Source organism: Carassius auratus, chromosome 40, assembly GCF_003368295.1.
Source record: "Carassius auratus strain Wakin chromosome 40, ASM336829v1, whole genome shotgun sequence".
Lineage (NCBI taxonomy): Eukaryota > Metazoa > Chordata > Actinopteri > Cypriniformes > Cyprinidae > Carassius > Carassius auratus.
Genome location: NC_039282.1, coordinates 16,465,583 through 16,537,671, shown reverse-complemented (window position 1 = coordinate 16,537,671; position 72,089 = coordinate 16,465,583). Strand labels below are relative to the sequence as shown.

At 35.6% G+C, this 72,089-nt stretch overlaps 2 protein-coding genes across 5 annotated transcripts in view; one reads left to right on the top strand and one right to left on the bottom strand.

The window, feature by feature from the left end:
- Window positions 1-46,599: 46,599 nt before the first annotated feature.
- LOC113058722 (galactose-3-O-sulfotransferase 2-like) lies at window positions 46,600-56,155 on the bottom strand. Of its 3 annotated transcripts, XM_026226887.1 has the most exons (5): window positions 55,791-56,155; window positions 55,445-55,674; window positions 51,017-51,127; window positions 49,194-49,842; window positions 46,600-48,550 (listed from the first exon to the last, which is right to left on the bottom strand). In XM_026226887.1, exons 2-5 carry the CDS (start codon window positions 55,516-55,518, stop codon window positions 47,588-47,590), a joined length of 1,797 nt encoding a protein of 598 aa, XP_026082672.1. In that variant the 5' UTR covers window positions 55,519-55,674; window positions 55,791-56,155; the 3' UTR covers window positions 46,600-47,587. The 3 variants fall into 3 exon arrangements, with proteins under 3 accessions (XP_026082672.1, XP_026082671.1, XP_026082673.1); XM_026226886.1 differs by having other exon boundaries at window positions 55,445-56,155; XM_026226888.1 differs by lacking the exons at window positions 55,445-55,674; window positions 55,791-56,155 and adding an exon at window positions 51,261-51,414.
- An 8,646-nt stretch (window positions 56,156-64,801) lies between these two features.
- The window catches only part of LOC113058721 (inward rectifier potassium channel 13-like), a 10,512-nt gene continuing 3,224 nt past the window's right edge, over window positions 64,802-72,089 (top strand). Inside the window, exons 1-4 of one of the 2 annotated variants that reach the window (XM_026226884.1) lie at window positions 64,802-64,888; window positions 64,987-65,042; window positions 66,839-66,977; window positions 71,372-71,885. In XM_026226884.1, coding sequence (XP_026082669.1) covers window positions 71,402-71,885 — 484 coding nt within the window. In that variant the 5' untranslated portion in view covers window positions 64,802-64,888; window positions 64,987-65,042; window positions 66,839-66,977; window positions 71,372-71,401. The remainder of the gene's footprint in view (window positions 64,889-64,986; window positions 65,043-66,838; window positions 66,978-71,371; window positions 71,886-72,089) is intronic. The other variant, XM_026226885.1, reaches the window with a different exon arrangement.

Genomic DNA, 72,089 nt, shown 5'->3' with positions numbered 1-72,089 from the left:
CGATGAATGAAATGGTGAATGTTCTGTGTTATTGTCCTCTAATATTATTAATAATAAAAATAAAGAATACACCTGTTTTAGAGTGTTATTTGAGTTTCTAATAGGGGTTTAAATGCACAGAGAAATGATGAAAAAACATCTCAAAAGGTGTTGCATATAATTTTTGGTCAGTAAATTTGCAAATAGTTAGGAAATTTGCTAAGTTCACATAATTGTTTCTCGGAAAAAACAACGCTACAGACAGTAATTTGAAAATTGTCTTCCGTGTATGGATGTCTGCTTTTGTTTTGGTCTGTGCGAAACAAGCAAACAAAATTGGGTCAGATATCATAGATTCTACATGACCCAAAAAGCCTTGGCATTCATCTAAAAAGTTCTATGACCAGAGGCATATTAAAATACAGAAAAATCTACTTATCAAAATACAGCATAAGGCTTGTTGCCCTCCCATAGTCAATTGCACTTGTTCCTGTTGAATGTTCTCAATCTGGCAACACAGTCTTCAACATTATAGATCATGAAATACTCATGGATCGATAACAAAACTATACAGATATTCAAGTGCAGGCTCCAAGATAGTTTAGATTGGGGTGCACCAATCACGATCGGCCGATTGTTAATGCGCATCTTGTTAGTAAAGCCGGTTCTCTAATCAGTGGTAAATTCCATCAGGTGCGTCATTTCACATAGAGCCGCTGTTATTACACAGAGCTGTTGTTAACTAAGAAGATGCGCAAATAAACGCTGAAAATGAACGTGGATTTGCACAGCTTCTCAGTTAACAATGGCTTTGTGTAGTAACAGTTGCTCTATGTGAAATCACGCACCTGATGGAATTTACCGCTGGTTAGAGAACCGGCTTTACTGATGAGATGCACATTAACGATCGGCCGATCTTGATCGGAGCACCCCTAGTTTATATCCTACCTCTCCAATCGCCATAACTTCGACTATTTAAATGGGGAATCATCTCAATTAAATCCAGTAAAGTATGGAGTGCCACAAAGATCTGTCCTAGGCCCTCTGCTATTTTCAATATACATGTTGCCCCTTGGTAATATTATTAGAAAATACAGCATTAGTTTCAATTGTTATGCTGATGATACTCAACTATATTCAGTGCCATTCATAAGTATTGGAAAAGTAAAGACAAAATTGCTTTCTCTGCTGTGGAGTCAAGACATTTGCAAATATGATTAAAACATGAATATGCGACAAAAATACAGAATGTCACATTTTATTATTATGTCTTTCGTGACATACATGTTTTGCCAAATAAAAAGGACTGCACTTTTAGAGTTCATCCCACTATTTGATGTGAGTATAAGTATTGGAACAGTTGGATTTAAGGCAGATGTAAAAGATTAAAAGCTAATATTTAGATCCCTTGCATGAAATAAGAGCAGTGAGTCTGCAACCCATAGACATCACCAGACTCTTGGTCTTATGCTTTGAAATGATTTTTCCCAGCCTTTAATGTAGCCAAATCCAACTGTTTCTTGTTTGGGGAGTTTCTCTCTTTAGTCTCCTCTTCAACTGGTGAAATTAATATTCAATCAGAGTTAAATCTGGAGATTGATTTGGGCAAGCTAAGACTTTAAATTTCTTTGTCCTGATAATGTCCTTGACTGAACTGGCAGGGTTTTGTGTCATTGTCCTGATCTAATATGAATTGCTTTCTAATGGGTTTGGTGGCATTTTCTTGAATATTAGTAGCCAAGATGATTTTGTACCTTTCCAAATTCATTCTGCTGTTGCCATCATACATTTAGCCATCAATAAAACTAAGAGGTCCTGTTCTAGAGACAGCCATGCACGCCCATGCCATGACACCAAGCTTTACAGATGAGGTTGTATGCTTAGGATCATTTGCAGTTGCCTATTTTCTCCACACTTTTGCTTTACAATCACTTAGATAAAGGGTAATCTTTGTCTCATCGGTCCATTAACTCAGTTCCAAAACCCTACTGGCTGACATTTGTGAAGAATCTTGCCTTTCTATTTTTGGTGCTGATCGGAGGTTTGCATCTTGCTGTGTAGCTTCTGTAATTCTGTGTCAAATTCTCCTGCGGACTTTAGATTGACAGAACAGCACCCCAGCTTTCTAGAGGTTGTTGGTGATTTTACAGACATGTACTTTAGGGTTAATTTTGACAGCTTTTAGGATTTGTCTGTCATCAACTATTGTTTTGTTTTTCTCAGATGATCAGGTCGTTGTTGGTTGTTGATGTCTCCGGTAGTTTCCAAACTTTTGATTTTTTCCATTGTTTTTCCTATAGTTCTAATTGACTTCCTCTTTTCTTTTAGCATCCAAATTGCTTGCTTTTCTTTCAGAGTCATCTTCCTCATCTTCATTCTGGTTTGTGTGTGTCATCATCAAATACAAGACTTAGAATGCAGAAGCAATGGATATAACTGATAAGACACATTCCCTGCTTTTAATATCTGAAGCATTAATTCAACAGGACACAGCTAAGCACTTAGAAAGACCTGCGAGACAGCTGTTCCAATACTTCTGCTTACATCAGATAGGGAGAATAAATTCTAAAAGTACTGATCTTCTTAGCTGGTAAAACATCTTTGTGTTGAATCACCCATTAATAAATTGTGTCATTCTGTAGTTTTGTCTCATATTCACCTTTTAATCATATTTACAGATTTCTTGACTCCACAGTAAACATAACCATTTTCTCTTTACTGTTCCAATACATATGGAGGCCAGAGTATTTCAACAAGACCAGATTCAACTTCTAAATTATCTAAGCTAACAGAGTGTATTAAAAATGCAGTGGTGGACAGTAACGGAGTAGCTTTACTTCGTTACTGCACTTAAGTACATTTTTCAAGTATCTGTACTTTACTGGAGTAGTTTTATTTTGAGTAACTTTTACTTTTACTTCACTACATTCCAAAGCTTAAGATCGTACTTTTAACTTCACTACATTTCATAAAACATATCGTTACTCCCTATCACGTGCTCCGACACGCAGTCAATGTACTGTTTGAGTACATGAATTACTCAAGGATATTGGTTTGTTTGAACTCAGAGGGAGTGTCAGCCACATTCAAAAAGTTAACAGCTTAAGTCATTTGTGGATTAATGCGTATTAGATATGCGAACCGTTTAAAACGATTCAGTTCGATTTGGTGAACTGAATGATTCGTTCGCGAACCGGATATCCAGACTGCTTTGATTTGAACTCTCTCTCACACAGACACGGAAGAGAAGACAATGCTGAATAAAGTCGTCGTTTTTGCTATTTTTGGACCAAAATGTATTTTCGATGCTTCAAAAAATTCTAACTGACCCTCTGATGTCACATGGACTACTTTGATGATGTTTTGACACGGACAGTATACCGTACACACAGCTTCAATGGAGGGACTGAGAGCTCTCGGACTAAATCTAAAATATCTTAAACTGTGTTCCGAAGATAAAAGGAGGTCTTACATGTTTGGAACAGCATAAGGGTGAGTTATTAATGACATATCATGTTTGGGTGAACTAACCCTTTAAGTACATAACAAATTGAGTACTTTTGTACTTTCACTTGAGTAAAATTGAAAAAGGAGTACTTTTACTGGAGTAATATTTTATTATACGTATCTGTACTTTTACTCAAGTTTATTTATTTAATTTTAACTTTTTATTCATCAAAGAATCCTGAAAAAAGTATCACAGATTCCAAAATAATATTTGGTAGCACAACTATTAATAGTTCTAATAATAAGTCATCATATTTTCATGATTTCTAAAGATCATGTGACACTGAAGACTGGAGGAATGATGCTGAAAATACAGCTGCACATCACAGAAATAGATTATATTTTAAAGGATATTAAAATAGAAACCATTATTTTATATATTTTATTTTGATAATTTATAATTATTACTGAAATACAACCTTTTTTTGTTTCAAACAGTTCATTGAACAATAATAAATGAAGTACCTGAAGCTGACAATGAAGTAAATGTATAATAATTAGCAAAGATGATTAATTTAGCGCTGTGAGGGGCGGAGATGTGCTGCGGAGCGTCAGACGCGTGAGGACCAAACACAGCAGAACGGTATGAAACTTCTCTCCTCTTATTATTTCTCTTTTACTATAGCGATTTATTTTTAGATACGTGATCTGAGTCTTTCATAGATTTGTAGAGTTATTAGAGTATAGAGTTATTAGAGAAACCGAGTTATTTTTTACATTCTTTGGTCGAAGTTTTCAGATCGGCAATTCAGAGCCTGTTCGCGACTCTGTTGATTCAGATCGGGACTTCGGAGCCTGTTCGCTACTCGGTTGATTCAGATCGGGACTTCGGAGCCTGTTCGCTACTCGGTTGATTCAGATCGGGACATCGGAGCATGTTTGAGATTTTTTTTAATTCAGATCTGGACATCGAAGCAGGAAGTGTTTGTCAAACAGTTAATTGGTGATAAATGAATATTTGGACTTGAGGCTTTTTTTTACCTGTCGATTCAGCATGTACATGGACCCACACACAAAGGTGGACACACTCTAGACTTAATCATCAGTAGAGCTCTAAACTTTTCATCCATTGTTATAAAGGACGTTATTCATAACCGTACTGAAAATAAGTAAATATTGTTAGCTGATGCTAACTGTCTAGCTAACAAGCTTGCTGGTGCTAACTTGAGGTAATTTTTATAAATAATGTACAAATATTTTTATTCAACCACCTATATATATATAGATTACATCTGGGGAGAAAAGAAAAGATGTGATGTTCAGAACATGGTTACAACAGTAATTATCAAGGAGGGGAAGAGATGCACCCCGTTTGGCCAGGGGTGTTTTTACACCCCAGACAAGGTTTGAGAAGGAAAAAATCATTATGAAAATATAATTATATTTTCCTTAAAATCTTCAGGCCTTATTATCATGTCATATATAACTGTGATGTTCTGTAAAACAACAAACTTTAAAATACTTTGTTCTTACTGGTGAAAATCAGATGGTCATCTCTGTTTTCTCTCAGGTACATCACAGTGTAAGCTTCACAGTTAACATCACTCTCATCAGCGTAGTCTATATCAACAACAAAAATATATCTTGACTCCATATAATGGTTGTTTTGGAAAAAATCCCAGGTATTTTGAGCAGTAGGATTATAAAAAAAAGTGCTAATATAAAATTAAATTAGCCTATATAAAACTGCAAACATCTATCTTTCTGTACTTTTTTACTTAAAGGGGGGGTGAAATGCTACTGAGTTTTTTACACTGTTAAAGAGTTGGATTCCCATGCTAAACATGGACAAAGTTTCAAAAATTAAGTTGTACGTTTGAAGGAGTATTTCTGTTCCAAAAATAATCCTTCTGGTTAGTCACAAGTTTCGGAAAGTTTCGATCGTGTGTTGGAACCGCAGGCAGTGAGTAAAACTGCTTCAAATATCTCAGTGTTGTTAACTTAGCTATCGACGCATAAGCACATCAAGTAAACAACATGCGATGTTGTCATCAAACTGCACTTTCCACATGTACAGCTTAAAAAATAAATAAAAAAGACGACAAAGTGGAACTTAGTCATTTTCCAAAACCGCTAAGCAAATATATACAGTTTCAGTACATACCACATAGAGACGTCATTGCTGCTGCTGCTCTTGTTAAATTTCAGCCTCTGGATCTGATTCTGGATCATAAATATACGCTGAATCTGACTGTTAGCCATGGTTTGTTTTGGTTGGTTTTGTCCTCACTGTAATGTCACAGCTTCCAAACGCTCTCAACACAAAATCCTACTGGTGCTCGTGATTCTTTAGCTCCGCCCACACGTCACGCCTCCAGACGCTCGTGTTTTTCCAGGAAAAATCGGTACAGACTATCTTTCTCTTATGAATATAATAAAACTAAAGACTTTTTGGAGTTATGGAGGATGCAGTACTTAAAAGTACATAAAAAATTGAGTACTTTTGTACTTTCACTTGAGTAAAATTGAAAAAGGAGTACTTTTACTTTTACTGGAGTAATATTTTAGTATACGTATCTGTACTTTTACTCAAGTACTTGATTTGTGTACTTCGTCCACCACTGTAAAAATGTAAAACACTGGATGACCAAATTTTCCTCCTATTAAATTCGGATAAGACAGAGATATTATTTATTGGACCAAAAAAAAAAAAAAAAAAAAACTAGATAGATGTACTGTTACTTCCTCTACAGTCAAAAATGTGGGTGTTATATTAGACAGCAACATTTATTTTGAAAATCCTGTTTCACATGTTACAAAAACACCATTCTGCCATCTGAAAAACACTGCCAAGTTAAGTAACATGCCACCTGTATCTGATGCAGAAACACTAGTTCATGCATTCATGACCTCTAGACTGGACTATTGTAATGCACTTCTAGGTGGTTGTCCTGCATCTTCAATAAACAAGCTACAGTTAGTGCAAAATACAGCAGCTACAGTCCTTACCAGGTCAAGAAAATAAAATCATATTACCCCAATTTTACATTTTCTGCACTGGCTTACTATTAGGTTCCGTATCAGTTACAAATTATTACTGCTTACTTTTAAGGCCCTATAAGGTTTAGCTCCTGCGTACCTAACTAGTCTCACAATCCATCACGCTCCCTAAGGTCATAAAACTCTGGACTTTTGGTAGTTCCTAGGATAGCAAAGTCCAATAAAGGAGGAAGAGCTTTTTCACATTTGGCCCCCAAACTCTGGAATAGCCTTCCTGATAATGTTTGGGGTTCAGACAATATCTCTCTGTTTAAATCTATATTAAAGACACATGTCTTTAGCCAAGCATTCATATAATGTATCTCATAACCCTGTACTTCAGCTACATCTAATCAAATGCACATTATCATTCTTTTGCTTGGGTTGAACACATCATTTTTTGATTAGCTGGAACAGCAGCTACATTCATTTTTCTCTATTTCCTTCTCGGTTTCTTCCATGGGATTGGCACCCCATGGTAACTATGAATTACACAAGCTTCAGTCTGATTCCAGAGAAGACCTGAGATGATCACACATGAAAAGAGATGATGCCTACCCCTCAAAAGACCTCAGATGACGCCAACAATCAGACAACAAACAAACTACAGAATTTTGCTATAAGTTTGATCGCAACATGTAATCACTGCTATAATGTAGAAACCTACATTTTCTGTAAAGCTGCTTTGAAACAATTTACATCGTGAAAGTGCTATACAAATACTGTATGCTGTATTGTCTCAGTAAAGACCCATACCGAAATACCTGTACCGTTACTCACTCTTGATTGCTGTTGGCCATTATACAAAATCACAGCACTTGGTGTGGTCTTTGGGGGTGTTACTATCATTAGGTTTAGATATTAAATAATGTCTCGGTGCACACTAGCAATCTAACAGGCAAAAGTCTGCAAGGCATTTAATGGACCATTACGATAATACACACCTGATATGATGCTTTGAGACATGCTTTAATATTCCATGTGGATGTGTGTGAGAGAGTGGTTGCTCAGTGCCTATCAATTATAAATGTGGACATGATTAATTAAACAACTTTAAGAGGAGAATAAGTAGAGAGAAGACAGGTATTTTTCTTTAAAGGGATGAGGCTTATGTATTGTCATGCTTTTTTGACACCAGCGGGTCTCTCAGGCATTGAGGAAGAATAATTTGATAAGGGAAGTTGTGACAAACACACACACACACACACTAAAGATACAGAAGTCTACACACCTGTTTATCAGATATCACTGGGAACCCATTTATTTCAAAGGAGACGGTGCGAAACAGAGACGTAGAGGAAAAACACAAGAATTTGGGAAAGAAATAATATGTCAAGCAACTGAAAAGTTGCAACGTCTGACCAATGACAATGTCACTGCTCCAGAACTAAACCTGTTGAAGCTTTAGCAGATTTACAGCAAGTTAATCTTAAAGCCATTTAAGAGGCTTTATGTCTTTAATTGTAGGTTTGGCCTGGCTGGTTAGAATACGATTTTGCATCTGCAACATTATGATTGACTGCCATTTAAAAGTAGCAGTGTACTGGTGAAATAAAACATATAAACTGAATGAATGGAAAAGGTGTTCATTAAGCAAACTTTGTAGCATGCAAGCTGTGTAACTGCCACAGAGATGAATGGGAATGCTAATGGATAGCTGTTTATGAGTATGTTAAACCACATTTCAGACCCAAAGTCCATTGCTTTTACTGCATTTCTGCTTGATTTCAAGTTTGCTGCTTTCCTCTACAGTTACAACCTTCAAAAAAATTTTTTTATCATTCTCTGGAATTTTTGTTTCCGACTGATTAATTCAGTAAAAAAGTAATCAGTATTACTATTTATATTTTCATACTTTATATATTTTATAATTCTAAATCAGTAATGGTTTAACTGATTTTAAAAGTAACCAGTATTGATACTTGTATTTCTTTTTATGCCTGTTCTTTAATCTATAATCAGTCTTATAATAACTGCTTTTAAGTTAATTGATCAATGTTATAAAAATGTAATGAATGGTTTGAATGTAATGAATCGATCTATCTTTCTATTCAAACTTACAACTGCTTCAACCATAAAACCTTATAGACATGCTTTTTTGTTGTCGTTATTTTGACCAGTTTTATATTGTTTTAAATACATTCCTCACTTCTCAAACTAATAATTTCAATGCATTTATATTTCTTGCCATTTTATTTATTTATTATTATTATTATTATTTGTCAAGTATCCATCTAAAAAAGCAAGATAACGTATTGCCAGTCAGTCATTCTTACAAAAGAATCCCATTTTGGGCCATCCTGATCATCCTCACTGTTTATTTTGTGATAACAACCAGCTCACATTATCAGAAAAATACAGATGGTTTCTCCCCACATCATGTGTCTTGTCTTCATACTCTGTGCTTCCTTTTGCTCTGCGTGTCCACTTCCTGGTTCTCCCATTATCGATTCCTCCACCTCATTTCTTCCCTTCTCAATTCTTCCCTGCTATCTCATTCCCTCCTGTGCTCTCTTTGTATAATCTCTGTGATAGTGGCTTGTGTGCTGGGTTGTACATCTGTTCAAATTTTTCCAGTGTTCAGTCAGCGACTGTGTGATCAGAGAGTTAAACAGCAGAAAACAGAGTGAGGGTGGCATGAATAAGTGATTGATTTGTTAGAGCGGAGGTCCTTCAATTGGCCCGTAATGCAAAAGGGGCATTAATCACACTCTTACCTGTATGCGGGTGGCTTTGTGTTTAAGAGAGAGCGGCAGAGGTCCTCTCGAGACATGATGTACTAAAGCACTGATACAGAACAGAACACTTGTGCAAAACTTCAGCATGAGTCTTTTCATTACTACACTCATCATATAATAGAGGCCATTCATCAAGCAATAGAGCAGACAGCAGACTGCTTTAACTGTCTGTGTACTAAATAAGGATTGATCTCCTTGTATTCATCACAAGGCTCCTTTGAGCCAAAAGTGTGTTCATATCATCATTAAAAGATAAATTATATTCTGTCAAATAGACACACCCATGGAGTCGATAATACTTGAAAAGAGACATCCATTTTCATTCCCATTCATCTCAGCAGCAGGTGTCTGGCTGCCAATAAAAGCATGTTATTTGGAATCTACCACAGTACTTTTGAGCCAATCATAAGAGCCGTTAATGTCATGTGACTAATTATTCGAGAGCTGCAGTGTTATGGATGTCTGAAGTTTATTTAAAGGGCTACTCCAAACCTAAAATGAAAATTGTCATTAATCACTTACCCCCATGTCGTTCCAAACCCGTAAAAGATCCATTTGTCTTTGGAACACAATTTTTACTGTATTTTGGAGGAAAACCTGGAGGCTTGAGACTGTCCCATAGACTGCCAAGTAAATAACAGTGTCAAGGTCCAGAAAAGGTATGAAAAGTCGTCGTCAGAATACTCCATATGCCATCACACGCGTAATCTAGGTTATATGAAGTGAACACTTTTTGTAAGCAAAGAAAACAAAAGTTATAACTTTATTCAATAATTCCTTTGTCAACGGTCTCCTCTGTGTCTCTCTATGTCACTGTGCATCCGTGTGGTGCGGATGACATAGAAGAGCACACGCATTTACTTGCCAGTCTATGGGACAGTCTCAAGCCTCCAGGTTTTCATGTATAATATATAAATATAATAAATTGTGTTCCGAAAATGAACAGAGTTTTTACAGATTTGGGACGACATTGGGATAGTGATTAATTACACAATTTTCCTTTTGGGGTGGAGTAACCTTTTAATGCTTTTTAAGTGCAGATTCATTACACCCCTTTGTTTCAACACTTTAAAAATGACTTAATGACAAATTAAGAACACCTTTACTCAACAGAGAATGCTGGAACATTAATACATACTAAAAATTTTGAAATTAAAGAAACAAATTAAATACTTTGTCGCTTTTAATAAATGTTACATTATTTTTAATAAATGACAAATATTTTTAACCTGTTTTGTGATTATATATTTTTTAAACTGTCCAACTGATTGTTACTTATGGTTAAAAAAAGTTATTCTGACAGTGTAAACTTTATTCAAACAATGTTTCCAGGAGAAAAATGTACTGCAAAAATGTTTTTCCTTCACATTTTTGTGGGCAGAAGACAGTGTTGTCAAAACCATCCCCGTTCACAAAGATCCACAAAAACAACTGAAAACACTGTAGTATTCATGCCAGGCCAGTAGTTGGCAATGTCAATGCGCAATGTGCATGATGTTACCATTTTCACAAATACATGTTTTTATAGTTTACATGGAGACAATAATGGTATATATATTTTTTTTTTTACTTTCACTTTGAAACCCGTTTTCAAAAGTTTGCATTTTCAGGCCTTGTGTAAATTAACATATGCATTTGAAACAAAAAATATATACGATTTTCAATACTGGGTGAACAATTCCTTAATAAAAAGTAAAGTTTGGTACACCGTAAATTTCACCATTAAAAATATGGTAGCAACATTTTAGGTTTTCCAGAGTAAAATTCGCAATTAACAAACTTATTTCATTAACTGATGTAATGTTAATTAACCAGCATATTGAAGTACTAATATCTGTTTTGAACCATTGTAATGCTGATAAAAGTAGGTGGTGGCAATTAGCATTAATTTAACAACATTAGATGTTAAAAAACTTAATTTAAAGTGTCAAGCAGGGAATTCTGGCAGTGTCAATTTATGGTTTTTCACTTGAAATTGTACAATTACTTTTTCACTTCCAAAAAAAAAAAAAAAAATCTAATTTTAACAGTATTTTACTGTAAAATTACATTAAATGTAATTACAGTTATTCACCGTACATAGTATGGAAACTTACTCATAACCAATTAACAGGTTTTTACTGTAGCAATTTTACAGTCCTTTACTGTTAAAATCACAATAATTTCTACAGTGCACATAAAAAACAAAAATTAGTTTCCTCTTCTCAGAAAACTTATTGAGACTATCAGGAGTGATAGATTAATATTAAGCAGTCACCTTTGGAAAGCTCAGGCTCATTGTGTGCAGTCGTCAGACTCTGCTGCGCTGCTGTCCATGGTGCTGAAACAACCTAAAATGTAAAAGCTGTTTCAACATGTCCAATCGCATTTCTTCACTCGTGTGACGTACATTCAGCCTCAGATTAAATGAAGAGGTCAGTGTTCAAGCCTCTGTAGCTCAAGACTTACTTGGCACTTAATTTACACAATCTAACATGACACCCTTAAAAGGATAATTAGGCAGTTCTACTTAGTTTGCAGTGATAAAATTGTGTCCAAAAAGGGTTATGTAAAACAAGAGGATTTCTTTAAAAAAGTAGATACTATTTATTTAAATAGACTGTGTTTTTCATACTGTTGCGATCTTTGGATATATTGGTTAAAATCATAATTTTATATTATTATTATTATTATTATTAAGAAACTAAATTTAAATGTGTCATAAAATGTCAAAATATTAAAATATGTAATACTGTATATAGTTTTATTTAATTTGTATAACATAAATACAATACAATCTTTAATAAAACAATAAGAAAATAAAATGGAACGTACACACACACACACATATAATATTATTTACATGGTTTCAGTCATTTGTTTTGCTATATGTAGGTCTTTTGCTGAGTCAGTGTTGTGGCAGACTGCTGTGAAGGAAAAAGAAAACTCCTGGCACCTCAAAAGTAATTGAAAAGCACAAGACAGGGATGATGATGGTAACAGGAACATATCCAAGTCACTGAATATCCCGTGGAGGACAGCTAAATCAATAATTAAGTATGGCACAGTCATAAATCTATCTAGAACAGGCCGTCCTCAAAAACTAGAAGAGAAAAGAGAGGCATCGAAGAGACCAATGACAACCTTAAAGAAAACAGACACTTCAGTGGAAGCTGGAAGAAAGTTTGAAGGTCTGAGACTAAAGCTGGGCTTTATGAAACACTGCACATCACCAGAATGTTTGAAACTCTAGGAAACCCGCAGGAGATTTAATATCAATTTCCTTTACAATTAATCTCACAGCTGTGCTTCTTTAATGATTCCATTAATGATTCTTTCATTATGCCTACTTGAAGAATAATCGAGCCTCACAATATATTCTCAATATATGTACTAAACAAAAACAGAAGAGTTTTTTGTAACGTTTTACAGCACTGTTATTACAGAAATATCTCATTATCATTTTCAACTACATTATACACATAACCAAACTAGATTAACTCATAACTATAGTAACTTGCTATAGCAAGCACAACACAAACAAAACAGTTTGCTGTGACGCTGTAGAATCAGTGCCTGACAAATTGGATCTCTTTTCCTAAACTCAATTGCAAAAGCATTTTCTATAAGACATATTTATGGAATACATACTGTTCTGGGATGGATCAAAAGAATAAACATACCAAGCCGAATCAGTCCACAGAACTGCTTTCACAGAGTCAAATCTATAACATATGCACAGAGTCTGAATATTAAGGTTAGGAAATATCACAAGACTTCTGAAAAATATGTGGTTAATATTGAATGCGGAGTTGTTTGTACTCCTAAATTTTTTATCAAAGCAAATTACTTCCCATCCAATATCAGCATTCTGCTGTAATTTCTCGCAGGGAGCATGTTTATCATACTCATTTAAATGAAATTAAATGGAGAGACTGAGAGAAAGTGAGGAATGTAGAAAGCATTATCAGGTGCAAGTCTTCTGCATTTCATTTGCCGGCTCGCTCAAGTCAGGGTGATTAGCACAATTTGATTAGCCTCTTTCTGAGCACGCTAATTGAAAATGCTCTCACCATGTATAATCAATATCACACAGTTTTACGCACTTAAAGACTGATTATGGACATGAAAACCTGTGGCCACACACACTCCAGTTGCATATTCTTCTCACAAAACCAGCATTTCTTGAGCACATTTAGATGCTTTTCCATTGCTAATTCTAAGGCTTTAAATGAATGAGGCTGATATAGTGCACTTCAGTGTTTACGTGGGAATAACTTCACTTGGAGTACAGCATCTCTCCATCAGTTTCGGCAAATGGCCCAATGATGCTTTCAAATCCACCTGGGATGCTCCTACTTACAAGTGCGGGAGTCGTAATTATAATGTGATGGGTGTTCAAGTGATTTTGGGTGTAATAAATTTGACGGATTGAGCAATTTCGTATCTCTTTAACAGCACTTGGCGACAAACACAGGAAGTTTTTAAGCACTAATAAAATAAAACAACAAAGAATGCGCAGAAGGTGTGTAATTGAAGTTTATTGGAGTATTTTATCATTTTTGAGACCAGCTGAGAAGGTTTTGGGTTAAGATTTATTGCTGTTCTGCATTAACGGTGGTCTATACAAGATGCATGCTAAATCATACAGTCAACTTAATTATGATCAATACCAATTTGCTTCCACCATGATTCTTCAAATCGACACTGCCTCAACTTCGAGTCAGAGCTTCAAGAAGATCCGAGTAAATACGACACTGCAGTGTGCACTCATCTCGTAAATATGATTATTGCGACGTGACCTGAAGGCAGCATACACATTAGGATTATTATATTAGCATAAGAGAGATGACTCGAAGCTTATGTAGGGAACCAGTAAATCAATAGTAGACTTGCACAGACTCTGGGATAACAGTGATGATAATGAGGTGAAAATGAGAAATTGTAATTTACTACGTGTACATGGAAAAGATAAATCGCCAGTGAGCCTGTGGTTTCTCCTAGTCAGCAATGATATCAAATGGAAAGGAAATGGGAGATTTTTGTTTTTCAGATTCGGTTCTGAGAAATGGACCTCATTAATCTTAGGTTTCAAACTGTACTTAGATTTATGCTAAAACCAAAGACAACTTGTTTATGTCTATTTTTTGTTCTTCCTACAAAAAAAAAGGTTCCAAAAAATGGTTTTCAAAGTGATTCCGTTAAAAAACTTTCCAAAAGGAACTTTCTTTTGGCAGTAACGCCATAGAAGAACCATATTTCCTCAACCTTTCATTGATCATTTCTTAGAATATATATATAAATATTTGTAATTCTGAAGAACATTTGAATATTCTAAAGACCCAATCTTTTCCACTATAAAGAACCTTTTGTGCAATGGAACATTTCCATGGATGGTAAAGGTTATTCATGGAACCATCATCAGTCACAATAAAGAACCTTTATTTTTAAGAGAAACATTCGAGACAAAGTTGCTACTTCCAGGCTCATGCAGTAAAAACGCTACATAGCATGCACATTTCAACTTTCTGTCTTTCAGGCTACATTGTAAAGTCAACGTGACCTTCCTCTGACATGAGATCCATCATTTGAGTCCTCCACTGACCCATTCTGAAAGGTCTTTTGAAGGTGTTCGATTGCTTTTATACCAGCCAAATATACAGTCAAAATGAAATGTGCCTGTTTTGACCTTACCTGCAGAATGACTGCAAATTCAGTCTCGTCTCATGAGTTGTAGTGTTGCTATATTGGATGTATCCACAATTCAGAAGTGACACGGTGAACATAAATTGCATTAAAAGGATTTTCCTAACATGTGAGCAATTCAAAGCACCTAATTACGAAGCACTGGATTTACAAAGCTTGGGGCTGGTAAGATTTTTTTTTTTTTTTTTTTTTTTGACATTTTGAAAATAATTATCTCATGAAAAATATAATATAAGCAACACTATTGTGAAATATTATTACTATTTAAAAAAATAATTTTCTATGTGAATATATTTTAAAATGGAATTTGTTCCTTTGATCAAAGCTGACTTTTTCAGCATTATTACTTCAGCCTTCAGTGTCACGTCACGTGATCCTTCAAAAATCATTCTAATATGTTGATTTGATGCTGAAGAAACATTTTTTTTATCATCAATGTTGAAAACAGTTGTGATGCCTAATATTGTTTTGGAAATATTTGATAATTTGTTTTTTTTTTCAGGATACTTTGATGAATAGAAAGTTCAAAATAGCGGTGTTTATTTGAAATAAAAATCTTTTGTAACATTACTTAGTTTTTTGGAAGTCAGTGGGAACCAGAATTGTTTGGATACCAACATACTTCAAAATATATTTTGTATTTTGCAAGGGTACAAAAAAAAAGGAAAAAGAAAAAGTCTGGTAGTGAATGGTGGCAGTATTTTTTACATTTTGAGTGGACTATCCTTTTAATGTCTTTTAACTAATTTAGGGGATTTTGAAATACTGATTAATTTGATGCATTTAATAAGCAAAGCAAACAATTACCTCAACTTTTAAATCAACTGAACTGTAAAAAACATTGTTCATGTGCCTACACCTTTCCACACATCTATAGAACAGAACTGCACAGCTTGCATGTCTATACACACCATTTATTTGTGATTTCCAGCTGATTTGTCGCGCTGACCACACTCAAGTCTTCAGGAAGTGCGGTGAATTTTTAGCTCACCGTGGGTTGTAAGCATCCGTGCGTTTCTCCAGTCAGCAGGAGATTTGTATTGTGTGCAAGACAATGTGTGTGTGTTCTGTAGGATTTTTGCACCATCTCTCTCTCTTTCCCGACAACCACATGATACAATTTCCTATCTAATTAAAGACTTCAATCAAGCAATTAAACCCTACAGTCAAATTCCCCGCCTACCCATCCAAACATCCCAAATCTGCCAAAATGCCAGTTGCGGTTTCTTTGCCTGCTGGTAAATGATCAAAAGCAGCCAGGCTAAAACTAATCTCCAGTCCTATCTGAGACGGGCGCTATAGTCTAGCACTGTGACTCACATTTAACTTTTATCTTTAGAAAAACTATAATTTGAGGGACTGCATTAACCACACAACTGGGCATCATTACAAAGCTGTGCGTTCAGCAAGGGAGCTGAAATGAAAGTATACATCCATTTCTCACACAGGAGGTCTGGTGCACACGTATATACATTTATATGTGTGCAAAGAGACACTTTTCTCTACACTAACACGCTCGCACTTTCCCGTGGGAAGCAGTAATAGCCGGTTTAACCAGTGGAGCTAAACCTGGTGCTGACTTGAGGCTTGGGGCCCATTACTCTTACACACTCAGCTTTAATGGGATGATCCGTCATAGGAGAGACTGCTCGTGTTAGCTCTTCGCTAATGTTAAACCTGCTATGCTAGTCCATTACTCACTTCCCAAGTTTTTTTTAATGGGTGATTTAGCCACTCAAGCTAAAGCTAATCCTATTTACTGTGTGCACTTAAAGAAAGACTAAATTTCTCTAAAGTGAACGCTTAGTCACGGATCACACAAATTGAAACTCTATTTAGCTTTTATTCATTTTTTTTTTTCACTTTCAATGCTATTAATTTTAGTACATGAAGTTAAATGAAAGGGGACACATAACACAGTTTCAGCCAATCTCATGTTAATCTTGAGTACCGGTACAGTATATTGCATCCTTCATATCTCCAAAGAGCCCTTTGTTTTATCAGATTTTTATATATATATATATATATATATATATATATATATATATATATATATATATATATATATATATATATATATATATATATATATATATATATATAGTCCAAGCAATGAAAGATTCTGGTCATGAGTCGGAAGCTCACGCGATAAGTAAAATGGCATCAAATTTCTGTGTTTTGTTGGCAATCAGTTTTTTTTTCTGAAAGAATTGTAAAAAGTTATATATATATCAGGGTTTCCGTTGTCCGGTAATTATCGGACATTGGCCGGGAAAAAAATTAAATGTCCGACAAAATTAAATCTCTCCGGTCCTCATATGTGATTTCAACGAAATGTATCCAGAGTGGACCAAGCTCGCCAAGATAGCCTGTGTAATCCCTGTCTCGAGTGTTCCTGCAGAGAGGGAGTTCTCGCTGCAAAATCGGATCAAGACGAAGCAGCGAAGTCGCCTTGCGGAGAATAAGGTTACGCGGCTTATGCGCATTGCAAGTTGTGGAGAGACACTGGGAAGTTTTGATTTTAAGTCGGCAGCTGCACAATTCAGCACTGCAAAAAAGCGTAAAAAGTAGCCAAAAATGACGCGAGACAATGTTATAGGCCTAGTCATTTGTTTGTTCAAGTTCATTTGACAAGGAGTCATTTCACACGGTGGCCAATTTAAATGTCACCAGCTAAATGAGACATACTGAGTTTATAATTAAGTTTGCTTGAATAAAAACAATGCTATATTCGGATATTTTATGTGGGAAAGGGGGGTTGGTTTGTTAAACTATGAAATGTCAAACCATAGTAAAAAAACAATTGGCTGATTGACGCCAATCGGACGTTCATGTTTTTTTTTCCGTCTGTTTGAAAGTTGGGCTAATAAACATGTTGCATATATTGTGTATATATATATATATATATATATATATATATATATATATATATATATATATATATATATATATACAGATCTATGGTTTAAATATTATTTTAATAATTTTAAATAAGTATATAACTACACTCTCAGAAAAAAAGGTACAAAAGTTACTGGGGTGGTATCTTTTCAAAAAGTACGCCTTTGTACCTTTGCGTACTAATATGTACACTTAAGGTTCTAGTATGAACCCTTTAGGTACAAAGACGTCCCTTTTGAAAAGGTACCGCTCCAGTGACAACTTTTGTACCTTTTCTTCTGAGAGTATATAATGATCTTATGACTGATATATTATAATGATCTTATGACTGATATATTATAATGATCTTATGACTGATATATATATATATATATATATATATATATATATATATATATATATATATATATATATATATATTTTTTTTTTTTTTTTATATATATATATGTCTATATAGTTTTACTATTTCTGTATCTGTTTTACTGTAATAGGAAACATAAGAACCAAACAAAAATAAAAAAAAATTTGTCATGGCAAATAGCCATTTTTTTTAAATATCTTATTTCAGTTAACATTCATATTTCTTCAAGCAATTAAAACTGTGTTTTTAAGGTAGCAGCCCTGTGATTAAGTGGTCCGTGTGTCTTCAGAGAGCAAACTCCTGATGCTCCGCTGAGCTTGTGATGGACAGATACTCTAAAGCAGCAGAGAACATCCTGTCCACAGTAACTTTGCAACTTATACGTTTTTCACGAATTCAACCACACAAGACGATGAGGTTAAGAAGGTGGTGAAACAGCTGGTGAAATTCTAAAATAATAATTTGAAACATTATCAGGATATGCTCCATTCTGTCGAAATGTAGCAGACAGACAGACAGACAGACAGTCCAATGCAAACCTCAAATGACACTGACATAGAATATTTGAAAGGAAAGAAATGATTACTGTTAGATTATTATTATATAATTACAAGAATAGAGTTGAACATTAAGCTAAACAAGTCTGAAATGAAAATAGATAAGACCATGGTTCTCAATAAAATAAAATAAAAATCTCTATTTTCAACCAGCTGTAGAAAAAGTCACTATTTGTCACATTTGGCTGGTATATTTAAATAATATTTTATATATTAACTACACTTAAAAATACATAAGAAGAAAAATAATCTAAAGTATGAAAGTAAATAGAGCTGGTTTTATGTCGATCAGAAGCTCAGAAATTCAATTCTACAGCAAGTCTGTCAACATATGTCAGGATGCCAATGGCCTGTCCTTTATCTACTGGAGAAACAAAGCATCTTGAAGATAATCCTGCAAACAGAGTTTTGGATGCGTTTCACTTCGTTTGGTCCTTCTGCCAGAATCATTTCATTCTCCATGGAAACTAAGACTATCAACTAAATCTCTTTCCAATAAACCCTCATGGCATGTTGTGTACCACACATTCTCTATATAACACTTCTTACCTACATTCAAGTAGATTTTTATCTTTTCTGAGTACAATTTGAGTGTTGTTTGTTCATGCAAAACCCACGGCCATATTTTACAATGCATTTAAATTTATGCAATTGCCAGATGATTTTATTCAAAACAACCCACTACCATTCAAAATATAAATTTTATCAGTTCATGCATCAATGCTAAATAAAAATAATAAAAAAACACACAAATTCATCTGCACAGACATTTAAAATGGAATGTCAGAATTTTAAAGCAACATATTTAATTATACAATTACATTTAAAATATATTTAATAAAAATAATAAATACAAATATATATATATATATATATATATATATATATATATATATATATATATATATATATATATATAAACACAAAGTATGATCAATTAAATAAAAAGTAACCACATTTAGCAAAATCAGTAACCCTGTTTGCTGTGACAGACAAACACTCGCTGTGGAGATGTCAATTGATTAGGAGAGTTTGTCTGAACGATCACATTATTTCACTGCCAGAGTGTGTCGGGGGAGATATTTCCACAATTCGCCTGTCAGACAGCGGAAGAGTCAGAACAGCATCTCTATAAAGCAGCTGTTATTCTCTGTCACACCGTGGATAATTATCGCCATTCTGAGAAGGCAGATACATTCATTTTTTCCCCATCTCTCTCTCTCACACAGACACTGTGGATTTAAGAGGCTGTTGCAGTGCTCTTTTGAGTGACTCTGAGAAGCGGCGTTGGGTCATTTCTGCGACACACTTGCCAATCAAACACCAAATCCGTATCAGCAGTCCCCAGACTCGCTGTTCAACCACACTCTCGCTTTCTGTCTTTCCATATGTCATGCAAGCCAAGAGAAAAAAAAATATCTGTCCTCTGTCCTCTGCTCCCGAAGAAATCAGTTCATTTTTCTGCGCTTTCTCTCCAAAGAGATCAAACCATTCTTCTGAAGTTAGTCGCACCTTGCCAAACATCAAGGGTTCAGAAATACATCAGATCTTAATTAGTGCTATTTGCTAAGTAGAGCACTATTGCTCTTTAATTATATTCATAACATCCATTTCTCCAGTTAACATCTAAAAATATTTGAAGAAGATACTTGAAAAGCAACACTGCATGAGACATTAAGAGTTGTTTTTAGAGAATATCTCTTTAATCAAGTTTCAAGTACAAAATATAAAACAAGTGAAAATAAATCTGCCAGTGAAGAAAGAACAAATTCACTTTTTTAATGCTATAATCAATTAAACCAAGCAATCACATGGATATACAGTTATTTGTCAAACAGAACACAGACAGTGTTTTTTAATGGCAGTCTCTCAAGTATCATAAATATCACATGTGGCGTACCCCAAGGCAGTTGTCTGGGTCCATTATTATTTAATATTTTTACTAATGATTTACCGTACACTTTACATAAAGCTAACATTGTCATGTATGCTGATGATTCAACTATATATACACATCAGCAAGTACACAAATGGAACTAGAAACTGTTTTAAATATAGAATTACAATATGTAGTAGATTGGATCAAATTAAATAAACTGGCATTAAGCAAAGTAAAAACTAACTGCATGATTTTAGGTTCAAATTATAACATTAATCAAAATCCTGTAATTAATATTAAAATTAATAATGCAATTATTAAACAGGTGCATGAGACCAAACTGCTGGGTGTAACAGTTGACTCTAGATTATCATGGAAAGAACATTTTAATAATATTATTGCAAAAAATGGGAAGACGTATATCTATTATGAGATTTTTTTTAAATTATTTAATTTTCTTTTTGTTTATGTATATATTTTTCAGGACCCCAGAATATCTGCAGCACGGCTGTAGCTAATGGGGATCCTTTCAATAAAAACTCAAACTCAGGTCTTAAAATGCTGTGCAGTGTTGCTGGTTTAAAGATTTTCAGATTCGTTTTTTTTCCTTCTGGAAAAATACCTCTATGCAATTTAAGTCCCTTGAGATTAAAGTGTCTGCTAAATGCATAATTACAAATGTAATGGATTACTGTTCTGAACACATCCTTTAACTAAGTATACAACTCCTCCTGTATGTAATCTATATAGCAACTATTCTGCTACAGATCTGAAACATATTACAGTCAATCATTAGAACATTATTTTGCTCTTAGTTTCTGGTTAGGACCCAGTTTTAACTCCTAAAGTGCTAGGACAAAACGAGAAAAAATAAATGCCATTGAGTTACACTAAATGAGGGAGCTGATCCACATCCAGAGACCTGAAAATAACAAATCATCAGACCACTCAAAATACCTATAAATATATGTGTTTGCAAAGTGGTTATATAAAACCACTTTGCAAACACATTGCAAGGTATTAAAACCACTAAAAAACCTACAACCAGAAAGCAATGCTCTGGCAACCACCCATTATCTTGTGGGTCGAGTTCTGTGTGTGCAAACACCACTCATATTTTAATTGGAAAATGTAAATTCATTTAATCACATTCACACACTAGTGAGTCTTACCAAGTCCATTTTTACACACATAACAGCACAAGCGTTTCTCTTTCCCTTTCTCTCTTCTCTCAATAGTTATTGTTAATGGATATCTGTCATCCTGATGGAAGTGCTCGCGGTTATGAAGATAAATCTGTATCTGGTTGTATCATTGATGACCATCTACCTCATCTCCGCCATTAGTGCAGCACTCTCTCCTTTTAAAGCTCTGGGTGCACTAATGAGATCAGCTCCTCACCATGGGATGCCTTTTAAGGAACGTGCACAGATATTTCATCCCTCAGGTCACTGGAGAGCACATTCAACCCCAACTTTGATTTCTCAAGAGGCTATAGAAAACAACTTGTACTGGAGGCATCTCTGTCTGTTGATGCTATACGGTTTTGTCTTTTTTTATTTGTGGAAACCTAAGTTAAGACATTAGGAGACAGGTGTTACAAGTCATTTAAGAATCAGCTCGATCTTAGATGTGTCTACAAAAATTAAGAGAAAATAAATAAATTAAATACTTTTTGAGTGGGTTAGTTCATTTACTGCAAATCGTGCCGTTCTGAGATGCAGAAAACAGTGTAATTTAACTACTTTATTTAGAGGTCAAATTTGTGCAAAAAAGTGCTACAGTACGTATTACATCTAATAAATTAACTCTAAATTTACATCTAATAAAATTAAGGTTGACTTATTTTTGCTGTTGTTGCTAAACATGGTATATAGTAATATTGAATGGGACATTTACATGCATTTTACCTTTAAGTTAGGGATGCACCGAAATGAAAATTCTTGGCCGAAACCGAAAACCGAAAAAGAGAAAACCAAGGCCGAAAACCGAAACCGAAACACCGAAAGAAATTATGCCAATTATTAGTACCATTGCATTTATTGCTATGACCGTGTACTAACTTTACTAAAATTAAGACATTGCAATTGCATAAATTAATATTAAAGTTTCAAAGATAATTACAATTACACAACTTATTTAAAAAAAAAAACATAAAAAACATAATTACAAATGATGCAAATATTTATTAAGCACATTGCAACAATGCACAGTATAAAATAAAATTTAAACTAAAAATGTATCCCACTCATGTGTATATTTAATAACAATGTACAGGCCTACTGGCCTGCAGAAAGGTTTTAAAATGAACAGTTCTCTCATAAAAACAAAGTGCATTTAGGTGAAGTGCATTTGAAATTTTTCTATATAGGACTAGAAAGTGCATCACTTCTCCAGTAGGCAAGACTGTTATCACTTCTGGGGATGGGGACTTCAGACAGATAACCATCTAGCTGTTGAGCAGTTGAGCTTGTCATCTGCCTGACATTTGAGACATATTTGAGAGAGTGTATTTAAATAGGGCCAGGGCATAAATAATTTTTTTTATCAAATTAAAGCAGAAATCTAGCAGAAAATCTAGCATAAATATGGCTACAATCTGATATTATGTATGTATATATGTTTGTGTGTGTGTGTGTGTGTATATATTATATATAGTAGCCTAAGATCAAAATAGCCAACGTATTATTATTATTTGAGGCACTTTCTTACAGAATTCCACTGACCATATCAGACAGCGATGGTGCATGCCACTCATCTTGTGTAGAGACCAGTCTTTTTTTCTGCGCTCTGATCTGTCTCCTGCACTTGGCGCTTCTCCGTCTCCACGCGGGTTCTCCGCATCCAGCGCGGCCTGGATTATTTCTCGTGCGCGCTGCCTTATTTCCGCATCCAAGTAATGTTCTTTATAACGCGGATCAAGCACATTCGCGATGAAGTGCAGAGGATCCGAAAAGATCTCAGTGAGACGTGCGCTAACAGACTCTATAAGACTGTACTTTTCTTTGTTTTCACTTCGTGGTCCGTCTTAATCTCTTTGTTAAGAGATGTTTTAGTGCTGCGAATAAAGGAATACGAAGAGAGAGAATGTTCTCACTGGTGTTAAGTGAATGTCACGTGGAGCTCCTGGTCTGCGCTTTGCAGGTGCACGTGCAGGTCGCGGTTTCTGTTTGCGTCATCACAGCATTTCGGCCGTGTTGTTTCGGTGATAAAAGTCTATCGGCCGAAAATCGAAAAGGCCATTTTCGGCCGAAAATTTTCGGTGGCCGAAATTTCGGTGCATCCCTACTTTAAGTGGCTTTAAATATCGAAATCTGTTTGCATTTCCTGCATTTCCAAGTTGTCTTTGATAGCTTTCCAAGTAAGAGTTTCATTGTATTTAGAATGCTGTATGTAAACTGTACTTATTGACTTTGACCTTTTCCAGAAAGTCATTCAAGTCATTCGTTGAAAATTCATGTATTTTTTCATATATGCATATATATTCACAGAGAGTCTGTGCAAATGTCCTTTCCATATAACTTCATTCCTAGAAAGAAGTACTGACATCTCATTTGTGGTTACGTCCCTATGGGGATTCCTTCTAAAACTGAACCATTAAAAAAACACCCACAAGGCTAACTGAACTCAGGTTTGGTTCGCTAACTGTGAAAAGCCTGAGTATGAAAGCTCACAGCTCAGGTCCATCAATTAAAACACAGAAGGGTAAACAGCAAGGCTCTAAAACTCTCCGACAGCTTGGTCTTGAAACATATGCCACCCATCATCCCGAACACTTTACCTCCCAGCACGAAATACCCACCTAACAGCGCTGGCTAGTGTTTAAAAGCCACAAACGGCAGGTAGCACATGGGCTAATGCTCTTTCTAGCAGCTGCTAGCCGTGTGAGCAACGGTAAAGTTGCTAGCGTGACAGCTGCCTTTGGCTATAGATCTGAGCGTTGTGTTGTGTTGGCTGTAATAATGAATGATGTTAGACTGTGGGTAGTTCAGATCAGAGCGTTTCAGCATCAGCACAGCTACACAAGGCCTGGCGGTAAATGAAACGCAGCACCTTTTAAGAAGCCTAGCGGTGAGACCGCGTGGCTGCTGGCCAGACCGAGCATGTGCGCCTGTGAACTTGCTAGCGCGGATGCTAAACTGGCGCTTTTCCAACACAACGCTGGAAATCCATGTTCAAACACCTGGGTGTGAAATGCAACGCTGCTGCCGGCAGACAGATAGAAAAAGAGTGGAAAAAACAGAACAGCTCGCTCTCCACTTCATGCCTAATGGAAGCATTTTATTTCATGCTCACATTTATGCCATCACCCGAACCATACTGTATCTCTCTCTATCAGGTGCTTTATGACTTATCTATGCGTAGGTGGACTTGATTTCATTTTTATCATCACGGTAGGGAAAATGAGGTTGACAGTGCAAACTATTTATGTTATTGCACACACACACACCCATTCAGCACAGGAAAATCACTTTTGTATGCATTCTGTGTTTATGCCACTGCCGATGAATTAACAAAGCTAAATTCTTTATTAAACCTGCTGAACCGTTATCAATGCAAATGTGACATCGCGATCAGCCGCTGTCTCTGCCAGAGGGAATATAAGGTCATTACGGCTCTAATTTAAATCTAAAACAGCAGCAGATAGCAGAACGTGTGTGTGTGATGAGAATCAGAAGAACAATATGACAAATGCAGAGTTAGTCAACAACGAGAAACAACCTCTGGTCTCCATACGGAACGTCATTAGCCTTTGGCTTGATTTTGCAGGCAAATAACATCCTTGTGTCACACAGCCTGACTTTTGCAAATCCTTGTCCACTTTGCAGATTTATACAGAAAAACACCGTCTGATTGGCATGTAGAGCAAACAAGCACATTCGTTTTGGTTTTATGCATCACAGGTGGGTAGATAACATTCAATATTAAAGGCTTTAAATTTATCAGCAGACAATATTGCATATTTAATTGTGCATGCTCATTTTCCCTTTTTTACATTTAGTAATAAAGTAGTATAATATTTTAACTTGTAGATAAAATTAATAAACAGCACTTTAATGGAAATTAAGTTAAAAATAAACAAGGAAATAAGTTGAAACAATAAAATCACAACATTAAAACTGATAATATAAAAAGTTTATTGAAAATACCAATACTATTATAGTGTACGATTAAAATAACACTGAAATCTCAAAATGAATATAAAATTGTAATAATGTGCAATGAATTAATTTTTTCAATCCATGAATTTTAGAGCGTTTACTTTTTACTTTATTTAGACAAAAAAGTATAGAATTTTTATATTGGGCATAACAGAAATACTTATCAGTTTATCAAAACACTGTAAAAAAAAGTCTGTAAAAAAAAAATCTGATAATTTTTTTTAATGAAAATAATATAATTGTATTACTTAAATTTATTTTAGTTGATTTGAATGTCTTACTGGCCTTTTTTGTAATTTAAATTTACTAGCAGTTTCTGAGTGAACATTGTTAGGATTTCTAATCTGAAATAATTTTTTACATATAAATTGCTAGTAAATTTCACAAATAATAAAAAAAAAAATAGCAATAAACATGTTTATCTGAAATAGAAAAGATTCGGAAGCAGAAAGACAGAAATAGTATTTTCTTGTGAACCACACTCCAATAATCCTTGTTTTTTGTATTTATGACTTTTATCATTTTTATCATTTTTACAGTGAATCAGTCAGAATTTTATATCAGTGCCGACTAAAAAAAGACTCTAAAATTCAGCGCTACCTTATGGAACTGGAAAGCTCATCTTGAAATGCTGCATCTGTAGACCGTTCACTGGGGTTTGGAACAGAGCAACATTGAGTTCCAGCTTGACTCAGTGAGTAAGAGAGAGAGAGAGAGAGAGACTGCTAAACACACACACACACACAGAGAGACAGAATCAGTGCGAGTGAGGCATGCTGCGGCCTGACATGCTTTGTTGGAGGTTCAGCTCAGAGCTGCAGAGGCACAGTAACAGTTTCTGAGAAAGTAGAAACAGGTCGCTGAGATCTCCACTCTCCCAACAGACTGAGACTAAAAAATACACAGAAGGAAACACTGTTTCTGTATTACCTGAGATCTTCCACTCAGCCGCAGTCAACAGGAACCTTTCAAAAGCTAACAGCCAAAAAAAAAACAAGCTTGTCACGAGACCAAATTGTCAGTGTTCTGTGTTGTATACACATATATATATATACACATACATATATATATATATATATATATATATATATATATATATATATATATATATATATATGTGTGTGTGTGTGTGTGTGTGTGTGTGTGTGTGTGTGTGTGTGTGTATATATATATATATATATATATATATATATATATATATATATATATATATATATATACACACACACACACACATACAGAGAGAGAGAGAGACAGAGAGAGAGAGAGACCACAGTAAAACTAATATGCTATTGAACACACAGCCTTATTTTTGAACTAATATTAGTAATAGTTGTATTAAAAGTGGCACTTAAAATTTGGAATCTGTGAACTAAACGTTTTTTTTTTTTTTTTTTAGCTAGGTTAATATAAATTAATAAATACGTAAACTTATGTTCTTTCAAATATATTAATGCTAAAAAGCAGGGGCGGATCTACCGGGGTGGCATAGGGTGGCAAATGCCACCCTCAAAGAAAGCCTTGCCACCCCTGCAGCCACCCCAGTTGGCAGCAACGAATTAAAGGTTATGGCCAATTTGAAAATTTACAAGCGCGAATCTTTCGTGATTCGTGATCCCGCTCCGAACTCCCGAACTGATTCAAATGATTTGCGATCCCCAAACTGACTCAAATGAATCGCGATCGCGCTCCGAACTCCCGAACTGACTCAAATGATTCGCGAACCCGCTACGAACTCCCGAACTGATTCAAATGATTCGCGATCCCCAAACTGACTCGAATGATTCGCGAACCCGCTTTGAACTCCCGAACTGATTCAAATGATTCGCGATCCCCAAACTGACTCGAATGATTCGCGAACCCGCTCCGAACTCCCGAACTGACTCAAATGAATCGCAATCCCCAAACTGACTCAAATGATTCGCGAATCCGCTTTGAACTCCTGAACTGACTCAAATGATTCGCGAATCCGCCCCGAACTCCCGAACTGATTCAAATGATTTGCGATCCCCAAACTCTAATCATTTACAAAATATTAATATACTGTAATATTTGTTGTTGTTGTTGCTATAAAAACAGACCTAAGCCATAGCCTTTAAAATGGCTTAAAATGCATTATATAAAAAATAATGAGGCAATAATGATTGGTTAATAACAATGCTGTTAAAATACATAATGTAGGCAAATACAAAATAAACAATTTATGTAGGTTATTACAAATTCCATGTGATTGCTACTGTTACACTTACAGGACAATCAAATCCTTGTTTAGGCTACTGACCAAACATTTAATTCAAATATTCACTAAATCTTTCATTTTTGGACACATATTTGCTATAGATGACACAGGCTTTATAATTTATTAAAAAAAAAAAAACGTGCATATCACAACCCTTACAGAAATAAACCATGGTTTTATCATAGTAAAACTGCTTAGTTTCCTTTTGCATGATTTCTGAATGCTTGAGACTATAAAATAAATTAGAGTCATAATAAAGTTATAGCCACAGTTAAATGTCGAGAGCTACAATTGTGATTTGTAAATAATAAAAATATTTTTTTTATTTGATACAAGTTATTTTTTCACCCCTATAGTAGGTTTTTTTCCATCATCATATTTGAGGAAGGGGGGCACAACAATAAATCCTGCTTATGGGAACCCTTAAGGTGTTGTTATACACGTCTCTGGGAATGTGTGCTCTACTACACACACACACACACACACACACAGAAACACGTGTGGTGTTTTCAGCTCTTTACTATATTGACGCATTGACTAATTATTCATGCTTAGTTAGTTAATTTTGTCTTAATTGCAAATAATGTTTTTATTTATTTATTTATTATTAATATTAACAACAATGGCAGGTCTATTAGGCAGCATTTACATTGCAAAGCCTATCGCACCAATCCTATATTTTGACACCAATCCAATATTTATTTGTATTCACTTAAGACAAAGTGACTATGTTTACATTAACACCTCACCAAGACGGGCATTTTGGCCAAGAAACACATTCATATGCTTAGTCACAGCAGCCTGCTTTATACTTGAGAGAATAAAGTAGTGATGAAAGGCCCTGCTTTGTGCAGCCATGCACATCACAATTTATGTAGCTTGCATTCCATTAGATGGATTTCAAGCAAAGATAGCAAAGTAAATGCATTGTTTTTCAAAGCGAATATAAACATGCCAAACAATATTATAAGCACAGAGTTTTAACCCGTAGAATAAACTTGCACTGAGCATTTCAGTCTGAAAGTGCATTTGTATTCATACATTGAATAAAAATGGCAAAACAATACACTCTTTAATGATTTTACTCAAAATAAAATTGTTACTTATAAATATTTCTACATACATAAAGTAACTCAACTACAGACAAATATAAATTGCAAACTTTAAAGAATGTTTGTGCAGAACCAGAGATATGTTTATACCCAATATAAGTGCAGACAAGATACACACATATGCAAGTCAAGACAATCTATAAAAACATAATTATATACATCTTAATATCATACGTGGCATTGCTTCTTGAGTAAGTTTAACATGTTAAAGGGTTAGTTCAGCCAAAAATAAAAAAAAAAGCCATAAATTACTCACCCTGAAGGTGTATATGACTTTCTTCTTTCAGACAAATTCAACTGGAGTTATTAAAAAAAAAAAAAAAACTTTGATCTTTCAAGCTGTTTGATGCCACTCAGCAGGGGTTGCAATGCATCAGTCCTTAAAAGTTTAATAAAAACCTAATCCATAAAAAAAAAAAAATGTCTCACATGGCTCCAGGTGGTGAACAAAGGCCTCCTGTAGCAAATCAATGCATTTTTGTAGGAACAATATCCATATTAATCACTTTAATCTAGCTTGTGCTCACAGTTGTAAATGAAACAGTTCCAGGGGAATGACATATGAGGTCAGCTTTGTGCATGCACCACTCAGAAACACAGCGGAGAGATCAAGACAAAACAACAGTCACTAATTAGAAGTACAAGGCGAGGATTTGTAAAGAAGAATGTCAGAGGATTTCGATATGAGCCAAGAGGAGATTGGTTTTCCTTTGCTAAAGTAAGGAAACTTTGCTTCATTTGATCCTTTTACATCTCTTAAGATGTAAAACATCAATGAGGTGAAATTAAAATGCTAAGGTGGAAGGTGCATGGTGGCAGTATGGAGGCAATTGGTTTCACAGACGGGGGGCAGTGACTGAACAGGCTCTGTCACACTTAGTTTTCAATCGAGAACGAGGGACAGATAAAGAGCCCTGTCAGTCGATCTTAAAAGTCTGGTAGATGGCAAAGGGATAACATCTTTAAGATAAGATGGAACTTGATTGTTAAGAGCAAACAAACACCAGTATCTTAAACTGAACTCTAACATGGACCGGAAACCTGTGAAGAGAGGCTAAAATTGCAGTAATGGCGTCATTTGCGATGATTGCCCTTGATTCAAGCCTTCGGTTTACCTGCGCTCATAACATTAGCACAGAATCAGTTCAGAATCAATCACCAAAAGAATCAGTTTGGTTCAGATGCTCTGTGTGTATGTCTGCTTCATGCTGAATCACACATGCGCAGTATCATCAGCTCCTCGATTCTCGAATTGGACGCGTCTGATAGAAACGGTTCTTGACTCGAGAACGATTGAATCTCTCTGTACTGTTTGAGTAAATGAATTACTCCGGGATATTTGTTTGTTTGAACTCAGATGGAATGTCAGCCACATTAAAAAAGTTAACAGCTTAAGTAATTTGTGGATTAATGCGTATTGGAGACGCGAACCGTTTAAAACTAATCAGTTCGTTTTTGGTGAACTGGTTCAAGAAGATCCAGTTACATCGAGTGATTCGTTCGCGAACCGGATATCACAAACTGCTTTGTTTTGAACTCTCTCTCACAACAGACACGGAAGAGAAGACAATGCTGAATAAAGTCGTAGTTTTTGCTATTTTTAGACCAAAATGTATTTTCAATGCTTAAACAAATTAACTGACCCTCTGATGTCACATGGACTACTTTGATGATGTTTTTATTACCTTTCTGGACATAGACAGTAGACCGTGCATACAGAAAGCTCTCTGACTAAATTTTACATATCTTAAACTGTGTTATGAAGATGAATGGAGGTCTTATGGGTTTGGAAAGACATCAGGGTGAGTTATTAATTACATAATTTTAATTTTTCGATGAACTAACCCTTTAACTTAAAGCAGCAGAGGTTAGCACAGTCAGACACATACAGCACGACAGATCAGAAAGACATAAGAGAACGGAAAGGGGGTGGACGAACAGACTGAAAGCCAGAGATGTAATCTGCTGCGTGAGACAAGAGGAGAGATAATGAGCAATCCAGCAGTCCGTCAGCACAGGAGAACCATTTATCTGCAGGGCAACTGTGTGCGTGCGATGTGTGCCAGAATTAGTCGGACGTTCCGTCACGTCCATTTCCCGTGCAGCACACTGACTCGGCACCCGCTGATCAGTAATGGCAGGTACACATGTGCACTTCATACACGTGCAATGGGGCAGAAACAAGCACATGAGCTCATCTTTAATTGTGCCGTCACACTACAGTCATTTGTAGATTCAGACAGTGTTTAATACTGCGTTTTAATTGTCTAAAAAGAATAGTTCACTCAAAAAATAACATTAGCCTTTAAATTCATTCACCCCCGGGCTATCCAAGATTAGATGAGTTTGTTTCTTCAGCAGATTTGGAGAAATGTAGCATTACTTCACTTGATTAGCAGTGGATCCTCTGCAGTGAATGGGTGCCGTCAGAATGAGAGTCCAAACAGCTGATTAAAACACTGGATGTGTGGATTATTGTGATGTTTGGTTTGGACCATCATTCTGACGGCACCCATTCACTGCAGAGGATCCACTGCTAATCAAGTGAAGTAATGCTACATTTCTCCAAATCTGGTCTGATGAACAAACAAATTAATCGACATCTTGGATGACCTGAGCAGAACAGATGGTTGTTTTTTGATGTGCTGAAAAACAACCAGCAGTAAAAAAATAAAATAAATGTTTCAATAGCTTTATAGTTCCTTGATGGCTTAGATGGAGCTATGTTTAAGAATTGGCAGCAAGTTTGTTCAGTTAAGTAACACAGAGTCTTTATAACTGAGAGTGCAAATAATGAACGATTAGTGAGACAGAACTTTTTATTCAGATTGCCATTAAACTGACATTCTCTTTGGGCACAGACCCCGTAGAGCACTAAATTACTGCAGAACACTTTCCAGAGCATTTGGCTAATACAAAATGAATCCAAAAGATTAAATGTCTAATGTCTAGTGCAGATTTTTAAAAAGCAAAACATAATTGTTCCCAGTATCTCATGTTGAGCAATTTTGTCTCATTTTAGCACAAACGCTGACACCTAGAACTTGATAAAGGCTGGATTTTCTGCAAGTTAAGGTCTAACACACACAGAGAGAGACACACACACACACACAAAACTATACTCTTCATTCTGTTCATCTAGTAAGGGAGAGCGCAATCTGTCTCATCCTCAGATGGCACATCCGCAGTGCATTCACAGACCACCTGATGCATATTGCACACAAAACAGGCACTTTCTCAGCCTGGCAAGCTCTAATCTGGTTGGCTGGCAAAACTCAAGATTTCAACAGATGCATTAACAAGACACCGGGCTGCTGCTCTAAGAGCTTTTGAGTAAGAACCATATCACTGAATTTTGCCAGGTTAATGGCATCAGCTCAGGTAAGTTTTCACAGGTTTTACTTTCTTTTGAGCTAAAATCAATGGTATAAAATCTAGTAATTTACAAAAGCTTAAAATCTCTCAGTTCATAAAATAACTTGCAACAGGAACATGAAAATATACACAGTACAGATGTTGAACTATCATACAAGGTTAATATGTGTTCACAAAACTTGGGCGTTAAAATACAACTTATCAAAATTAGCAACACAATCAGTAAACCTAAAAAGGCAACTTTATTATTTTACACTGTAAATTGTTTAGATCATCATAAAACAAGCACTACTGATGTATGTTTTAAAAGAAAATACTTAACTTTTTTTTTTCTTTTTTTTTAACAGAATTGCATGTTATTTGGCAGCTGTTTGAAAATCTTTGTAAAAATTTACTAGCATTTTGTTTTTTTGTGGAAACTGTTTATACACTAATTTATTTTGCAACACTTGTGTGCAATGTCTGATTTTACTTAAAGCTGCGGTAGGTAACTTTTGACGCTCTGGCGGTTAATAATCAGAACTGCTTGCGTCTTGCGGAAGAACATCATCGCCGGAACTACTTCTCTCTGTTTATGTCTATGAAGAATCACAACGGTACTGGGTTACTCCGCCGCGATATCCCTGAAGCAATCTAAAATAGTCCGAATATAAACACTTATTATAGGAGCACCCTAGTGATTCAGGACAAGCTAAAAACACGGTTTGGAAAATGGATTCATGGTGTACTCGCTTATTATATATACATTTTTCTACATTTTGAACACAAACAAAGTTATGGACCGCAGCTCTGATTGGTTGATTTCTTACCGGGAGCGATGTATTTCTGCAAATGGTAATAGGACACTGGGAGGAGCCAGAGGAGCTTGATTTTTTTCACAGATTATCGGTCTCATATTCTACTGTCAGGACATAATGACAGGTTTAACAAATATGTAAAAAAATATATTTTTACAAAAGTTACCTACTGCAGCTTTAATTTCAAGTTGAAAATTACTCAAATTTGATGATAAATTGCTGATAAAGGCTTTCTGCTTTAGAATCAATACTTTCAATTATCAATATTTCAGCAAATATTATGTAATACTATCCATTCGGTATTACTTTCAGACATACATACATTTTCCAATAATGTCTTGCGAGGTTTCTGTACAGCTGGTCACACAGAGGCCTGTGCCATTACTTGAATGAGTTGTCAAATTGGTCTATTATGGTCTGGGATTAGAAGCAGCTCAAAAAATTAAAACCAAAAAATGAATGAATTGTTTCGCTGAGCAGAACAGAAAACATGTTGGGGTGGGGGGGGTCCCTTTCAATTGCTCCCGAGTACAAATTTTATTTTTAATGCTGGTAATCAGTTAATTGTGTTAATATTTAGTTCCAGGAATCTTTTATGAAACCAAATGATTCCTCACAGTAAATTTCAAACACCAATAACTTTGCAAAAAACCATAAGATTATTTATATTCAGACAACTTGCATCCAAAAAATGATTAAATTAGCATAAAGGAGGCTGTGTATTCACACTTCCTCTGTGTGTGCGTCACAGTGTTAGTGTGTGTGTGTGTGTGTGTGTTCTCTCATCTATACTGAGGTATCTGACCTCATCAGTCAGCAGTGAGATGACAAAAACCCGCCCCTCAGAAACCTGTCTGCTGTACGTGTGATAGAGAGTCAGGGAGAGGTTGATTGTGTCTTCCTGTACATGTCCTTCAACTCAAACTGAAATATATGTACACACACACACACACACTCACACACAAGTATATTATCATGAGATCTCCCTCTCATGCATCACAGATATGTATTGTGTGCATTTATGTATTGTGTATAAACTAGTGGCATGATAATGGGAGAAACACACTTGCAGCTTTCAGTCGAGTGAAGAGAGTTTGATGGCATCAATTCTGCAGTTTAACAACTCAAATAAATCCTAGTGTTGCAGTGCATCAGCAGAGCAGCTGAGCATGGATGAGGAGAGCTCAGGAAAACACCCAATTACATACTTAACCCTACAAGAAACACACACACTTCCAAACAGCTGATATAAACATCACAAAAATCCACAAGTAATGTGTGTTTGTGAGAAACAAATCCATTATGAAGCCATTTTTTATTTAAACTGTCAGTTCTGGCCAAAATGCCATAATTTTGGTATATTTTTCAGTCCATAATCCAAATCCATCATAATGCTTTCAATTCCTCTGTTGTCCTCCCACATCAAAATCCACAAACCTTTTTCTTTAGAACAGTTCTAGACTGTTTTTGCTTGACCTGTGCATATTTCTCTCCTGATTCAGACAAAACCGCTTTTTCACTGGAGAAAGCAATATTACAGAGTCAAGCAATATTACAATATTTTCTGATGGCACCCATTCACTGTAGAAGATCCATTGGTAAGCCAGTAATGTAATGCTAAATTTCTCCAAATCTGTTCTGATAAAGAAACAAACTCATCAACATCTTGGATGGCCTGAGGGTGAGTAGATTTTCAACCAATTTGAATGTTTGCGTGAACTATTCCATGAATGTTTTGTCAGATTGGAACTTCCCTAAAGTACAGCTGAGTAAACAAGCACACACACATGCTGCAGCATCATTATTTAGTATCCTACTGTACGAGGAGTTGCTTTGTAAGGAATCACACTTGTAATCAATAACCTCTTCTTTCCAGCTTTCGCTCTCATTAACATGCCCCATTCACTGTCTGTGAATGCACGTGTGTGTTTACTGGCCCATTGCCACGTTTGGGAACAGATTGGAAGACTGAACTGATGTTCTGTTCGTCCTCGGAGTGATCCGGGCAGCTTTCCAACATGTGCATGTTCACATGTACATTAGAGGAAATGTCACTGGCTTGCACGTATTTAAACCCTACTGCCAACACTCTTTATATCACTAACTGAGTTGTGCAATTGGGTGCACATGCATATTTGTTTTTGCATGGATGCATGAACATGTAGGCTGTGTGTTTGATAGATAGTGTGTGTATGTGTGCATTTCTGGTGGCCAAATCCTCCAGATGGGTCCAGATGGCAGTTTGAATCTGTGAAGGTGTGGAACAGACTCTGTGTGAGCATTTTGTAATGCCCGAATGCAACGCCGTCTCCTGAGATGTGCATGTGCATCTGAGCATGTGTGTGTGTGCATGAAGGGAAAACTTGCACGACTGTCTGGCTGTGTTTTTGTTTTTTGTTTTTTTGTGCTCGCACATTGTTTGTGTCCAAAACAAATCAAGATGTGTGCTGTTTTACAAGCCAGGTGTGTCTGAGTATGTGTAAAGCAGTTGAATTTGTTGGGTTGCATAGACCAATAAAAAAAAAAATGAAGCTGCTAAGAAACAACTGCTTTCACCTGCCTCACATAGCCTGATGTAATACACATACTGCTTCAGAACACTTAGGGTTGCATATAGAGGAGATGAAAAACAACATGTTGATGAGAGTGGTATGTCAAATGTACCTACTCAGATTATATGAATTTGAACACAGCCTTAGTTTTTAAATGTTAAAGTATTTAAATTTAAAACAGCAGTATGCATGTTCTATGCATGCAATCCAATTATAATCTCAAAATGTTGTTATTTTACATTTGTAATCCAATAAATAAGGGTAGTCTGGTCAAATAAGTCAAAAATGTAAGGCCAACTTGAGTGTTGCATAATGAGATACAGTATTCTATGTGTTGATGTGTCCTGCTGTATATTGCACATTATTCCATGCATTAAAACAATTTGTATGCCATGCACACTAGATATACTGCAAATATTAGTATGAGAAGTAAGCAATTATGAACACAGCCTGGTGCATCATTATTCAAAGCTGCCCTTCTTTCGTAAATAATATAATATATAAATAAATAAAATATTAGTTTATTTTACTCTAAACATAAAATAGACTAAATAGACTTAAAATAAATCTTCACACAGAGGTTGGAAATCTTAGCATTGCTATTAACCATGTAATTATTGATGCATAGTCAAATTTATTATTGGATAGTCCATACAGTAGACTGCATTATTTAGTTAATAATCAAATATATAGCTTTTAACTGTAATGCAATTACTCATAAGAAAATAATGTGATGAAAAAATGCAAATGATAATGTCCTCTTCCTGTAAATTATAAAAAAATAAAGAAAAAAATAAACACACTTTCCAATTAACAGAGCAATTCAAGCTTGAAATACAGTCTTAATGTTTCAAGTGATTTGCTTTTGATTGACAAGATATCTAAAACACTTTGTTGTGTTTGTCTATATATATATATATATATATATATATATATATATATATATATATATATATATATATATAAAACAGACTCAGTCTAATTTATGTAATAGGAATATGAATCAGCAGGTTATCAGTGTGTGGGTGTTTGGATGTGTTTGTGAGGGTTGTGGCATTGTGTTTGAAAGAGTGTGAAGTCAATTATTCTTGCTGGCTTTGAGCTTGTGCTGCTGTACCATCTTGCCTTTGATAAATTAATAATCCTTTTGAAGTGCTAATCCCAAACACTCAGCATGATTCATGCCAACCATACAACAAGTGTCTCTCTCAAAGACATACACCCTCACCGAGCATGTAGCTTTGTGAATATGGATATACTGATGGAAACATAAACATTTATGTGCGGCCACATGCATGCACACATTAGCATATGTTTGCCCATAAACTCTACAGCTACAAAGATATATTAAGGCTGCAAAAGCACATGCATACGCATTTATTCCTTTTTAATTGATATATTAAAAAGAAATAAAACCATGTATAGTTACTAGTTTAAAACATTATAACTGCATATACACTGAGTGCACAGGACTGAAGTGAGGCTTCATCCACAGCTCCACCTAGTGTTGAAAACATGATCTGCTGAGGAGATCGCATATATAAATATATATAAAAACGTCTGTGTCAAACAAAGGCTTTGTTAAAGGTAATTGCTTTTTCTCCAGTCTAGTTTCTTTTGCTCATAAAACACAGCAGCAGCATTTTCACATGACAGGTTTAAAGGTTTGGATTGTAAGGGAGAGATTGTTTGACAGCCTCAATATGAGTTTGGCTTTGTTTGTATTTGAGTAAATTGATTTCCTTCAAGCAATACTTCACCCAGAAATTAATATTTTGACACCATAAGTGTGATTTTTTTTTTTTTTTGTAACATCAATGTTTAGCAGATTGTTTGAGGTGATCATTAACATATAAAAATTGATCAAAAGCACCATAAAAATAATTTTAAAAGTATTCTATAAATGCATGCACTTTATCATGTGTTTTGATGTCATATATAAGCATTATGTGGAAAAACTGACCAAAATTTAAAGTGTTCTTTACTAAAAATCTTCACTGAAGACTGAACATGATTGCCATTTACTTTCATTATAAGGAAAAAGAGCAGATTTGATATTCTGCAATAAATAACTCCCATATTCAGTTATCCAAGGTTATGCAAAAACAAAAGTTACACATGACGACATAATCTGTATTTTTAGGTGAGCTATATATTTCAAAATGTCTATACACAGTATTATGACCGAGAAGAGGCAAAAAAATACTAGTTTCTATTACTTGTAATTAATTACTAGATTAAAATAAACCAATCTGGAACAAAAAGCAAACATCATGCACTAACATCAACATTTTTTATTTTTATTAAAATATACAAAAATGCATTAAACAGATTTAAAAAAATGCTGTTCTTTTGAACTTCAAATAATCACAGTTTCTCATAAATCAGCATTCAGAATGATTTCTGAAGAATCATGAAGAATCGAGTAACGATATACTTAAACATATTCACCAAGAAAATAGTTCATTTAAATTGCAATAATGTTTCTTTCTTTCTGATTAAATAAATGCAACCTTTGTGAGCAGAAGAGACTTAAAATATGTACATATATGAAATATTTACAAGCACACACACACACACAAACACTTCACTTCAAGAGGAAGCAGTATTCAGAAGGAATAGCAAGAAGCGCTGCAGTGGTTGCTTTTATTTTTCTGAAACCCCAGGAAGACAGACTGCCTGCCTGACTAACACCTTCTGCTCTATCAGCAGTCACACACGTCTCTCTGTGTGTGTGTAACCCGTGTAGAGACAGATACTGGCCTCTAAAGCATCTCTTCTCATTGTGGCATCCTTGTTAACAGAAATCCTAGTAGTTCAACTCCCTCATGATGTGTGAAAGCACTGTCATGACATCCAGCACTCCGGCTCCAGACTCTAATTGAAAAGGACCGTTCTGAAATTGATCCTCGTCAATTAAGCAATTATCATAGCATCACAGTCCTTTATACAGGCATCCAAGCAATTATTGTGAAGATAACAACAGTCCGGATCAATTCCTACAGTGACATTTAGCACAAATGGTAAATGAATGGTAAATGGACTGCATTTATATAGCGCTTTCAACAGACCACATGGCCATCCAAAGCGCTTTACAATTTGCCTCACATTCACCCATCCACTCACTCATTCACACACCGACGGCGGTGTCTGCCATACAAGGCGCCATCCAGCTCGTCGGGAGCAGCAGGGGTTAGGTGTCTTGCTCAAGGACACCTCGACACTTGGTCAGGTGGAGCCGGGGATCGAACCACCAACCTTCCGGTTTGTAGACAACCTACATGAACCACTGAGCCACTGCCGCGCCACAAGCTTACAGAGTCACCAAGACAACACAGAAATACAAACCACATAAAATATCTGGAGACTGCAATCGCATACACACACACACACACACACACACGTGTATGGGGATTTTCAGTGCTTTCACTGTTTTCTTACTGCCACGTTCTATTTAGTGAAGCTCAGAAATCTTGTTCTGCACAGTAGAACTATTTTCTTTAATTTTACTCCTTGTTATGGACGATTAAGGGAATTTGGCTTTTGTGTATATTCATAATCCTGTGGAACAGGAAGTCATGGATGGAAAATGTTATGCTACTAGTCACCCTGATGTGTTAAAAAATGTGAATATGAATGGTAAGATACTTTAGAGATATGAAAGATCAAAAATCTAAACGATGCAGATTCATTTTCACAGCTGCCTTTGCTCATATTCATCAAAGGTGCCAGTATTAGTGGAGGGCACCCTATATATATTTAAATATATTCAAATAGAAAAGTTTGTAAAAAAAATATTTTAAATATATATTTTTTTAAGACTGGAAATGTATTATCTTGACCCTTGAAGTATATTTTGTGCAGTTGAATGTTTAAATCAGTTAAAACATAGGTCCTCAGGCCGTGCTGTTTATATTATATATTAAGCATATTTTTTTTCTACAAATATTATGTACTGAATAAAATATTATAAACATCTAGTTTAATATGATGTTGCATTTGCAATTTGCACACACAAAACTGTATTCCACCAGTATACACAGCTCCTTCTGAATGTCTGTAAAGATGCTTTTGTGGCCAGATGGTAAAGCTACAACATCTGCTAGCAGAGGCTAACCGGTTGAACTCTGACCCCTGGGCTTCCCCTTGTGACCAGGGACTGGAAACCTGGTGATGCTCTTTAAATAATCATACGGCAGAGCTGGAGTCACAGTCCTGAGACCTCTTGAATCTACATTAACCTGGCCTTCATCTGCCTCGGGGTCTAATACTACAGCAGAGTCCTGGTCTGGGTCTCGGCTAACAGTCAAGATCACAGTCTACTTACAGCAAACTAATGGAGATCATTACAGTTTTTTTTATTCGCTTTGGTACTATTTTCACAAGCAAGGTGTACATTTTCATAACTCATAGTACTAATATCACATCAGATCATCAAAAGTGCACTTTTTTCAAACATTTCAGCATATTTTCGATTGTGTTAGTACAAAACACAAAACCACAAAGTACCCTTTTCACTACACAAAATAAGTGTTTCATCTTAATAAATGTTTCATTCACAGTAACCACCTTTCATAAATCTCTTACTATCAAACTCTTGATTTGCATCTCTTCTCGTTCAGTTTAATACATTTGTCTATTATTTAATCCAAATGATCTTAATGGTTAATCACTGAACCGTTTGGTAAACCTATAGATTTTAAATTGATTTGTCAGCAATATACAGTATATGGATTTTGAGAACTACAGAAATATAAATGCGTGTTTGTACGAACATATAAATTATGTGTAACCACACATGATGAATACTTATTGCTAATTGATTTCACATAGTGGTAACCACAATTGGTCACAGTATAAAAGTGGGCGTGTAAACACTGGCAATTTCTTTCAACATGGAGCAGGATAGACAGCAAGGAATAGAAAGAGCTTGTGGACAAGGGATCCATCAGAGAGGTGGACCCCAACAGAGAGGTCAAAGAGGTGGGCATGGGGCCCGTCAAAGGGTTTGCCATCAGAGAGAGGGAGTCAGAACCGGAAACATCTCCATGTGAGCAGCTATCTCTGAAGATGGTGTTGTTGGACGTAGGCCATTACTTGGCTCCTATAATGCTGCACATCTTATTGAGTTTCTCAATGAAATTGATCCAGCCTGTCAAGGTGAAGGGGTCACCTATGTAACCGTGTGGGACAATGTCAGGTTCCACCACACAGAGGTAGTTCAAGCATGGTTTCAGGCCCATCCCCGATTCATGACCCTCTACCTGCCTCCATACTCTCCCTTCCTCAACCCTATGATCGCCAACCCCTTGAGCGTGCTACCCTCCTTCAGGCCATGGATGATGCATGTGATGACATCAGTGTAGACCAATGTCAAGCATGGGTTCCCCACGCCAAAAGGTTTTTTCCAAGGTGCTTGAACAATGATAACATTCATTGTGATGTGGATGAGAATCTATGGCCAAATGCTCAAGACAGGCTTGATCCAAATTAATGTAATGTGTGTACTAAATGTTATGTTTTCTTCTTATTTAGTTAAATTTCATTATAGAAAGTATACCTATGTTACAATTATATCTGAAAAATAAAAACTAATTCACCCAAATTATTGTAGAGGAAGTCATTGATCCTTCACTTGATTACACATAGGATGGATATTTTGGAAATTATAGATTATGTAAATGTTGGGTAATGTATTAAATATATTGGTATATAAAAGTGTATTGCCTAATGTGAAAACTGTGTAATCTGTCTTTTACAGTACTGTAGCATATTAATTTCAGCACTTCTAAGGCTGATTTGAAACCAGTATCTTGCATTGTTTGCTGTTGGATGAACTGAATGTTAAAAGTACTAAACTGAAAGTAGATGATACTGTTGTGTTTCGGTGATTAAACCAAATGTTCTCATTACATATTACAATAATCTGGTGTTTGAAACAATGATTATATGTAATGAAAACATGTGCAACTGATTTAAAGCATGAGATCAGGTTTTGAAAGAATGACTAGCTGTGTTACAAGTGTGATCAGTTTGGATTTTTGTACTAAGAGTTTTGAAAATGTACACCTTATTTGTGAAAATAGTACCAAAGCGAATAAAAAAAAACTGTAACAGAAGACCAGTCAAGATCTCGATCATCTGGTGGTCTGGATCTGACGGCAGTTTGTAGTTCCAGTACTAAAATTATATTTAGATATAATGAGGGAATAGTACATCGAATTTATATATCAATGCAGGAGAGACTTATTTATGTTGTCAATTTTAAATGAATGGAATGTTCAAGTTAAGGTAGATGCTGCAAATGTTCCTGTTTACAGTGACAAACAGAATAGAATAAAATAAAATAAGAATAAAAATACATAAATTTAATAAAACATTTAATAAAGTTAAACTAATCAAAAATTAAATTCAAAATTATTTTATAATGAATAAAACATAAAAATTAAAGAGTCATGGTAAATGCTGCAACTGCTTATTTACAGTGACTAACAGAATAAAATAAAAATATTTTTTTTTCATGAAAGTTAAACTCAAATTAAATAAATTATTTTATAATAAAATTATATAAAACATAAAAAGAATTAATATTAAAATCACTATCTGCATCAGTCAGTAGAGGGCGCTCTCATTAGACTTTCTAAAGATTCATTGCTTCAGTCACAGGACATCTGTTCGACATTTCCAGTAATTAAAGAGCAGTTAAACACTCCCTTTCTTCTGTGGGACATCTTATTACATTCTGATTTAAACTGACTCCCCTTTGTATTATGGACTCGTGTTTTTCTTGGATTTAGTGGGATTATATAAGTCTTGATGATTATGGCAGTGATTAGCTTGGTTTGAAGAAATCTGGACTGTTTTTGGCTGTTTGTTTAATTATTATTATTACTGTGCCATTTACAATAAATACACAAATGGATTCAAGTCGAACAATGTCCTTTGATTTAACCCATGATAAAGTTGTGTTCCAGCATAAATAAATCATCCCTGATCTTGTGAGTTGTGATATATCTGATGTCTATAATCTCATCAAACGTCATGAAAACAGCACGACACACTCAACTTCTTCAGTGAAAGCCTGCAGCTATATAAACCTCATTAACATAAACCTCATAATAAGAGCACAGCTCATTTATAAGCTTGCCAACTGGATGCCGAACTATACACACACTGAAGATATTGAAGACAAACAGACTACTCAACATTAGCATGTATTATATAATATAAATTGGAAAATAACATTAAATAATAGTAAAATATATATATATATATTAGCATCCAAAAGTTTGAGGATGGTATAATTTTTTTAAAGATTCAATTTGATTTATTTCCTTTCATACAGCAAGGATGCATTAAACGGGCAAAATTCAAAAAAAGTAAAAGTGACAGTAAAGACAATCCTGGAATAAATGTTTCATGATTTCCACGAATAAAGCAGCACAACTGCATTCAACATTTATTATGAAAAGAAATGTTTCTTGAGCAGCAAAATCTCATATTAAAAATTTCCGAAGGATCGTGTGACACTGAAGACTGGAGAAATGATGCTGAAAAATTAGCTTTGCATCACAGGAATAAATTACATTGTATAATATATTCAAATAGAAAACACTTATTTTAAATTGCAATAATATTACACACCATTACAGCTTTTACTGTATTTTGTAATCAAATAAATGCAGTTTTGGAGAGCATAAAAGACGTTCAAAATCGTACCAACCCCAAACTAATGCCATTCATAGCAGTTGTGATGATGATATTCCTCATCTCACAATAATAATGCCCTATAGATTTACACAGAATTTTAAAGCAATGATTAAAGCAATAGTTTACCTATTAATTTGCTCCATGTTTTATTACTGAAGGGAAGGCTATGTTTAGGTCAATAAAACATGCTATGAAATGGCTTCAGAAGAAATATTTCAAACACAAGGACATAATTTTAGGAGAAAATGATAATTTTTATATTTAATTTTGCACAGGTTGATAATGATCGGATCACTCCAGTCTCAGACTGTCAACACAACACTTAACTATTCTGGTTCTACTTTCAGAACAATGTGACAGTGAATCGTAACTGCTGGATTGTTTTGTTGCTGGGCTGTCAGTCAGAACAATGTGAACGCGTCTGCTTTTCAGGTCTCATGATTCCCGCTGAAGCTCTGACACTAATGAGTGTATTACTGCGGATGGTGTGGGTGTTTCAGAACGGATGCTGCATGCCTTCAGTCCCTGTCTGAGACGCTGGGAGGGGGAAACTTTGGACTGCTTCTAATTATGACAGATAAAAGAGAAAAAAAAAACGTTTTAAAATATGTCTCTCTTAAACCCTTTCCAACTTTCTAGTCTTTGAGTATTTTTTAATTTGATCCACGATCCTTAATTTCTTTCTCCATTGCAAATAATCAAGTCAAAATTGCATCAGGCAAGATTGCTACAAATGCAACACACATAAAAAGGTAGAAACCTCTAAAGATAGAAGTGTTTCCAACCCACGTTACATTCCTAAAGATGCAGAATCCTGAGGCACTCTGGCCATCATTACAACATCAGCGTCGCCCTTCCTTTAAATATACATGAACAGCTCTGCTCTTCTCTCTCGATTGTGGAATGATCAAAAGCAGAAACATGAAAGAATCTCACACTTTATGAGAGCAAAGATTAAACAGTAGGCATGTAAAAAATGCTGTCTGAAAAGTTCAGATTAAATTATAACTCCCAAAAACCAACTTTTTTTTTTTTTAATTAACATGATTAATCAGTTTTCAACAAAATACCATTGCTACTATAGCTAGTTATCGGATAAACTGAAATAATTTGGTGTTCTGAATCACAGTCAATAAACAGGTAACGTTAAATAAACAAAACAGCTTTTGACTTGCAAAGTTTGAAGGATTGCAAATTGCCTCAATTTGAAGAGTTAGGCTTCTGTTTACACTATTTACACATCACTTCTGAACACTATTTTCTGATTTTTCACATAAAAAATTTAAAAGAAATCGATAAATTCTTGTTAAACAACGTTAAATGCTCTTCTGTTTCTAATTGGCCAGAGTGTCTGTGTGCTTTTTCTCATAAGTTTTGTGGTAACTAGTTTCCTAATTGCACAACTCCACTTTTTACTGAGCAGTCATGTATTATCCGGTTAGTTACTCACCAAAGCTAGTCCAACTGATACATCTCCAACTGGATCTGTAGATGCAAACCCAAAGAGACATTCTCGAATGTTTGTGTTGTTTGGAGGGAAGCTATGAACCTGCAGCAGCGTGCTAAAGTGCTTCCACGTGTCTCCACAAGAGGGCGACAGTCATCGACACAAACACGTAAAAACGTAAAATAAATGTTTTAATTTCAATGCGTGGGTTACTGACCTGATGGATGCAGTTGTATCATGGTTACAGTAAAATTATATATATATATATATATATATATATATATATATATATATATATATATATATAAAATACTTAAAATTGCATTCCATTTGTTCAATAACCATGCATCAAAATAATAGGTGAACTTATATTTTGTGTTTGTGGTGATGAAATAACATTTAATTTAATTCAGTATTAAAATAACTTAAATTATTTAAATGGATTGCATTTAATAACATTAAATCACCTATAATAAATTATACATACTAAATTATTATTATTTTGTATGTATGATTTATTATAGGTAATTAATTTTTTTTTTTTAAATCTTAAAATGTGGACAACAGCAAAGTTCATGGTTCCCAAAGCCACATGGACTCATGCATGGATGCTTAATATTAAAATAGCTCATAGTGATTTCAACACTAAAAAATGTGAGCATGAGGTTTTAAACCCATTCAAATTGGGGTGATTTGCTAGTCACTGAAGATGCTCAATAACTGTTGTTTTATGTAGCAGGTGGGTTGCTTGTCGACTCGTTTAATGTTCTGCTGTCGAGGCATGTGGACACAAGCTTTAAAATGTGTTTGGTTAGTGACAAACTCAGATCCCCATATTAAAATCCAAGATGTTTAAAAAGCCTTTCATGTCTATCCAAATACATTCTTTTAACAATACTGATGAACAATATCTCAGTGAACGCTAGCCTTCAGACACAGCTTTGGCTTTTGGCTGAGTGACAGAAGACAGCCATCACCAGAGAATCATCTTTTATTAATAAATATGAAACAGTTGCAAATATACTGTAGATTTGAAATAAGGTGCCACACATATACATTATATTGCTCAATATCATTAAAGCGAAGTTTTAGATTAAAGCTCTGAGACTTTGGTTCAGATTTTTTTTTATGAAGGCTGGTAAAACTTGACAATCAGCATTATCCCTTAGCATACCGTTAGTCTGCTCTCACAATTAAAATGGACCTCAATGATGCACAGGGTTTCCAGACCGGTTTTAGAGGGCCACTGAATTAAATCCATCGTTATACAGAACATTTACATTAATTAGGGCTGCACTTGTGAGAAACAGAGGCTTCATTAAATACTTGAACACTTATACCACACTTGTCATTGTGTTGCATAATAAAACACCAAACCAACAGTGTTTATTTTGAAGAAATATAGCCCAAGTTCACTTTTCAATATGAAATTACATTTATTAGGCTTTAAATTATCAAATTAACCAATTAAAAAATTATTTGGACTTTCAGACTTGGATCATGTTCATATGAACTATACTGTATGTGATCGATCTGATGTGTCTGCTGACTTTATAAGTATCAGATTAACACCAGTTCATTCTGAGAAAATTCTAATATATTTTGTTTGTTGATTTCACCTGGTTTGATATTTTTATCTAATACAATGAAGGTCACACATTTTATTTTAGGGGTGTTTTGCTGTTATTTATAGGACTGCAGAATGCAGAGAGAAAAGGGAGAGAAAGCTAAAATGGGATCAGGACGTGAACCAGGTCAGACTCAAACCAGCAGCTCTTATTTGTCCTGTGCACAACTATGCCACAGCACGAGCAAACTGTAAATGTGTGTGACCTTAGTGCTTTTATAGAACACTTCTAAGATTGGAATGTCGGAAACATCACAAAAAAAATCGAACAGATCCGTTCAAAGTATTTTGCATTAGGCTCTGATTTATGTGTCTGAGATTGCCAGTGACATATTTTCCATTTTCTTCCAGTGACATTTAACCACAAATCAGTTGTCACATGCTGCAGAAATAAACAGCTGGATTTACAAAGTGGATGCCTGTTCTCCAAGTTATTCACAATACTGCTGTATAAATCGGTTTCCAAGCATTATAACAAAAACCAAGTTCAGGCGAAGCTGTACTTTTGCATAGGCCAAACACACTTTATCCATGTTATTTTAACTTCTGACTCACTCTGGAAACCTAAACCACTGTTACTAGAAAACCAGCTTAGCCATAATGAGCAGAAAGGTTTGCATTTTACAAAAACACAAACAACAGCTGAAAGGCCTCTTCCAATCTAAAATCATACAAATTAGATGATTTATTTTCAAACAGAAAGTGCAAACAAGGTAAAGAAGACGAATAATGCTGAAATGATACTGACAAAATCCTTGGTTCATTTCGATATGGATATCACTGGAAATAATGATCACTTTTAGTTAGGTAAGGGAGTCAGACATTGCTTCAGTGCCTCGCTGGATTCAGTTCAGTGAACAATTAATCAAACCTGTCTTTTTGAATGATTCATTCTTCAGTGACTTCTTTCTGGTTGGGATGCATGGTTTTGATTCACTAAACTGAACTTCCTCATAAGAGTCACCTGCGCTGAAACAGAATTAGCTAAACTGTTTAAGCTGTTCATGCATGCTGACTTTATTAGTATTGTTATGTGAGGTTTTGTTCATCATTGCTGTGTGAACATTTGTCTCAACATTGCGCTCAACAGCTCTGTGCACTGCGGTGCTTCTGGAAACCCCAATCTTTTTTTTCGCAGCAGCAGCGGCACTCAGCTGAGGGAACTGTTTAGTGTACAACGCTGAGGTGTACTGCAGCTCAGGTGTAATCAACCTCTGACAAAGCTGACGAGTGTCATTGTTTAACCCCAGTCGGAGGTTATAACCTTGAATAACTGCTACACCATACTGAAAGGGCTTCAGGGATGAATCCTGGACCTGCGCAGGATCTACCGCCCCTCCTTCCTGAAGACATGTTTTCTCAAGCTTTCTCCTCTTTGCCCTCAGAAGTATAACTTCCTGTTGGAGCTTCACCCGCCCGAGTGTGGATTCTATGCGTTTCCAAAAAGTGGCATTAAAGTGCTGATACAATCGCCAGTCAAGTGAATTCCACTCTTTTAACCGCTCTGCGGTCTCTGTCCTCAAGGGCCTGCGCGAGCGCTCACTGCGACTGTTGAGGCGGAAAGATAAAACGTCATCCAGTGACCAGCAGAGGGCATGTTTTAGAAGCACCAGCGATTCATCAAAATACTCTGAGATGAGGATCAGCGGAAAGTCACGTTCCACAGCGGCGATGACCTCGGCGCTACGTTTGTCCAGCTCGGTGTCGCTCTTAGGTGCTGTATTATCCAGACCGAAGTCAAAGGTCAAAATGTTACGTGCATAGTGGTTATAAGGCACAGACGCATTGTAGCTCCGCCCACCCTGGATCAGGAACTCCTCAAGGCTTTTGACACCACGGAAAGCTGGGATTGATTTGTAGTAAACAAACAGAGATTCCATCATCGCCACTGGATTCCGAAGAATGGAGAAGTAGAATGTATCTTTAGGCATCACTTTCCTGACCTGCAAGTCAGAAAAGACAATACAGACTTATGAATAAAATATTATATTCAGCTTTTCATCACTGTTTTAGAGTACATGCTGATGAAATTTTGACCTCTTGCTCGAGTCTTGACAAAATTGCAAAAATATTCACCTCAAAGGTTATTGATACAAGGCATTTAATGTTTAATATAACATTGAAAACACAGAATAATAAATACAATTAAGTAAAAAAAAAAGCAACATAATGCAATTTAATCAAAAAGCGTCCAAGTTTTAATGCATTGTCATTTTTTTTTAACCTTGTGCTGCAAAAAAAACAGCCACACTCCAAATTAAACATTATAGATACAAAATAAATGAGTAAATAAATATTAAAAATAAAAAAAGCATTATATTTTTATCTGTTCTTATGCATCACTAGGATAATTGTTTTGCTGTCACCATCAACAGCCAGAAAAAGAAAAAAAAAGTTTCCAACTCTGTTTTAGGTCTAAATTGTAATATAAACCAGGTGAATGATAGAGTTCAAAATCTCAAAATTGACCAGTGCATGAAAAAATGTTTTTGCCTTTTGTGTCTTAGCTTAATATCATGGATATTCTATCATTTATCCAATCCTGCAACAGCCTCCAAAGGCTGGGTAATGTGCTCTCGGACTGACCTCCTGTGATCTGAATCTCATGTGGTTGCACAGGATGTGGAACTCCTTCACGCTGCGAGACCTGACACCCTCCACAAAGTGTGCTGCAAAGAATATTGGGTAAAATAACTGGCTCTGCATTTTCGCTGGCAAGGCAAAGGTCAGATTATGGCTTTCCCCATAACGATAGAGAATGTTCAGTATGGTGCTGCTGGCGGTCTTGTGTGTCTTGAGGAAGACAATATGGTTTTTGGGCTGACACATCACAGTGTCGTCAACTAGTGATTTTACTGCATGTTTATCAGCTTTGTCATCAGAGGGTGGAGGTGTTTTCATTTTTGGGATCCTTTTGGGGAAATCTGGCCTCTGTGGTTTCTTTGGAAAATCTTGGTCAAGCCATAGTTTATTTGCCTCTATTGGTGGAGCTGCTTTGGTAGTGCTAGAACGCTTTTTTCTTGTATCCTCCAAGACTTGGACCCTCTCCTCTTCTGAATGAGGGTTTTCACTCTTGTCTTTTCTTTGTATGAAAGGTTGCTGGTCTACTGGTTCCTCAAAAATGGCTGCTGAGACAGTCCAAAGATTTTTCCTGTCTCTGTTCTTTATGGGCCCGTGCATCTCTGCAGGCATTCTGACCAGCTGCTCGCTCACAAGTTTCAATTCCTTGGAGCTCCTGAGAGTGAGAATGAGAATATGAGAGAGAGATGGAATGGAACCAACCATTCCTTATGGAACCAACACAAATCAATCATATTTTTGGCCTCTATAATATAATCCCATTAATGTAAATATTGTCCCATGCAAGCTGTAAAATCAGAGTCAAATATAATAATAAAATATTTACGTTCATAATTAATCAGTAATTTTGACAAGATATTTACATTGCATATTGTCCAATGCAAGCTGTTAAATCTGAGATGTTTATAATACTTCTTATATGTTTATAAGTTTGTAACTTGGTCAAGTTTTTTTTTTTTTACACTGCTTTTAAAACAAATAAAATAAAAACAATGCAAGCTGTTAAGAATAGATATTATATTCATATGACAGCTGTACTCAATTCCAGTCCTCCAGACCCCTGCCTTGCACATGTTGTATGTCTCTCTGTTAACACACCTGATTCAGATAATCAGCTCGTTAGAAGTGAGCTCCGTGCATGAACTGTGTTCCCACTGACATGGTCCCTACACAGTGTCCATTGCTCCCTACTCCCTGAGCAGGGGAAATCTGTTCAAGTTACCTCACTTCTGAACATTCATTCACGGATTTGCGCTGTCCAACGTCTTCACACACGAACAAGCGTGATCTAATATACATATTCAAATAAATACAATTTAAATGCACGCCTCGCACAGTTCAATGCACTTTAAATGGAACATATACATTCTCTTCGAACTGGAATCAAGGCGGAATATCCTGTGATGTTCACTTCTCAGGGCACTTATGTTCGAATGGAGAAGTGATCCTCATATCTGGCTCGCGAAAGAGTTTAGCTGTAACCCTAATCAAACACACGAGTTTGCAATGACTTCAGGATCATTAGAAAATCACAGGTAGGTTAGTTTGATTAGGATTGGAGCTAAAGTCTGCAGGACAGTGGATCTCCCGAGCCAGATTTGAGGATCATTGGAGTAGATAAAAGTGACATACAAAATGTGCAGAGCAGGCTGGCGCGAGGACTTGAATTGAGAACCGCTGTAATATGTTTACAAAATATGCTTATAATAAGTTCGTAACCTTAACAATGTATTTGTATTGCCCTTAATTGAAATATCGTCAAATGCAAAGTTGAAGCCTTCCTCGGTCTGTTTATGACCGATGTCGATGCATAAGTTACCATGAGTTACCTGGCCTGTCGGGCGACTCCCATCATCTGCAGAGCCACGCAGAGGACCGTCAGGAACATCAGAGAGAACCACATGAAGCGCATGCGACTGCAGCACGCCGCTCTCACGCACCTGCAAACACACGGGTCAGAAAGAAGAACAGTTAGTGAGATATGTGCATGATATATGTGCATATACATTCTAGCTGAACAGACGATAAGGCCAAGTGTAATGTGGGAGATCATTTGATGATCGATTATCTAACCGTTGAACCATTGTGTTCAGCGACGCAAATGTTGCGAAGGCATCAGCAGTTCCTGTTATTAAAGGGCATACTGCAGGTTAGACCCCATTAAGAAAGAAAAATGCACTTCAACAACGCCAAACCGGAAATTACGCAATGAGAGGGCGAGCGCAGATACATGCAGTTTTCCTCTGTATATGCTTAGATTTTTTTATTATCTTATGTATTAATTTATTTCTTTATTTTTATTTTAGTTATTTGTCTTTATTTATGTAAATTTGTTGGTGAAACTTTACAAGGTGTGATATGTTTTCCCTTGTTTGTAAAGTAGAGGTTCTAACTGTTCTGTATTTTATTCATAGTATTTGTTTAATATTTGATGCATAATAATAATAATAATAATAAAGATTTATACCATAGGAAAACAATGGATCACAATGACAGATCAGAAACTGAGGAAATTGTAAATGTTTATTTAGACTCCAGCCATATAATTATGAGGCTGCTTTGCGGCCAAGACAGCAGGGATAGGCCAGGCTTAGACAGAACAGTCAGAGATGACAAATATGGGTTGTGTGAAGACCATTTTGGTGCCCTATAGGCAAGATTTTAGCTTGTTCTCCTTCGGTGGCAGCCAATTTTACCACTGATCATTCACACAGAAACAGCATATATTTATGACGTAAAACAAATAAAATATGAAAAGACACACAAAGTAAATAAATTGAAATTAACTCAGGTAGTTGAAGTAGAGAACATTCTCATCCAAAGGCAGCTACAATACTAACATTTAAATCGTATTTTTTTTATTTCAGACATTCTTAAATTTAGGGATGATTTATAATGTATTTAAGCGAAAGACAAGATAGAATAAAAATATATGAGTAAAGGAAGAATATGGTTAGTTACTTTATTAGCCTATATTTTTTTATCTAAATTAGACTGAATCATTTCAAAACATAAAGCAAAAACTGAATGGTCTGAAATTAGCTTTGTGAAATTAGGCTACATAAAACATACCAAACAGCAGATGGGCTTAATGATAATGCAAATTCACTCTCTGTCAGCAGGTGGCGCTTAAGGAACAGCAGTGATGCATTGTTTTCTTGATTACAGGTAGGGTTGGGAATCGTTAGAAATTTTCCGGTTCCGGTTCCACCTAACGGTTCCGGTTCTGATTCCGGTTCCATTAAAATCATTAAACAGTTATTAAGAAATATGGTAAGGAAAAATGCACAATACTCAACTACTCAATGTTCAACACTGTTTATAACTTACTGTCAACTTAATTTAAAGGTTGGGAATGTCAAAATGCAACATATATTACAGTGTACAGATCTTTATAAGTAGGGTGGGGTATTTTTAGAAATTTTCTGGTTCGGCTTCTGGTTTCATTTAAATGAACTATGTTTTTTGTTATTTTACCTTCACTGAATGTAGCGTTTGCTGGAAGGTAGTAAGTAAGGTTGAATAATGCTAGTCCATCAATCAGCATGTGTTTCAAAGTTTATGTTTTTTACCCATCAATAACGTTTTGCTTTTCAAGCAGGAATAAGCTTGTTGGCCAAATAGTCCCTTGAGGACACTTGTTAATTTCCCTTAATTGATTAAATCTAAACGGTTAAACTTAAACATGTATACACACTCTCCATAAAGTCCCTATTTTCCAAATTATAATGCAGTCAGGAGATGGTGTGATGCAATGAGTGGTTTCCACATTTTTAAACATTTAAAAATGCATTAAAATAAATATTTTCTATCACTTTGTTTATCACTCTTGAAATTGCCTGTACACTAAATAATCTAACCCTCGTACTTGTATAACAACAGCACTCTATTTATTTAGTGGTCCAAGTTGAAGCCATTATGTATATTAATGACAATATGGGACAATTATAATGTAATTTAGTGGCGTCAGGTGCAGCGGGCTGCCATTAGATGTACAGTCAGACAAAACAATGTGCAGTTATCAAAGGTGCAAGTGCACATACAGTCGTGGAAAACAATGTGTTCGGCAATTAAAGACGGGACAGCACAAAGAGTTTGTGGATGCGCGTCATTGGAATCAATGTGCTCACTAATTAAAGAGGCAGGGAGGTGTGTCTGTTATTCAATTCGTAGCATCCTTTCAAAGAACAAAACCGGTTCTGAATAAGAATTTAGGGTTCCCATCCCTAATTACAGGTGTTAACACTAAATGCATTATACTGAGGCAAGGTGAAAGGAAAATGCCATCTAAACTGTTTCATAAGACAGTCAGTTCCCCTCAGAGATACGTTCATAATTTGCACATTGTGAACAGTGAGCTTGCTCTGCCTGCTAGTGCTAATGTATTTTCTCCTCTTTTTGTCACACCAGCCCCCAAAGGAAATGGACCTAGAGGACCCCACCTCCTGGAGCGTGAACCTGTGGGGAATCCTCAAGCAGAAGTTGGAGAAGCACGGTGCGTCTAACATCCAGCAGCTCTGTGATGTCATTATGGAGGAATGGAAGAGGATCCCAGCAAAAGCCTGAGCAGCTCTGGTGAATTCCATGCCTAGGAGGATTCAGGCACTGCTAGATAACAATGGTGCTCACACAAAAAATATTGACACTTTTGACACTGTTTTAACATGATCACTTAGGGTGTACTCACTTTTGTTGCCAGATATTAATGAAAAGAAAATAATGGCTGTATGTTAAATGCATGTTCACCCAAAAATAAAAAATAAATTAATTACAGACAGTCATCTACCGGGTTAAAATTAGACTGCGGTCACACATGCACAGAGAATGTTTTTCTTCAGACCAAGGAAACCACTATTGCTGAAACAGCAGTCCTTTAGTACAAAAAACTCCAGCAGAACTGTTTAAGATCCAAGTTACTTCACAAAAGACAGAGCAAATCAGCCATTTACTTTTTGTCTTCAACGCAAACCACAAGAGATCCATTTTAAAGTATGTGTGGGTTTAAATTGAATTATATTGTCTAAATGGACTCCTGTCTAAGCATCCACAAGTTCATTTCACGATGAATACAGTCAAGGTTACAAATCTAAACATATTTTCTTGTGAAAATATGAAAACAATACTTTTTAATGACCATACTGACTTGCATGAAATTGAGTTTGAAATGGAAGTCTGCTTTTAATTCATCAAAAGATGAATAAAGGAGTGAGGTAAACAGCTTTAAACTATTTTCCAGCATGCTAACGAGAACAGCCTGTATTTATCTCTCCAAAAGATTTTATAACCTCATGAACAAGTTAACTGTTTAAATGTTTTATAAGAATTGGAGGGCATAAAGACTTGGTATTGTCACATTTTAAACAATATTCCTACAAGTACTGAACATATGAATGTTTATCCTCAACATGTTTTGAACTGTAAAACACCACAATACATGGTAACTATTTTTCCCCCTCATTATGAAAAACAGTGACTTAGTGAAGGCTGTGGTCACAGAGAGAGAAACAGATGCAAACAAGAGGAAAAAAAATTAACTAACAAAACCTATCAAAACCTTCGGCCACAGAAACATCTATAGGCAGCTCAACCTCAATCTTTTGTCACTTTATAACACATGCACACAAAACACACTTGTATGCCATTTTTCCATAATGGTATTTAATTATTTAGGGTGGGAATAAATGAACGCATCTTCCCAGTATGTTATAATGCATCCATGGACCCCAACCAGATTCAATGTCTAACACAAACATCTGTTTCTTCAACATAGATGGTTTATGTCATTGTCAATAAAATTATGATAACTACTTTAACTTTTGTTTCACAGGAGTAAAAAAAAAAAATAATCTTTTGAAGAACAGAATACAGTACATGGAAACTGAATACATGGAAACTGTATTCACAAACACAAATTAAATACATGAATTTGATAACAGAATAACAGAAAAGTAAACTAGAAAACTAGAGAACATTAAATACAACTTAATTTGTGCGACTGTGGGATCTGTGCAGCCTATATATTGTCACTAAGTGAGAAATAAAACAATGAGACCGGATAAAACTCTAATTGGTTCTTTGAAACACAATAAACAAAGCGGTGAAGAGTTTCAGAAGGAGCGCGCGCATCATCGGGGTGACCCGGCGCGCCTCGCGCATCCAGCGGTGCACTCACAATTTTCTAAGACGGTAAGTAAGATGCATTCTGAAAGGAAAGCGAATACCGAGGCATCTATATTGTAAATTCAGAGTTCACTTACGTGGCCCACGGTGATGGGGTTCCCAAGTGAAATGTTCTCCGCTCTCGGCCCGCGATTCTCTGATGCGGGAGCATGTCGCTCGCTTGTACCGGAGACGACTCCCCCGAACAAGTCCCCCCACCAGCCCTCGGACCTCCGGAGTCGTCAAACGCTCCTCCGAACTCGTGAAACACCGCTATCCGTCCCCCGGGTCCACTGCTGGGACTCCTCCCGCTAACAACCGATTGGTTCTGAGGAAAAGAGAGAGAGAACTAGACAGAAAAAAGGATCCAGTGAAAGATAAACAAAGCTTCCATTGGCGAAATGTACAGCTATGACAGAAAAGGTAGATTTAATGTAGTAATACCGGGAAAGAATGTAGAAACCACGTCCTGAGTTAGAGGAGCATTCCTAAAAGCTGGGTGTTTAAGACACAAGCAATGATGTTAATAGTAATGGTAGGAGACGTAATCAACTTCAGTGCCTTCCTGTGATCATACTGAGTTTATTAGAGACTGAGCACACCTGTCTTCCCTCTCTCTCTCTCTTTCTGTGTGCACTGATGGCCTTGGAGGAGAGCAAGAAGTATAATCCGTTCTATGTGCCCTTGTTGTTCTTCCCTGATGAGGGAACTTGATGCTGAAACTCTGAACACTGTGATTGCTTGGAGCAAAATAAAGATAAATAAAGAAACTGTACTAATACCAGGAGAGCAGCAGGTAAAAAGAGGAGACAAGAATACAAGAAAGAGGAGGACAAAGTAAGCAAAGAACGGAGGATCAAAGTGTATACAGTACATAAAGAGTGACTTGCAAGTTTCTTTTTTTCACCCAATGCTTATCAGAAAAATTTACAAATAGAAATAGTATATAGAATATATATAGCTAGCCTATATGTACTATATATATATATATATATATATATATATATATATATATATATATATATATATATATATATATATATATGTAAGAAAATAATGACAATTAAGGAACAAAATTTGAATATTTTTAACTACCTATGGAGACACCCCTTTGTAAATAGCAAAATAATAAAAATAAAATAATATATTATTATAGACAAAATATAATCAGTGTTGTATCATTCAAGGACTTATGAGCACATGCTTTAACAGATTTCACTGTAAATTACAAAAAGTCTCATTAAAAAAAGTATGTCTTGTTGATGATAATATAGGCAAGATTATCTATATCATTATCATAATTATTTTCAGTATTTTACTTATTAAAAGTTTTACTGTACAAGCACACATTCCCACAAAAAGCATCAACAGCTGAATAAACTACTGTGGTTCATAAAAAAAACATTGTGCTGCGTCGCTCAGTGCTTCCTGCAGTGATTGCACTCACATGCATAATAAGAAAGGAAGCACTTTCTATTTTGTTTAATTTCAGCCCACGGACAGATCGATAATGATGACATCATCGGTAAAAGCCTGCAGGCTGACACTTTTCCACCAATCGATCAGTCTGGCAGAGAGTGCCTGCCGAATCGTCTGGGAAAGCTCTCCTGCCACAGCAACAGCTCCAACAGGAAGCAGGACAACCGCCAAACATAGGACACCCACACAGAATTCCCTCGCACTGTTCATCTGTGCAAATAACCCTGACACGTACCATTCACCATCAATGTACTCTATCACAGCAGCAGTTTCTAATGTCTGTATCAGGACTTTCAGAACAACAACATTGATCACCTTTTTTTACATTTGCATTTTGTGTAAAACATGCTAGTATACCAGTATAAAAACTGCCGTAATTTGCAGTGCAGCAAATGCATATTAAACCAGCATGAAAACAAAAACAAAATCATGAATATAAAGTAATATCACACCAGTTTAAAATGTGCAGTAGGACAGTACATGCTATAGCTTTACATTAGCACAATAGTTGGATACAAAATTCTGCCTTCAGGCATCTCTCTATAAATAGCTGAAAATGAGAGGGGGGCGTTCAATAATTCAATTATTCTACCACATTAAAAATGAGAGAGAGAGAGAGAGAGAGAGAGAGAGAGAGAAGGTCATGTGTTCAAAAAATATGCTGTTCCATTTCTCAGTTCATACAAAGACACACAAAAACACACAAAGATTGTGTGCTTGTTGCACCCAGGTGTAACTCATTCAATTGAAATCATAACGAACCAAACTTGTGTACATTGAAAATCTATGTTAAATATATGAAATAAAAGGTCAAGCCAAAATTAAATGTTAGACTTTTCAGAAAAGGTTAATCTATCATCTATATAAAGGACTGATGAATATTTCAAATAAGAAAAAATCTGTTTTGTTCATCATTTACATTGTAAGTAATTGGTGTTGAAGTGTGTAGCTTATCTTTGACGTGGGTGTATAAAATTTACGGTTTAGCATATTACACTATTAAACTGAGGCAAGCAGTACTCCTTTTCCAGTGTGTGTGTGTTTAAACAGTGATGTGGGAGTACAGCTGGGCCCTGGTGTTTGCTGATCCAACAGTGACGCTCAAATAAGACCCATATATTTCCCTCTCTCTCTCTCTCTCTCTCTCTCTCTCTCTCTCTCGCACTCCCTTTTTTTTCAATTTACTTACTCTTTAAGCTCTCAAAGTAATGTGTGTTTATTGCTGTAATAAACAGCATATCCCTGAATCACCCAAGGTAAATTATTCTTATTTGATAATGGTGTCACACATGGACCTGGAATTTAAAGTTTGACTATAGGCTCAGATTTGCTACCATTAACCCAGTGGAAACAGAATAACGCCAGTGTGTGAGCGCGTGTTGTGAACGCGTGAATGTCCTGGTGGATTTCTGAAGACCATCTTTCACTGTCATGTGTGATTCAACATTATAACTACTTGCTAAAAGTACATAATGATATACTGCGCACTGACCATCTCAGCCAAATACTCCCCACAAGTCCTGTTAAATCACCACACACTCTCCCACTACAGCCATTAAAAGTCAAACATCACCTATAACATTCAGTGAACCAAAACACACACGCAAAGACAGAAGAAGAAGCAGGCTCTCAGTGGTTTAAAATAAGCATGTGTGTGTGTGTGTGTGTCCTGTGGTTGAAGTGGTGAATAATGCAACAAGCCCTTTAAAGTTTTATACAGAAAAAAAGAAGTCTCAGAAACCAGATCTGGATTTATACAACAGCCCCTCTCTCTCCTTTCTCTTGCATTAATGCAAAGTCACTGACACGAGACAAAAACTGAAAAGAACCACTGAATTCATGAAAATGAATTATAGACAGAAAGACACACAAAATCTATAAACCCTGGGTTTATACAAGAATGAAGTGAACATAAACAACACTTGAGACACATAAAAGATGCATTCGAGTTTTGCTTGCCATGTATGTAAAACTTTCTCATTCTAAACAGCATTAGCACCATCACTGGTTTTAATTGAAAATACCACTAATAGGAAAAATCATGCCTGTATTAAGTTTTGGAGAAACCTTCACGTGCATGTAAAAAATTTGCAAAGCAGTTTAAACAATTAAGAAACATTAAGTGAATAAGTGTAAATAGGCCATAAATATGAGAGCGATCAGTTAATTCTACAAAGCAGGAGTCTGAGGAGGAACATTTTTTCAGTCAAACTAAACAAAAAAAAAAAGAGCAGAGTTGGCACGTTAAAACCATTCCCACTTTAACCACTTTGGAAACTATTCTATGACTTCCTTTTTCTCATTTTTCTCTTCACAGCCAAAAAAACTCAGTATGGACTACATTACCCATAAGCCCAAGTGCTGGACTCCATCAATTTGCTCTCCATCAGAACCAGATGCTTTCCATCCCTGTTTGACAAATTGATGTTCTTTCAGCTCAGGAATGTCTAGCTCTCCATTATTTGGTGTTCTACACTGCATTTTTTTTTCTTTTTAAATGTACATTTCTCTCCTATCTTCTCTTATCTCATTCTTCCTTGTACAGACATGCTCACATAATGTACATGCTCACATGCTCAAAATCTCTCTCTACTTACCACAAGCCACTGGATACAACAGTCCTATTCAGAGCCTGTAAAGAGACAGATGTAGAACAGTTAACATGTTAAAATAAATTTGGAGTGAAATAAACGGAGCACATGTGAAAAAAATAGCCCAATGGTGAAAAAGAGACTTTTAACATATGCAATAAATACAACAACAAATTTGTTGAATAATAACATTTATATAATGGTTCAAAAGTCATAGATTTCAGTACAAACCCAAACATCTCTTATAAAATACTTCCAGACCAAAATAATTATACTATATAACCACATTCATTTCATAGTCTTAGCTGTTAATCATTTATTTATTATGAATCTTTTATTTGTTTTATTATTATTATGAAGAAGAATACAATTTTAATTTACTCACCCTCATGCCATCCAAGATATGGAATAGTTTGTTTCTTCATGGGAACAGATTTTGAGAAATACTTGCTCACCGGTTGATCATCTGCAGTGAATGGGTGCCGTCAGAATGAGTCCAAACAGTTGATAAAAACATCACAATAATCCATAACTAATCTCCTCCAGTCCATCAGTTAATCATAATCTCTTGGATCTGTGCATATTTCTTTACTGATTCAGACAAGACAACTTTTTCAATGGAGAAAGCAATATTATGGATAGAGGACTCATATTTTAACCAAAAGCAACAGTTTGGAGCTGAAACTGTCTTGATGGTATGGTTCTTACAAACATGCTGCTTTTCACTTCACAAGACATTAACTGATGGACTGGAGTGGTGTGGATTACTTCTGGGTTATTGTGATGTTTTTCTCAGCTGTTTGGACTCTCATTCTGGTGTGTGTGTGTGTGTGTGTTGTAGTCTGTTATGCTTTCTTGATGATTCACTCATTTTATTGAATGCTCAAACAATGCCAGCGCTGTCTGGACCCCAGTAAACACACACACACATAAAGTCCCAATGAATTCTAAGAAGTGACTCGCTCGAAGGAACATGTGTCCTTTTCCATGTCTTCTTGATTTCAGTATATTCAGAGCACTTAGTTCAGTTCTATATAAGTAGGATTAGTATTTTTAGACCAGTAAACCTGAACAGCCCCAAGAGAGAAATAATTCCCAAAAACCATACTTTTTTATCTCACTTTCTCGATCTCTCACTTTCCATCAGATCTAGTCAAGTCATCATCACAAAAAGTGTCAGTGGTCACTAAGGAGGCGGTGTTCCCGTTTCAACTCTTTGGGGATTCATATTATGTCTGGCTTAGAAAAAACCTACTTTAGAGACGAGGCCCAATCGACTCGAACAAAGCCAGAGACTTTTAATCATCCTGCTCCTCAAAGACAAGACCTGAAAGCAAATGTTGAAGAAATAAAAAACAAGCTTTTAATCTTTTCACAAACATGTTAGAATGTTTTCTAGGTAGTGAGCAGAAGCATCCGAATTTGTTGATCAGCGAACAGACTGGCACAATTGACGTCTGGTACAAATGTTGCTCGTAAAGTGAAGTCAGACACATTGACAAACAACTGACCTCCTTGAAATATTGAACACAGAATTGGGGAAAACAGTGTTGTACTAGGCTCTTGCAACAAATAGAAAGTCTTTCAAACAGGGTGAAGCATCTCCTGTCTCGAAATATAGAAGGCATCCACTGTTCAGGTCTTCATTGTGGATAGGAAAGCAAACACCAAAACTCATAGAGAGAAAAGATAGAATTAACCTTCACTATGATACGGCTGGCAATCAATTTTATCCAAAACTATTTACATTGCATTTAAGGTAGACATTTTTACATTTGATCAGTTCTTGTTTTGCTTGGGAATCAAACCCATGACCATGATCTTTCTAGCACTGTTTTCCACGGCAATATGTCTGAAAGAAAAAAAAGTCTCTTTTTTAGGGCTAATCAATGTAGATAATTAGAGTACACTATATTTTAAGGACCCATTCTCACTGTTAATGTCTTATTCTGCATGATTTTAGATCCCTTAACCCATTATCTAAACTTAACAACCTTACAGTCTAAGTAGCAAATTTAACTTATAGTTTTGATTTGAATACACAGTCTTGTGAATTACTTGTGAATAATATAAAGTGTTATCAGCTGTTTGAAAGAAAACCAATGTCGTTTAACAATTAATAGATATTTCTTAGCTCAGAAAAAATATTAATTTAAGAGCAATACTGTACAAATAATAATGTTTTAGTGGACAAATATTGGTAATGCTCATGTTTTGCTCACAGTTTTGATGTGAATGCAATGCACCAAACATCATTTGTTTAAAAAAATCGAAATATTTTAGTCATCCACAGTTCAAATCAGATCTAAAAAAGTTTTCACGCCCATGATCGGAACTTCATGCAACTCCATGGAATTCCATTGATCTCCATCAGGAATGAATGACTTCTGGACTGTCGTCTGTCAGAAATAGTGAAGAGTAAAGACATACTCAGGGTTAAGGGTTTTGCAAGCAGTTGTTGAAGCGAGGTCTGCTATTGTTATCTTGCTGAGGCAGACAATAAAATGTGCAAATATTACTATAGTTTTGCATTGATGGAGGGACCCTAGACCTATTTAGAGAGCTGAATATCATCCATAGATGCTCTTTTGACCTAAGCAACCATCCAGAGCACCTTAGCAGCCACATAACAACACTTACATTGTGGCATGTTTTACATGAGATAACAGTGCTCACACTTTCTTCAGACAATGACAAAAAAATCTTGTTTACTTTGAAAGTTTCTACTGGTTTACATTCCATTTCTCATCTCTGACCTCTCTTTCCATTCTCTCTCTCTGCTCACAGACCACCCGTCGTTTGTTTCTGCTACTTTTCCTTTCCTTGCTTCTCTTGCATTCTGTTCTTCCCTTTCCCTTTGTCTCAGTCTTTCTCGCTCTCAGTCGGACAGTGTTCCTTCTGTGTTGTGACCTGCTTTAACAGTAACAGTAGAACTGAGCTAAAGCAATACCCCAGACTCTGTGAGAGTATGTGTGTGTGTGTGTGTATTTCGACAATTCAGTGGACTAAATGTGTGTTCTCACTGGCTTTAGTAATTTGTTCATTATTCTTGTAAGTGGTGTGCATATACTGGACATTAGGAAACAGGGAAATATTATTTAAATAACAGTCAAACCATCCAGTATTATCATTGCACCCAGCTGACCCTGTGTCTGACCACAGAAGAGTTCACAATGATTTATCTTGAATGGTTCGACTGTCACAAGGCACCTATGCAATTAAATAAAGAACAAATTGACTTTCTGGCATTTTCTCTGAATTCTCTGATATTTTAACAATAGAAATATATATCAGAAGATACAAACAAATCTCAAAAAATTCTCGAACGGTGCTCAGATGAGCAAAACTACCAAAGTCTGCAGTCAAAAGACAAAGATTCCTATATAAACTCACCCAGACATAAAACTTTCTTATTTAATTCTTCCAAAAGATTTGAGCTGATAATTTAATGTCTTGTGTATTCATTCTGTCTGTTAACAATTGTCTCATTCATGGCTGTTTTTATTTCTCCTGAAGAGTTTTATTAGAAACATCTGTTAAAACATAAATGAAACAACCCAAATCCCCATGGAGTCTTCTTTGTAAGAGCCTCTGAGTAACGATTCTTCCTCTGGGTTTATAACATTCACACTAGTCCTGTCATGTTTGAAGAGGAATGTGATGAGGAAATGAGTTTGATAAGCCTAATATCTATAGGGCAAACAGTGGACTAGTTTCACAACAGTAATCAGAAAGTTTAAGTGTCTGGTTGCCAAATGTTTCAAAAAGGACCGAATACAGGAAGTTGGAGTTTCTGTTCCTTCAGCCAAACAGTGCATTAGGAAAGAAGACAACAGGAAATTTTGTTCAAAATAGTCTCAAATTTGTTTATTGCGGCAAAGTTAAGCCAAGTATAGCTCATTAAGTGTGAAGATCAGACTGCTGTGATTCATTTCCTGTTTTCAAATTAGTTTCCAAATGATAATGAGTAGTTTTTTATATATCTACCCGTGTGTGTGTAGAATGTAATTGTATAGGCCTACCTATAATTCGCAGTAATCAGACCCCAAGCAAAGAGACGTTCTCATTGAATACACACGCAGTCTTTCATAGGTAACTGTTTCTCATATTATGTAACTCATATTTGTCTCTGTTAAAGTGTGCTTTAGAGCTTCTGTGAAACATTTGTTGTGTGAAGGCAATAAGTGACAGTGAAGAGAGAGTGTTTATTAACCAAAGCCCTCCAGCTCAGATTGAATGATTGTGAGGTATTGTTCGTGAACACAGTGCGCCATCTGCTGGTAATGACTGATATTAATCAAGGTCTTACAACTAGTTCTAAGTATTATACTTTTTTTATTAGAATATCAACACATCACAGTATAAATTAGTAATCTTATTATTATTTCTCTCCAAACATTTCTCACAAATCCTTATCATAATATTTTAGATTTGTTTTATTAAATATATATATATATATATATATATATATATATATATATATATATATATATATATATATATATATATATATATATATTTTTTTTTTTTTTTTTTTTTTTTGAAATTTTGAAATTGTTATTCTCTTGACTATTACTATGTGATCTTGACTATTTTTAATGATAACTTTCATTAGTCTATTATTAATGTAATACAATAAAAAACACCAGACAGATCTTTTGAGGATGAAAACCAGTATAAATTAAAATCAGTACAGCAAATACTAGGTTGATGTAGAAATGTAAGAGTTACACACACACACACACACACACACACACACACACACACACACACACACACACACATATATATATATATTGATGGTATTATACTTTTGCCATTTTATTGCGTATATGAGTGAAGCACAATAATAAAGCTCATTAGTTACAACTTACTTAATAAAAAAAAAATTAGGGTGTTTAATTTTCATGAAAATGTCACAATGAAAGAAAAAATAACATACTGAAATTGCACAATTTTATTTCAGTGCCAAATTAAGCGCAATACTAATGAGGATGGTTTTTCGATTATGTTAATAGAGTACAAGTTACTTAAATTACTCAAAAATTATTTACTTAATTTAATTATTTTTATTAGATATTTTTAATGAGAGTGCTAAATTTATTTTTTAAATTATATATATATATGTTTTTTTTTTTTTTTAGTTAACATTTTAAATAAAAAGTATTTAAAAATATGCTTATACACTCCTAGTTTTAGACTACTACCAAGTTTGGCTGTTCTGACTTTCAATAGCTGATGATCAAATATCCCAAAACCCATTAAAGCCTGTAAAGCTCATAAATTACTTCTGTTGACTAAAAACCTCCAGGTCGTGTAAGTTCTCTGGTGCCTTGCATGCTCTGCACGTCTGAATTCCCCTCACAGCGCTCAAAGATGCAGAGGCCCAGCTTGGCCTCAGGACTATTGAGAGACTGCACAACTTTCACAAAGGCTCTGAACCGGCACTGATGCTCGAGGAGGCAACACAAGGTATGTTAAACAGGATCTTTTTCTGCAATTTCAGTTCGTTTTATTAGTAAATATCTTTCACTTACCCTTATGTCTTTTGTATGACTGACACTTTCAAGGAAGACAACCGGTCAAACGATCTTCACACTTCTCAAGTGTTGTTCTACAGAAGAAAGTAAATCACAGAGGTTTGAGAGTGATTGAGAGTGATGAGAGTGATTAAATTATGACAGATCTTTTGAGTGGAGCATCCCTTTAATCATGAGTAAATGTTGGAGAAAGAAGTCATTTATACATAAATATATGATTGGTATATTCACCTCACCAAATGATTGTAAATAAACAATGTTTGCTCTGTGGCAACATACAAAAGTTAGCTAGCTGTTATCTGCTATCTAGTTCACAGGGAAGACCTTCAGATTCCTTATCATTACAATAAACTGAGGCCATTGGCTGTGTGATGCAACCATTCTGTATTCAAAAAGCAACTCACCGAAAATGATGAGCTTGTTTTGCCCCACGGGAAAATGTTCATAAACTGCCATAAAAATATTTTATTTGTTGATATTTTTATGTTGATATACTTTTGTGTGGAGCTCTCATTTAGATAAGATGGCCCTGTTACAACACTACAGTTTCCCACAGGCAATTTTTATTTGGAAATTTTCAAGTTAGCTTCACATCACCTCCAGAAATATCATTTATTGGCATTTTAGTGGCTTTTTAAGTAAAGAGCAACATTTATTGTGTGTGGTTACTTACCAGTGCTAAATTGTACAAGTGTGGTCTTGCACAAATCTTGAATTTCTCAATTCTTTCTCCTAGAAAGCACTGAGATTAAAGACAGACTTTGGAGCTTCTCATATTTTACTCCTGAGGAAAAGGAGCCCAGTAAAGTCACATTTTGAGTCATTTAGAGTTTCAGAAAAGATAAAAAACAATGTCTCACACTGTGCTCAGGTCTGTCTGCAATCAGAAGTCAGAGATCCCAGTATGAACTTATACATTGCTTGTAAAACGTTTCTAACTAAACCAAATGATCTGAGCTGTGCAAGCAATGCAATTAGAAAAAATATCTGAGAGAAAGTTGATACTTACATTAGAGTATCTTAAGAATAAATGAGCAACAACACTGCAAAAAAAAAAATTAAAAAAAAAAATTAAAATCTTACAGTATTTTTGTCTTGTTTTACAGTACAAACATTGAAACATTCTTGGATCAAGGCATATTTAATTGATAAGCAAAATAGCTCAATATATTAAATATTGTTTAAAATAAATAAATAAATAAAACTAGAGATTGGGAAAAATATTCTTGTTTTCCCTTTGGATGATGTATATTTGTCTAACCTTATTGTTTTAAGCATAAACACACTAGCTTTTAATACATTTTGCAGAAAACAAGATTTTATTTTATTTTATGTCGTTTTGCTTCTATAGTAATTTTGCCTTGATTAAACAAATCATAAATATTTTTCCTGGAAAAGAAGAAGAAAAAACTAAATCAGAAATAGTTTTCTCTGCAGTGGACAATTAAATATGATCACAAGGCCATCCAACTCATCAGCAATGTGAAAAGTGTGACCCTTTCCTGCAAATGAGCGATATTATGTAAGCATTAACACAGGCACTCATGCAGAAACTCTCACGCTGACCAACAAAAACAGGACAAAATCTGATTTCACTCCTTACCCGAATGAAAAGTTTAGATTGGGAGAAACTCATCTGTTAAAGCAGCTTCATAAAGATGGGTTAGAAAGACAATTACTGTACTGTTCCTTTCATCACACACACACGCAAACAAACACACACACACAGAAGTGACTCTAGGTGTTCTCCTCCTCTCTCAAGCACTCCTAATTGGCCACATGCTGAGTAATGTGACCAATGAGTTTCAGGGCCGGCTCTCTTCATTGAGTGTGTGTTTGTTGGAGTTCATCAGTGCGTTTGACTCTTTGGTGTCTCCTACAGAAGGATCTGGATTGGTTTTACACTCCGGCCGAGGATCTACGGTTCCTCAAGTTCTAGATCCTGCTTGAACATCTCTAAAGGTTTGACACTGTCGAAAAACACTGAGGAATCCCTATTTAACCCCGAAGAGAGAGAATTGGTGAGTAAAACTGGTGTGTGTGTGAGTTTTATGCTCTGTTAGAGAAATGATTAGATAAGACTTACAGCTGGAAGAGAAAAATAGAAGAAATTTTACCTTGGTTGACCATGACTAATCACAGTCTCAGCAGACAAACTCTCTATTAAAAGCAAATCAGCATCCACATCTTCACAGGGCAGTGTTTGTGTGTGTGTTTTTATGAATAATTGTTTATTCATAAAGGATTTCGTGACATCTACCCCCCCATCCCCAAAAAATAGTCAAAAGCTACTGACTTTAATGTCATTCCTAAAAATGAGTTATTTATTTATTTATTTATTTTACCTGAACACCAGAGGTGATAAAAAATAATAATAATAATATTCCAGACCAGAAACCAATGCAATGCAATGAGGACCGGATCTGTCAAACTTAAAAATAATAAAAATAGCATTATAAAATCAGCCGTATACAGATTGTAATGTAGGTCTTCCCTTTTGCCAAAGCTATGAAACGGAAACCAAATATATAACATTGTAATTTGACATCAAGCATCTTTGCCCTGTAGCAAAAATAAACTTTTAAATGATGCTCTATTTCTCACACAAAGCTATCATATGACTATGAATAGAGTGTATGAGTAATATAGACTACTTTTATAGTAATTTTATGATGCTTTTAGTCATTTTGGATCAGATTCAGACCCTTTTTTACAAAATGTGGCAAGGACTCTTAACATTATATATATGTTTTATATGTCGTATTATATATATGTTGTATTTCAAATGTACATTTTAGGGTAACTGTCTTTAAAATATCCATATCTCTCTCTTTCTCTTCTCCCTCTTTCACACACACACACACACACACACACACACACACACACACACACACACACACACACACACACACACACACACACACACACACACACACACACACACACTTGAAATAATCATTTACCCATGAGCACACCAGACTCATTTGCACTCTGACACATTGAACTGTGTGCAGTGGAGAATCACTCAGATTTAATCAGACCAAATCTCTGGTTAAACTCGTAACTAAAATCACCGAAACAAGACACATTTTTTCCATTCTCATTCAGCTTGAAGTTCACACAAGTAAACCATGCACGACATGTGCTAAAGTTCAGATACAGTGCTTACAGTAACTGACAGCACCATCTCAACCTCTCTCTCTCTCTCTCTCACACACACACACACACACACACAGACACACACACAAAGGTCGGGGTTAATCTTATATCCAGGAATCAGCTACTCATTGTTTTGCTATTGTTTCTCATGTGTTGAAGAAAGCAATCACAAGGTGAGAAGTCATTGAGGTAGCTTAATAATTGCAAGATGTCAATCAAAGATATGACTGATGAAAGGGGAAAAAGAAATAAAAGAAAATAAAGAACACATCCTGAAATGCAAAGAAAATGATGCTCTTAGCTAGATTTATTCAAAATACATTATTAGATTTTTAAATAATTAAACAATTTGTATCCTAGAAATCACAACAAACTGAAATACCATTTTCCTTTTCAAATAATTATGCCTTGATTTAGGATATTTCTGAATGTTAGAAAAATAAGATAAAAAAATGTTTTTGCAGTGTATAAAAAAAAGAATGAAAGAATGCATGTGTAAAAAAACAACAACAACAAAAAAATATGACCAGGGTCATGCCATCATCTGAAAGCCCATCATTCATAAGCTAATGAAACCTTGTGTGAAGACAAGCAACAATGGTTATGTGGCAATGACTCATGCTCTGTCTGCAAAGGGTTTGTGTAAATGAATGGCATTTATACGTGTGGAGCCATAGCATCAGATGTGCAGAATGTGCTACACTAGACTCACTAGAAGTGGATCCATGGAACCAGACACATAAAGAGACGTGTGTTTTAATCGCCCCGTGGCGGATCCGATCACATGAATTACATGCGCCGGAAACACACACACAGCTATGGTCTACTGTGATTTATCATGTGATGGATTCTCTCATGAAGTTTAGGTTAAGATAGAAAACGTTCATGTTCTTGTCTAATCGAATGTGCACTTCAGGGACCAGGGGGTATATTGGGCCAGAATGATCCTAGGGTGGTGTTAACTCTCATTGAAGAATTAAAAACAAATTATGATAGAATTATATACAGTAACATTCGCAATAAATGTGTCCTCATTTCTGATAGACATTAACTGAATGTATCAACTATACAGGCAGAAACAGTAATTAAATAAATACATACTTTATTAAAAGTTTTACAATTACGCTTTGAACCCAGACCAATTCATGCATTGCAAGTTTCTGTATATATATATTTGGTATAATTTGGTAATTCAAATCCAACTGAAATAAACAAACATTACGTAAAAACTTAAACTTGAAATCTTAAAAATTTTAATGAAAATCATAAATGAAAAAAATAAACTAGAAATTTGAAAGTCTACTTTTCAGTCCTAAAATTACTACAGCTATCTATTCTATATATCAGAGTTGTAATGGATACAGTTACCATAAACATATGAAGAATCAGAACTGTTTTAAACATAATAAGAAATATTTTGGGCACTAAATCTACATATTAAAATGATTTCTGAAGGATCATGTGACACTGAAAGAAATTTAGAAATTTGCCATCACTAGAATAAATTACGTTTTAAAATACATTTAAATATAATTTTTTTACGCTACAATTGCCATATTTTTGCCTAAATATATCCTTGGTAAGCATAATTATCTTTTTTTGTGTGTGTTTTTTTGAGCTATATATATATATATATATATATATATATATATATATATATATATATATTTTTTTTTTTTTTTTTTTTTTTTTTTTTTTTTTCAGTAAATATATTTATGTAGTAATATGGCAAAATGCATTCTACATTGAAACAATCATGTCATATTTTGTCTAAGTTCACCAGAAAAACCCAGAAATCCCATTTTAACCTCAGATGGGGATCAAGGTCAGGGCACAATTTGTAAAGATTGAAAGCAAAGCTCACTCATCTTCAGGCATGAGGAAAACATTCCCTCTCCTCACCAGGAGAGAAGCCAGAGGGCAAGTTAACATTTGTTAAATGAAAATGTGACACTCTCCTCTTATTTACAGTTTAACCTGAAGTGTTGGCCTCCAAACATCCTCAGGCACTTTCATTTACTGCACCAGCATAATATTTACAGACACATTTAACTTGTTATACAAGGGGCTGGTACATTATTCTTTCTCATGTTCTCTAGCACACAATCTAATATCATTAAGCAGCGTGACACATTGGAAAAAAAAAACATTCCTTTTTTCTTTTTATTATTATTTCAGTGCTTTGCTTTTTAGTGTCAGACTAACTACTTGCAGTCGTTTGGTAGAGAGAGAGCTCAAAAAAAAAAGAGTGGATTAAACACACATTCCGGCTGTCTTTTCCACACACACACCCCACTGAGAAACATCACTAATTAAGTCACATCAGTGCAGAAGTACACACACTACACATCTCTCGCAGTAATAATAACACTGGTGACTAATGTTCATACTGCTGGTTTAATGTCAAAGGAATAGTTCACCCGAAAATCTGACGCCGTCATCCTTAATGTAGTTCCAAACCCAAAGAGAGAAACGTTTTATATTTTGACAGCTTTCAAGTGCCAAAAAAGGAAAGAAATCACCATACAAGTAGTTATTGTGTTAATACATAACTTGGGCACTATTTCAAGTCTCCTGAAGCAATACAATACCTTTTAGTGAGTGTAATATTATTTATGTATACTATCAAAAGATTTAGTAATATTTCAAATTATCTTTTTCTATCAGTTTCCTTTTAATTTTGTTGTGTGCTTTGGTCATTTAGTTTATATATATTTCTTTATAGGTTTAATTTTTTATTACTTCAACAATGTTTTTGTCATCACTTTTCAGCTTTAATTTCAGGTTTAGTAATTTTGGTTAGTTTAGTCATTTCTGTTATTTGCTTAGGCAACAGTTCTAATTTTCATTTACATTTCTGAGGTTTAAATTGTAAGATTATGATTTTAATCTATTGTTTATATCATATTATTTCAGCTTTATTCCAATTACAGAAAATTTCTCTTAATTACATCAAATCTGGCACCATTTTTAGATTTTAAAAAATGTGCATTACATCACTTATTCACCAGTGGATCCTCTGCAGTGAATGGGTGCCATCAGAATGAGAGTCTAAATAGCTGATAAAAACATCACAATAGTGTGTGTGTGTGTGTGTGTGTGTGTGTGTATGTTGACAAGTGATTGAAATTTCATTTTTATATATTTCATTAGAAGAAGTGAACTTTCCCTTTACAAACATCAGATCTTCATACGCAAAAGTGCAGAAATGCAGCATGTGTAACTGATATCAGGTGGTCTTTGCTAATTTTTCCAGGTGTCAACCACTTGCCAACTTTCCATCACCATGACAAGCACCACCAGCGACCAAAAGGCCGTGTCCTGTGCCCTGATGGCCAAACCTCAGCGTCAGCGGCTGGTCAGTAAGGACGGACGGAGCCTGACGCAAGGCAATGCCCCGGGCTCCAGAGAGACATGGTTTGGGGCCATGCGGGACATGTGGGGGACGTGGCTGGCACTGCGCTGGAGATGGGTGGTGCTGGCGTTCTGCGGTTCCTTCCTGCTTCACTGGCTGCTGTTTGCGGTGTTGTGGTACCTGCTCGCCCGTGTCAACGGAGACCTGGACGTGCTCGACCATGACTCCCCACCACCCGGCCACGTGCTGTGTGTCAAACACGTGACGGGCTTCACCGCCGCCTTCTCTTTTGCTCTCGAGACACAGTTGACCATCGGGTACGGCACCATGTACCCCAACGCTGACTGTCCGACCGCCATAGCCCTGCTCGCCCTGCAGATGCTGCTGGGACTCATGCTGGAGGCCTTCATCACTGGTACACCACAGTCTTCTTCTTCACTCTAGAAATCTGCATGATGACTATGTAAGAGATTTAACTCTCCTTGGAAATTAGGATTTTAAATTAGTTTTTTATTTACTGGAATATTATATTAGCTTAATCGACAAGCACCTGCATAATAAGAAAAAATCAAGGCTGCATTAAAAAAACTTTTACAATAACTCTTATTATAATTTGTTT

Bases quoted from the DNA above. Each gene is read 5' to 3' on its own strand.
- LOC113058722 (XM_026226886.1), bottom strand. From the start codon at position 55,518: ATGCTCCCGCATCAGAGAATCGCGGGCCGAGAGCGGAGAACATTTCAC. The intron at 51,128-55,444 runs GTAAGTGAACTC...GTGTGTTTGCAG, and splicing joins ACCCCATCACCGTGGGCCAC to GTGCGTGAGAGCGGCGTGCT. The intron at 48,551-49,193 runs GTCAGTCCGAGA...TCTGACTTGCAG, and splicing joins TGAGATTCAGATCACAGGAG to GTCAGGAAAGTGATGCCTAA.